Below are 72,089 nucleotides of genomic sequence, written 5' to 3' on the forward strand. Positions count from 1 at the left end.
ATAACGATATGCAGTCCTACATTGAAAAATTAGATATCCAGGACCCCATATCCTCTAGGGGTGCTTTTTGCTGGGAGGTGTAACGCTTCGACATTAGTATATGAGTGCGATTTCGATGAAAGGATTTTGTAATGAGATATTACTTCTTAAGGTTTTACCCGAGGGTCAATAAATACTGCCCCTACCCGATCGATCATCCTAGAATTATACTCTGATATACTTCAGTACCATGGTACAGATGCCAAGGAAAGTTGATGTTCTACTATGTAGAATTTGTTGCGAAGAAGATTATGATGTGCCTATTTGTAGTCATACTTGGGTTACGTATGAGATGGAGAAATGATATCGTATCACCGAGGTATTCGAGGTCTGGCAGTTTTGATAAGATGCTTCGTTATGATCCCAAGGGGAGGGAAGGTGGTTTATTCTCAGAATATATAAACACTTTTCTGAAGATTAAAAACCAAAGCTTCTGGATGACCGAAACTGTGTACGAGCAACCACAGTAGACACAGATACATCGACAAACCTCTTCCAACACGAAGGAATTCAACACAATCTGGAGTTAAGTGTTTATCGAAATTGATGTTGAAGTCGCTCTGGGAGAAATTCGCCCAACGAACAAAATTACCAAACATAGAGTATATATCGACGAGAATACTTTTACAGGACTATGATGAGTGAGAAGAAAGAAGTTCTTGACATTCATTTCATCAATGATTACAAACTCAAATATCTGAACATTTCAACGATACAACAGGAAATATGAATGTGGTTATTGCCGCGTTCACGACCTGCCACGAAACGTTGGAGCAGTTTGGCGAAAATGCGCTACATTTCGATACAGATAGCATTATCTACAAATCAACGGGTAACGCAACATATGAACCCCCTCCCGGTGACTATCTTGGTGACTGCACCGATGAATTGGACGGTGGCCGAATCACCTAGTTTGTTTCGGATGGTCCAAACAATTATGCGTACCAGTATGTCACCAAAGGGGGGTAATTAAAACGTGTTGTAAGGTGAAGGGTCCCATTCTAAATTTCAGAGAATCGCGAACCATAACAGTTGTAGAAATATGGTAAATGGTAGTAGATCCTTAGAAATAAATATACTCGCCATATTTATACAACAGAAGAAAGTAATTATTACTACGTTATTATCCCCGTACAATATCCCCCGTCAATATTCAGATAGATGTTTCAACCAATATGGTGTTTTCTGGTGATGTTGGGAACGACGATGACATCAGTGCTGATGACGCCTCCAAGTCGTGCATCGCGTCTTTCCGGGTCTGATTAACCATGGTTGGTCACACTTCGATTCTCTCAACCCCGAATCAATCTGTCAAACAGTATGCTTTCATAGCCGACAGTAACCAACCATTGACAGTGTCCCTGACAGATGACAGTGACCAGCCATCGTCTGACGACAATGAGAAACCATGTTCCTCCGTAATATTGTTCAGATCATGATTGTCTAAGCACTATTTAATAATAATAATAGGTCATGTACTTATTATAAGGTCATTGAGCAAAAACAGAAACGTATTTTTTGTCAGCCTACAAAGCCAATATATCATTGATAGTACGTATATAATGAAATGAAATTATCACAAACTCGACTTTGAAGAAGTCATGAGCAACCAAGTTCGTAAGTGTAAATGCTTAATTGCATTACACTGTTAATAGTAATGCAACGATGGTTCTATAAACTCTTTCGGTGAATATCAAGTGTGCACTCTCCCGTCACGTTTGAATACTTGCGTTTACCCATAATACCTTTGAAGTTACGTAAGCGTGAAATTCACATTTTGTTTTTATGTTCTTCTCTAAATCCTGATTCTCCTATAGTTTAAAATTTGATACGCAAGTACTATGAATTGTCAATTTTGTATCTCTGCATTTGTGTTTTTGTCGAGTATTTTTAAATATTATATTAATATTTTTGGCCATAAATGTTATCGACCTCTAGCTTCTTCAGAGTTGCAAATCTTTTAAAAAGATCCATTTGGATATGCTAGTATCTTAAGTGGGTCTCTCTAAGATATGACGATTATGGTCTAAATGGCCATACCATAACGCTTTGCTTCTAAAATCTACATCTGTTGAGGACATGGTCACCAACCAACTACACCAACAATTTCTACTACACGTGTTCCGATTGTACCAAATACAATTGTTCAAATTTACCATACTATTTTGTGATGCAAGAGGCACAAGTAAATTGCACTATTGCATGTACAATGTGGCACTAAAACCACCACCAAAAACAATGCAAGACAGACGCCCAGCCTCGAATATGAATGAAATTTGTTTGGGGGAACACAAGCTATACAATTATTGAAAGATAGTTATTTCTTTACTGTCTGATGTTGCGTATATTTCATAGGCTCTCCCAAATGAAAGCCAACTTGATTTACGAGTCATAGCCCATTTAAGGGCTGGTAAAATTGTACTTAGGTTGTTTTGCGAGACTATGTTTCCATTAACCTGCTGGCACAGAACTTTAAGCATGGTTGGGGTTTGATGAGTAAAAGTTACAGTTTTAACCAAATGATGTCGACCAATCATACAAAAATACGGTCGTAATTCATAGTTCTTGAAATTTACAATAACTGAAGCAGTTGCATATATAAATATGCAAAACTGTAAAAAAAAACTTGCCTTTTGGAACAAATGTATGTATATACATGTTAAAGTAATTAAGAGAATCTCTATAGAAGCCGAATTGACCATGGATGCCTTTTCCACTATTCGTACAATCCTTGAAGATGCTATGCACAGATTAGAACGTGTAGCGATACAAGCCGAGAGGAAATTCATTAATCTGATATAAATCACGTGATTAATTCAAGAATTGTGGCATGGTTGCTCATACAATAGTATACCTAGTATAATCATGTTGCAATGTTGTTGATATTGTTACTACATAGTCATGATATATAGTTCAATATTCTCAGGTAAAAACCACGATAGGTGCAGTTACAACTGCAGAATTCAATTTGAATTTTGTCTTGAGGTCTTATCTCGACTATTGCAAATCTAGGCGTGTACATTACTGCTGCGTATGTACATAACAATGCAAAGGTATTGATAGTCTCGATATCAACGGGCAAATACACTTGAAAATCACTTACTGGAATACACATATTTCGAAACCTCTAACTGTACGTCTATCATGAGCAAGTACTGTTCCCCAGCGTCGGCAGAGAATTATGTCCCATGAATATTCATACGATGAATAATATGAAGTAACATGTACACCTTTTAAACGCATAAAACATGTCTGCTGTTCAAGGAATGCTTAGATAGCAAGGGGACGAGACTATAAAATGTTATCTCCTCAAAGATATTGATTTGTGGGGTAGTTTAGGAAAAGTATCTAAGAGTGATGCACTGTTGTAAATAATGTATCTTAGTATTAACAGTGTGGGGAACTTGTCTCTACCACATACAAGACAACTATAAGATGATGTTGGCTTGTGTGGGGAACTTGTCAGCCAGAGACTTCTTCAAGAGCATTTCTAACTTAAACCACATACTGTGGTTGGAATAATTGATGTTAGTCATAACCAAGAAGGTAATTTTGATAGAAAAGTCTTAAATGCGAGATTCTTCCAGCCAGTGGGCACGTGTTTGATATTAATGTTACTGGTGCCGACTGTGTAACTAGCCTCTACCACATAAAAGACAACTATAAGATGATTTTGGCTTGCACAATTAAATTCAGCGTAGAAGATATACCCAAAAAAACTTCAGACACGACTAAACTGAGCTTCAAAAAGTGGACATGACATCACTGTAGTCAAAAAACTAGTTATCTGTTGAAATGGTAGTTATTGGCATGCAAACAATCTATGAAAACACAACTAATAATTAGAGAGGTGTCTTGCAAAGTTTATAATGTGCATTCAGCATGTCTGAATGAAAATACAATAACTGAAATCTGCATTACCAGCCTTTTTTTGTTACAATACAGTACAGCAAACCACATTTTGTTTGAACCATTACCAGCTGTATATATTGAAAACAACTCAGAACATGGGAGAGTGAGCTGAGAAAAATGGATGCATCGAAATTATAAAGCGGAAACCCTTGATTGTACATGTAAATGAGCTGCCTGCCTGCTGGTGATTAAGATGGAAAATTTTGTCATTTTTTGTTCAAATATTCAAAAACTGGTTCTGGAAAAAACATCAATTGATGACGACTTTCCTGCAGTTATGGCAATCTATCAGAAATCATGAATATTACAAAAGTTGTTCAGGCCGACGAATAAGATCAGATTCATGCTACTTATTGGAGACTGATTAGATTCACATAAAGATGACTTAATCTTACAATATTGTTTAAAAAAACTGCATTGACAAAGTGACCCTACACAAAGTTTATGTTACATGAAATAGGATGTGAAAACCAGAGGATGGGAACTGTCTTAAAGTGTGATGAGCAAAACTATTGTTTACCATTGAATCTTTAGTTATAGGTTGCTAGAGAGGACTTAGCCCCTAATGGTGGCGATGTTTATAACATTCCATCTTTAATTGTACTGTGATACCGGTTGAAATATTCGCAGCCATTAGTTCACTGGAGTGGTTTAAGTACAATACCTCTACATACTATACATGCTAAGCATTTTGTGACCATATTTCGGCAATGGTATTTACAAATTGACACAAGAATATACTTGTGCTGCTTCAAGACAACACGTGTCAATTTATTATAGTATACTGATACCCTTAATTTTATTTATTTAATCTACAATTCAAAAGACATTACTACATAATGAAGTTTAATGTGATATTGAAGAAAATGGTAGCTGTGTATCTGAAATAGTGGCGATACCAAGAAGCAAAGATACTGGCAGGGGACTATCAGTAGATCTGATAAACAAAAAATTGCGTGCATGTATACACTAAACTATAGCATAACAACGGTCAATATATCACATTTAAAAAAAACATGGCTGCCAGATGGCCATTCTTGAATCACAAAATTAACATTAAAATGTATTCATACCAACAGGTGACAAATCTGAAATTGTTTTGTAGTAATTTACCACATGTGTGAATATAGCAGAACAGGGGTGACAATAACCTTGATGTCAGCTATAGAAAGCAGGAACCCATCACATTTCGTAAAGTAAGCAAATAACACCGAATAAACGGCAAGGTAAAGACTACGTCTAATTATAGTAAATACGTACTGCGTGCGTTACATTTCGTAAAGGGTGTTTGTGACTGATTTACCACATGCTGCGAAGGCAAGACAATCTGAACAAAGCCGAAATGACGACTTTATGAAAGCAACAATACAATTACAAGAGAAGAACATTTTGTAAATTGAACTTGGTAGTGATACCACATGGTAAGATTATCTGCTAGAACATCTTGACAGAGCAGGACTGTCAATGATTTTGATGACAAATATAAAAACGATAGAACCCAGAGACTGCCAGCTAAATGAAGCTGGGTTGCATTTCACCACCACACTTTACACACACATGTTACGTGTATTCTGCGGACAGAACAGAACATAAATGACAACGAGAATTATCAAAACTTGAACCTAGTGATAACCAGCAAAATGCGTTGATAATTGTACTGCACGCTACATGTAATAATCAATAAGGCAACCGAGGACTTATAACAAGGGTTGATGTACCATCACTGGGAAATTACAAATTCCAGTTTACCAAGCCAAAGAAAGACGAACTTCAGTAACTGCGCATTTGTGAATGACAGTCACGAAGCTTCGGCTTCCCTTGAATCGGTAAAATGGCCTCACACTTCAGCCAATAATAGAGCTCACGTGATATGCAAATAAGTGCACGTGTCAAATTCCCGCCAAAAAGACTGGCCTATCATGGCTTGCGTACCTTTACTGTCAGACGACTCAGTTTTTTGTTAATATTTATTTTTTTAGGTGTATAAGCAAGATATAGCAAAGCTTGTGTGATTCTTTTATTGCAGTCGCCGTAAAATAAAGTGTTATTTTAGTTCCTTTTTTGGAGAAACTAAAATTTGTATTTTCTCTCTTATTGTAGCTATTGTATGACCGTGATTCTGGCTGTTTTATTCTCTCCCACATGCAACGTTAGAAAAAAAATCACAACAAATTGACAAATCTTGATGGCTGTTGTCAAAATCAATTTAGGTGTGTTTGTGGAGTGTTCACAACACGTGTCAAGTAGTGGTTATTCACAGACAAGGTTTATTAAAAAAAATTACTGTACCATCACAATCAAAACCTTTCAACGGATATTTACCACAAAATATACATATTCAGCCTAATATTCTCTGTGAAAAAATATAGGATCTATTTAAAATATGTGTATTAAATCGACAGCTGTTTTGGTTTTTGAAAATATTACAAAAATTATCATAAAAATATTGAGTATACAGTCTAAATTCTATTATTTGGCATCAAATATGACACTGCTACACACATTTTGCAAGCACGTTTCAATATGGAGCTGGGGAAAACTATCTTTCAATGTTTGACTGAATTTTTCAGGAACCGACCAGTCGGGGTTACAAAGAAATATATATATTGTTGTTGTATTTTGAAAACTAGTGTGTCACCAGTTCTGTTATTACGGACGTTGTGAACACAGTCAGCTGGCGCAAACGTGATAATAAAATAAATGCGTTAGTTACTATATGGAGACCGCCATCTGGAATGTGGCATACAACGAAATAAGAGGGCTTAGTCTTTTCCACGAAACGAAACAAAACGAAACCTAACCTGCATTTTTTTTCATTGGCCTAATAATATCTGAGAAAACTTCACACATTGAAATACGAAATGAATAGCGCAATCAGTGTTCAACAATTCCAAAATGGCTGTCACGTCATGTCAGCACAAATGAATCGAGCTGCAAAGTAGACGTAAAAGAGGTGAAAACTAAATATTCTCAACAAATTTATTTCTGTAATGTGGCGATGTTTGGAGTCGTTTAAAATTTAAGGTTAGGGTTTCATTTTGTGGAAAAGACTAAACCAAATAAGAGACAAGTTGTGAAACGCATTTTTCAGATTACTACAAATCAGGACAAAAATGCCAATCTTTCACAGAAATACGATCCGTTGGGGGATTATATTAAGCCAACCGATAACAAAATTCGGTCGTCGCTGAATGGCTGCTGGGCTGGAATGACAATTTTTAGTTTCAAACACCTAGGTAAGTGTTCTATATTCTTCGTGTAATCGTTTTCACTGACCCGTGGTGAAACATAAATTTGTTTGGCCCTAACAAAGTGAATGTTCTCTCATATTTTTAAGGTTCTAAGTGAGACAGTTACAAATGCTATTGATGTGTTTGGTCCACAAGAGGCAAAAGAAACAGTGAAGTTTGTATGGAAAAGTTCTTTGACCTTCTGTATAGGGGAATATGTACACAAAAGGAAATCCAATCTCGCTCAATATACTAATTTTAATGATCCAAGACAACAGGTTAGTTTTTATTTAAAATTGGTACTTTATTATCTATTAAGTAAAAGGGTTTCAAACCCGTTCGTGAAAATTATTCCTTGTGCAAATTTTCTAATTCTTCTTAATTTGTCGTCCTACTAGTGGCTTCAGCATTAATTTCTACGATAGTTTGTTAATTGGGAGGAAGCAATCCTTAGAAGACCTGGAAATTATACTACAAGTCAACAAAGTACAATGTGTATTGACAGCAAGCAAACGTTGGAAGGATTGAGAATGACCGGTAAGTCATTTATTTAGAGATATTTCTGTCATGATTTATATTTCCATGTGTTTAGATGAGGCCGTTTTTTTGTAGTCATAGCGACTTTCAATGATGACCCCTGGATAATCCACACCTGCTCGTAGCTTGTCATGATCAGGTTCATTTGTATGTTAGGGAATTAGTAAATGGAACAACTGGCTGATATAATGGTCGACTATGGAAGTTGGTTAAGTCAACGAGGCGCTATGTTATGTCTGGGGCAATTAATCAGACATTAAGGCGTGTTAAATACTTTGCTTGATTGGCTATATGTGCGCAGGCCACGCCTCGAGCTCTTAAACTTCTCTGTAATTGGTTAAGAATTGAAAAAGTGAATAAAACTGAGGAGGCAAGCAGTCCTGGGGCAACCTTGGCGCGGTCATGGGAGAGTTCCGACGTGGCGCTGAGATGAGAGGTTGAAACGATTCGATTCTCTGTGGGTGGAGAATTCCCCGAGCTTGGTACCTCTGACGTGAAGGTTTAATAACACACGAAATTAGTTGTTCACCTTTTCCCAACAAAGAGGCCACGTATTACCAAGCAGGTTGAACAGAGAATTGAGGTGAACACATTATTGATGTCAAATATCAAACAATATTATAATTTGTTTTTTTAATTAATTTACAGTCAACTCATTTGTATTTTCTAAGTGAGAAACTGTGACTGGACCCTTTGGAGGCTCATTTTAGTAAGCATCGTCATCGAGGTGGAGCTAACAATGATCCAACTGTCAATGCCTTTGGATATCAAACAAATGCCATAAGGTTGCAAAGATCAAACTATCGTCAGTGTATCAGTGGAAATACTGGCAGACACAAGAGAACTGAAGAGATAATCGCCAATACACCTGTGCCCGAAATGAGTAGGAACTGACAGTAGTACTCAGAAACTGTATAGAGTTGGATTATTACATCAACGGATTGTTGCCGTAGCGACAAAAATAGGCCCTTTGTTCTTCACTATACGTAAAAAAAACATGTTTAGTTTTGCTAACTCGAATCCACTCTGAATTTATCTGTATGTGTGTCGATCTCGATTATTTTTGTTATCCAATTAAACGCCGCTTTTAACGCACTTGCCCTCGTTGTGACCCGACGCGTTCACCTATTTCAACAAAATGTCAATTTATTTCCACGCAACTGTCATTTATTTAGTGAACTGTGATTTGTCGTTTTTTTAATTATTTCATAGTGATCACTATAGTCTTATGTTTAGAATGTAAAAATATGTTCTTTTATTTTAATTTTGAAAGTTTTACTCAGACGATCGATGAAATAAAACAGCGTAGTGACGTGCCTAGTAACCTGCTAAATAACGAGATAATTCCGACGTCAAATTCTATTTTGTTCAGCGACAGTGTACAAACGTGCGCCGGTGTCGGTGACGATCACGGTGACCAGCTACACCAGAACGGACATATTTCGCATCTAACTCAACCCCATGCAACAAAAATTTATACTATGTGTTCATTATGGGCCATTCCAAGTACATAAGTGACAATTTAGTCAAAGACGAGAAAACTGCACAGAAAATTTGCCTTATTTACACGTATCGGCAATGCAAGCTGGCATGCGACTACCCCTTCTGACGTCACAAGGGGAATTTCTGTATGCAAATGGAAGCTAATGAGGAACCTCGTTTTAAAATACACAAAAATAAAGTTGTCATAGACTGAGTTTAAAATACATTTTTTCATTTAAAAAAATAATTCATGCTTACAAACATAAAAATTAATAATATTTATGTATCGATGGATAATTTTAGACGTGAAAATAGCAGCCATTTCACAGGCACTTTAAATAAACAGTGAAATAAACAAGGATTGAACAAAACGCCCTCTGTAACAATAGAACGCCGAGCGTTTTCCAACTGTTTGTCGAGGGACTGTGAACAAAGGAACTGTGAAAAAGAGTTATCACTGTAGACAATTCAACGTATCAAGCAGGAATTATGAGTTTCCTCTAGATAATGAGAATACTTTGCTCGACGGCCAATCAACGTGTATCATAAATCAATCTAAATTCTAGATCAATCAAAATATTTACAGGACTTCATATACACTAAATTTCAGACATTATTCCATGATTTTATTTTTATTGTCCACCTTATATACGGCCCTACATTACGCAAATATGTGTCTCATAAAGACATAATTTGTCAACACGTATTTGTAAACATGGCTTCGGGAAACTTCGGAATTATGACGTCATAAGGAGAACTCCCCGGTGTGCAATGTTGTCTGCTAGGTTTAATTTTAGTTTAATAACTAGCTTTCAAAAATATTGGTAGACTATGGTAAAAAGGTGCGTCGTATATGGATGCAATGCCACCCATAAGGATGGCGTGTCCCTTCATAATTTCCCAAAATCTGGAAGATTTCGTCGGCGATGGGTGAGAACAAAAAGAGCAGACTGGAACCGCGTAGATCCTGGCGAGTCGGCGGTGGTTTGCGCCAAACATTTTACCACGGATTGTTTTCAGGACAGCTCTTTGAAAACTTCGTTAGGGTTTTCAAGTGGGTGAGCTTATTTTATTACTTTCTCATTTATGCATTTGTGTATTTCTATGCTAATCTGCGCACCTCCATAGACAAAGTCCGGGACTTTGAAAAATATAGCCTTTCTAATGAAATAGCATGCCCAGGTACCAAAAATGATGATCGATTAACACATATATCCAGCACTCCCAGTTTGGAGTCCAATTGTCGATGAAATCGGCTACTTTGCTCGAAAAACAAACGATTGAATAATCTTTAGTGTCGGCTGCCATTTTTTAACGAGATTACCCACAATGCATTGTGCACAAGTCAACTCACAAACAAAAGAACACTATCTGTACACAAACAACTGCGGTTTAGCTGAGGGAATTAAATAAATATATCAAACATATTGTGAGTAGTTTTGTTATTTTAAAAATTAAGTGAAATAAATGGTAATTTTTTATTGAATTAATGGATTTTCTTTTTTTGTTTGTTGATTTTTGAAGTTGAATTGATTGTTTAGGTGTAACTAAATTATGTAATTATCTGATTAAATAATACACCTTATAAAAATAAGATAATAAAATAGTTTGCATCAACTCCAGCATATTATTCTGAAGAAGTATGGAACAAATATGGCTTTGAGTATCAACTCAAACCACAGCAGACACGCATCATTAATTCAGTGGTGGAAAAACAAAACATCATAGGTATTTTACCAACTGGTTTTGGTAAAAGTGATACTTTTATCATTCCACCATTGTTATTGGACCAGGTAAGAATGTTATCATATTTACAACAACCTAATTAAAATACAATTTATGTCTTTAAGAGTAATAATAAATAGCACCATTGATCATTTTGACAATATTTTTTTTAGATGTATCCATTGAAGAAGCACATCTCACTTGTTATTTCCCCCTTAAGAAGCCTGATGTTTAATCAGCAGCGAATCTTAAAAGAACGCGGAATTGACGTGGGCTGCATTATGAGGAGGGATGAGATGTTGGATGCTGATAAACAAAGTAAATAGACTACTGTGAATATTGTGTGAATAAATCAAAACAAGTTTTAATAATTGAGTTTCCACCATTTATTCAAACAATTCAAATTTTTAAAGTGTGAATATTACAATATAGCAATACTAGGATTAAAAATATATACATTACTTGTAGTTTTTTAATATTTATAACTTATTGTGATATCAGAAATCCTCAATGGTCAGTGTAGTATTGTTTTCACATCCCCTGAATCCATCATGATGGAACCTTGGAGGGGGGATGTTAAGAAATGTTCACTATAAGGAGAGGCTTATTTTGTTGATCTGTGATGAAGCCCACTGCATTGTTGAATGGTAAGTATGTGATTAATGAATTATAATTTGTTTTTCAAATGTGTAAAAATCAATTACATTGACCTTTCAAAAATCATCAGGTATTGAACAAATCTGCACATTTCTGAACTGATTTCTGTCTCCAGCAAACCCAGTTGATATGTTAGTTTCTCAACTTGTATGGTAGATGTACACATGTTCAAAGAACTTGCATTTGTATCTGTTGCCATATGTTATTGGAGAGTTGCCCATATTTTTGATATTATTGCCTAGCTTTATTTACTTTATGCAGATGAAATATTGCTAAAAGTTGAAAATTAACATACATCTATACATAATACTTAACTAAAATAGCCAGAAATAAACAGTTGATTTATATTTATGTGGAAATGACATGTGTTGTCTTTTATATAATCATGCAGGGGTGATGATTTTAGGCATGAATACAAAAAAATTAATGTACTTAGAAGTTTGGGAACCTGCCCTTGGTTAATTCTGACTGCCACTGCTACAGAAGCCATGATGAATACAATGTTATCACACCTTTTGTTTGAAGAAAATGATATTACTACTGTTGCTACTGTTCCTGACAGGTAAGGAATACAACTAGACTAACAAATATGGAATAATACATAATCAGGTAATTTTATTTCTGTAAACAAAGTCATCCATCCAATGGTTTCTTTAAAGTTTTATTTTTCAGACCAAACATAGTTTTGCATTATAAAAACAAAGGCAAAATGAAATATGAAGAGGAACTTGACTGGTATCTTAATGATCTCAACAAGAATGGTGTAATTGCTAAAAAGGTTATCATCTATTGTAGGTTAGTATAGTGCCATAAAATGGAAACTCATAATGATACTGTGACATTTTCTCGATAGCATCTAATATATTTCTTTCACTCATTTCTAAATTTGTATTTTGTATTCATTGTTAACATTGGCCCAAATTTAACCAAGGGAGACATTTTAACTTAATTACATGTACATTTGCATATGCACAATTATCAAGTAATTTGAAATTTGAGTGATGCTGGTGACACATTTGCAACTTAATATGAAACGCCAGTATAAAAAATTGGTTGATGTCAGGAATGTCTGGCTGTTAATATTACACTTTCCCCACATATTTACAAAATTACTTTCTACATTTAGTAACAATTGGTAGTTGTGACTGATAAATAACTATTGTTGTGTCCCTTTCATTTCAGATCTCTTAGTCAGGTTTCTGATATCCATGTACATCTTGTCTGTGAGCTAGGTGAGAAATCTTTCACTGGGACCATCAATTATGTAGAAAACAGGTTGATACATATGTATACTGTTCCCAAGATGAAAAGACAGAAAAAGTTGTCATTAACAAGTTTACAGAAAAAGATAGTATAGCTAGGTGTTTGGTTACACATTTGCATTTGAAATGGGTATTCAGTTAACAGATGTAGATGTTGTAATTCACTGGGGCATGAGTAAGTCAATCCTTGCCTACTGGCAGGAAGTTGGCAGGTGTGCCAGGGATGGAAGAGAAGGTGCTGCCTATTCATATGCCACAAAGAGGTGCCTTGATAAACGTAAAGTTTCTAAAGAAGCGATAGATTTTTGTGCTGAGATGAATGACTTGGACAATTGCATGCGTATTCATATACTAAAACATTTAGTAGTTCCTGGCATGGATATAGACCGACTAGAAGAGCTAGAAACTAGGGAACCATGTCATAGGAAAATGAAAGATGAAAAATGTAGTTGCATATTTTCCAGATGCTGTAGTAATTGTGCAATCAAATGCACAAATGAGTCTGGGTAGTGAACACCACTGTAATCTTGTGTAAAAATCATATTTGAGTGGAATTACTTGTAATTAAAAACTGCAGCATTACATCCCACTATTCATACAACCAAATTAATGATTGTAATGGTTATAGTAGTCCATCCCTTTAATGATCATGTAATGTTAACAAAATAGTTAATCTGAATCGAGATATCATTTTACCTTTCAATAACCAGTGCTAGTTTAGTCTTGTTGCTGTAAGAAATCAAAGAAAACTTTTAGCTTTTATTTTGTTCTGGTCTGTACATTGGGCTTACATGTTTTGTAGTATTGAAGTAAATTTCATATAGTAAACATTTCCTACTTTCTGGAAAAATATAGATTATGCAATCCATAATATGCTCATATGTTTTGTGGCCACGAGGCACAAGTTAATCTTGATATATAAGCAATCATATTTTCATAAATGTGGTGTTTATTCACTGATATGTATTCAGTCATGTATGTCAATATTTCTACAGTCTAGTAGTAGTAGCTAGCCTTAATATTCCCAGAAAAACATTTTACAGAACTGTACCAGAGCTGTTTACAACAGCAAAACTAGAGTAGAAACTTACCCATTGTTCATACCCAGCATTTAGTGAAATAATATTTCTAAGTGTACAGAGTGTCACTATATATTTTAGATTTTGAGACTTAATTTTTTAACAAAAATTGTAGACCTGATGGCAAATTCACAGTATGTAAGACAACGTAAACTTTTGTATTCACACCTCATGGTACAAGGAAATTTACTGATTTATATAATGCTCATTCCTTGCAACATATGTGTATACCCCTATAGAAATAATACAAATTAAAAAGACTTATTTTTATTTGTTTCATCAATGATTTATGTTTTCATCAATTAGTCCATTAGGGACGACGTCAAAATATCGATGTCGAATAAAAAACTTATTTTCTTTAGTTTGGGGGTGGGGGTTTTGACTTCAAAAAGTTTCCATCCTACAAAAACGATTTTATTTTTTAATGAAGTCAAACAAATCTTGGAGTATTTGTAGTTCGTTTTTTTCTATCCCATCATGGACAGAAATAACCGAAAAAGGAAAAAAAATAGAAAAATGGTTTGGTTCAAGTGTAAATCTGTGCGTCAAATGAGGTGTATTTGTAAAATCTGTTTACACCCACCCGATAACCAACTGCTATGCAATACTACTGTCCGATTATCAATTTGTATTTAATGGTGAATGTAGTCTGACGCCATGACCAATATTTATCAATTAAGTTTCAGTAGGGGGGGTTTGGAAAAAAACTAAAGGAATTAAGTTTTTTATCCGACATCGATCTTTTGACGTCGTCCCTTAATTCCTTCATTAGTCTACCCATCTATTCAGTGACTCATTCATTGTTTTATATATTCATTTGTTAGTCAATCCATATTTTACTGAACATGCCATCAATGTGAGTACTCACGTCTCTGTGTGGTAATATCCTACGTGATTTATCAAGTTTTGCATTGTATTTGTTCATCCTGTTGATAAACGCTTCTGGTTGTCTAACGGTGGTGTTGTAGTGGTATGCAGGAAAGGCTGAGTGATTTCTGTCAGGTTGAATTTCAAAAAGTTTATCATCTTTATATTCAGCTATAAATTTTCTGACATCCACCTTATAGTTGAATTTTCCACCACGGTGGCACTCAACATGAGTATCCACAATATTGTGTTGATACAAAGTAGTCAGTGCATTTCCTAAACTTCCTCACATCTGTCCCATTCTATCAACTTGTTTGTCTGTATAACGTCCTCTAGATTGCTTAAGCCCCTCTATAAAGTAGTAAATAGATATAAATTCATTGCATATGAGCTCAATGACCTAATGACAACTCCTTCACAATCATATAATTATAGATGCAAATGTTATCATATATGAAATCCTATTTGGGAATGTCTGCTATATTATTAGCTCACATATAATTCTGTGCAAAATGTGATATTTTGTATAGAAAATCAGTTCTGCCATTGATCAAGTGGTACATATTTTTGCTTGTATATATCAACTCATTGGTTCATTTGTTCCTTCATTAGTCCATCAATAAAATGAGTAATCATTAGTTAATACTCATTCAGTCACTTATCCATCAACTCATTGGTTCATCTGTTTCTTCATTAGTCCACCCATCCATGAAATGTGTAATTAATTTATTCAATACTCATTCAGTCACATATCCATCAACTCATTGGTTCATCTGTTCCTTCATTAGTCCATCCATCAATGAAATGTGCAATTAATTTATTTAATACTTATTCAGTCACTTATCCATCAACTCATTGGTTCATCTGTTCCTTCATTAGCCCATCCATCAAAATGTGTAAACATTGATAACTACCCTGGCTCATTTGAACATTAATATGTTATGAGCATTTTTGATTTATTTGATCAGACATAATATTTCTGGAAAGGGTCAGAGGAGATATATTAAACTTATAATGTGTTATATACATCATATTCCTACTGTAGATAGATCTGTACAAATCAGTAGCATCAAATCAAAGAGTGTTTTACCTTTGAACTCATTATTCAAAAATTCTGTGCCAAGATCAATAGCAATATTTTTTCCTGCACCACCATGAAGATTAATTGTTCTGTTGCAAATTATTTCCTTCGAAATCCTTTCAGTTTGCCAGCCATTCACATCTGAAAGGACATAATGCAATGCAAGAGAGATAAGAAAGCACTGTATTGTTATGACATAAATTGTATAAAAGGATCAATAGAAAACTTGAAGTGAATAGATATTATTGGAAATTTCCTAGTATTTGAGAAAATAATTACATTTTGGGTAGGTGATATTATAAACATCATAACTATATATTATCGATGCTGTATGTTACATGTAATCAAATGTAAGGTGATCATACAAGTGGTTTAACACGTACTGTGTCTACAATTCAATTTCTCATTCAGATTTGAAATACATGTTTTACTTTAAGTACACCATCCCCTTAAAATTTAGTATGGGTATTAAATTTGAATACAATGATGCATTAATGATATACTCTCAGATATACTGTAGAATACTTTATTTTCCCTTGGAATTTATTTTTGCTATTTTTGCCGAAGGAATGAAAATAAAATCCAGCGAATATACTTTTTTTTCTATATTTCACATTAAATTCATCAAACATCAATGAAAATAAATTCCATATAAAACGCCCAAAAAGCCTTTTCAGCGAAAATGTATTCCAGCGAAAATAAAGTATTCCACAGTACTGTAGAAGATTGAAACTTGAGGTAGAATAAGTTCACCTGAAATAATCCTGTGCCCAAGTATCATATATTTGTAATGATTATGATGCCAGAATTCCATCATGTCAATGGCCCAATGGTTGATCATCTCTGGGCCATCATTTTCGCGAATGGAATCTCGTCTCACATAATCATTTAAAAGTCTCCAAAGCAAACCACATGAATGATTGTATATATGGTCATGTAATAGGTTAGTGCAGGTACATGACGCAGTTGATTTACGTGGTACAGCTTTGTCTGTTAATACAAATAAATAGTGTTACCAAATTTGTTATACTAGCTAGCATGGTCACTAAACTATGTCGTCCAAGTTTTGTTAATTTCACACAACACCATGACTGCATTTGCAAAGGTTACTATTAGTGTTAACTGGTTATACTACAATAATCCAATAAGGTTTGGTTACCTAACTATGGTATTCATGTTGTTTGCATCTTTTCTGACCATGGCAGATTTTTATTTACCAAAACGTGATCGACAATGTGCATGACCATGGCCATTGCAAATCTCATTTAACAAATGTGGTAAACCATGCATGGTCATGGTTAACAATCAACCACCATGGTCTTGATTAACAAAACAATGTGTATTATTTTGATCGTTTCACCTCGACATGTATCTGTACAGTACCACTTCCCATCTTCATCTGGAACTGTTTCCTCAGTCAGTATAACACAGGGAAGGTGAAACCAGTCACCATATTCACATTCCATTAGAGCATTCTATCATTGTTCCTCCTACATCTGAAAAAACAAATAAACCAAAGCTTATAAGAATAATCAGTATATATTCAGCTATATGAAAAATCTCAGAAATTGCACTCTCATAACATTTTAAGAAGAAAAGAATAACCTGTTTTGCAGTATAGCATAATTGCAGTATATAACACTATAAATTTTCTATTTGAAGCACACATGATTATATCGTTGTCCATACATGTTATATAATGTAGCATTTATAGTTCACACCACATGTTTGGTTTCTTGGGTATTAACATACAAGTAAATGTGGTTAAAATCAACTTACTTTCTCCACAGAAACAGTATGGATATTTTTCATCATCATCATCATCTTCTTCACCACCACCAGATATGCCAATTCTTTCGTGTCATATAGAAGCCACACTTCGTGAACCACATCCCTGGCAATGTTATTAATACATTCAGTCTTGGCTTCAAGTGACTCTGTATATACAGATGTGGTTGGTTTGCTTCTTAATGATTTCATTTTTAATTTTTCCATCACAAGCAAACACACTAATCCCTCCATAACAAATGTCAGAAAGTCAACCACATGGTTAAAACAATCCATGACTTTTTTCTTCAACGCCCGATGATTGAACATATTTTTGATATGAGCGAGGGTCCCTCTGTCCATGGCACTGTTTCCAAAATAAAATTCATCCATAGTGTCCTGCAAATAAAATACATTAATTATTCTACTCAACACACCGTAACTAGAAATTCAAGAAATATTGCTTCTGTTGACACATGCTGAAAACTCTAGTGTCTCACTGTTAAATTTCATCTAAAACTGAATATGTCTTTTAAAATTAATTCATAAGCAAATTAACCTAATGAGATCTTGCAATTTTCCCATAATATCTCATAGTTAGTTTCATCTGAAACCGACTATTGGTTTTCAAGATATCTGAATAGAACAAAAAAGACAGACAGACATCGTCACAACATGGGCTATAAAAGGTACTTTATCCTGGGTATTATAAGGGTGAAAGTTGTTTAAACAAACAATAAATGGCATAATTCAATAACTATGACGTATTCTCCAAGATATAATATAACTCAGGATTCATTTACTATTCACAAATGGATAACTGAACATACATTTCCATCGACTTCCAAGCTGTTGAATATATAAATACATGTACCAATATTTGTCTACTTAAGAGTGTCAGTAATAGAAGAACACAATTTTTAAAACTTGTGGGGGTTATGTTAAATGTTAAAAGATTAATTTTAGAATAAGCACATAATATTTCACCTGAAGCAATAATCCACGCTTGTGAAATTCCTGTGGAACAGGTTCCAGACCACGTAGACGTCCCCTGGCAGTTGTGCATCCTGAGCGCGCCTTATGGGCATCAATGAGTCTTTCAACTGATAAGGCATCACCATGGCACATTATAACATGATGTTCTCCATCAGCTTTTGTAGGTACATAGCGATGAAGTGTGTCAATCACTGATATGACTCCGGGTATCGATGAGGGGTTTTCATGAATAATACCTAAGTTAACCTATAAAAAAGTTGATTAGCAGAAACAAATATCTCCAAAAATAAATCTAAATAACAAATCTTTGGATTAGTAGCTATTAAACAGTTAAGAAGTGAATTAAGGACATGATCAAACAAAATTATTATACAATAACCCTAATATATTGTGGCATGTATAAACAATTTTTTTAAACCATGATGCAGGGCAATAACATTACAATTGTTATGTCAATATTCCACTCAGTTTAAAATCATATGGAATAAGTAGACTTGTTGGTTTATATTCTACAGTTTTGAAGAGAAGACATCAATAATTTGAATTTTAACCAAAAATATTCAACAATAATAAATTCCATAGTGCAACTTCTAATCATTCCATGATCCATTATACTCGAATACATAATTTTTCACAAAGGTAGAAAATTTTGACCAAAAACTACAAAAAATGTGCTAGTTGTATATGTTTGACAGCCAAATTCTAATCAATTCACTCTATAATATATTTAACGTTTAAAAACATCAGATCAAAACTTCACCAAACCCTCAGAGGGTGACATACCTAATTGATGTACAAATTGTCATCTGTCAAAAGTCAAAAACTGCCGAGGGTGATAAATGATAAATTTAACTTACCAGTTCACTTTTTTTTTTTTCGACTCTGACTGATACTGGTGTGAAATGTGGTGTGTAACACAATCTCCATACTACTTCTCAAAGTGAGAAAAGTTACTGCAAACAATTCGTACTACAATAATCTCCATCCGTCTTTTCAATTTTTGTAACATTTCATCTGATTGAATGTATAAGTTGATAGGTAAAGACGTTGCTGTCACAGAAGCGGTGTCGTCCTCGTCTCTTGCAGATATTCTATTTTTAGCTGCATATGACACACATCAACATTTTGTTACTTTGCAAAGTACCTTGATGGCGGGCAGTTGTTGCAATTTGTACGTAGTCCCAAGCCACTGAGTAGCACGGATCTGTTAATGAAATGATGAGTTATAAGTAACCATTGTGAAAATTCAGACTGGGAAAGTGAATCAACATTTAATATTTGCATTCCAACGAAAATTGCCTGGGTTAGGGGTGCACCCCCTGTTATTTTTTTTTTGAAGCAATTTTTTTACTGCTTCAATTTATTTATAATTGTCTAGGCGAAAATGATACAAGCTGCAGTAAAGTTGCTCAATTGTGTTTGCTGTCATATAACCTCATGCATCATTCTTTTGATTTCAGAGAATTGATTACCTAGGACCTTCAAATTATTTAATTCTTGTTCATTTTACAAATCTGACAAAAACAAACCATTCAAAACATCGCTATATGCTAACAGTTTTACTGACAAGTGTGTCATGACCGGAAGCATTGATATTTTCTCTGGATCTAATTCATTGTGACATATATCCTTATAAACCAAATTACTGATTCATCAGTGTAAACATATCAAAACACTGTACTTTTCTCTGATTTATTTTCAGAAGTATCTTGGACATCCTCATCCTGGAAGAGTTCTCTTGCTACACATGCTCTTGCATCTACTGGTATCTGTCTGAATTTAAAAGAAGCTGGTATAATATTTTGTTTTGATTTAAGTGTTAAAAATAGAAATACATAGAATGTTTTATATTGACTTTAAATGCTCCAATGTTAACGAAAATATCATCAAACCAGTTTCTATGGCTACTGGCAATTCAGATATACAATACTAACTTGAATGTCCAAGTGATACATGTGACCCCCTAGGTATAGTGTAACATTCTTATGGTCTATGTGCAGAAGATGTAGTTCTGACTTTTAATATTTATATTAGGAGTGAGATAACCATTACTGTATATTTTTTGGAACAAATAAATGCAAGGAATCATTTCACTCACCGTCTCCGACTCAATGTCTTGCTTCCACTTTATAATTTCATGATCATATTCACCCTTCAATCTGTCCACAAGTTTTCGTGCTCCACTTTTTGATAGACACATACCAAATTTACCGAAACATTGGAAAAGCTGAAAAAAATCATAGTGGGGATTTAGACAACCTCTGTGTTCCCATCATATACAGGGAAATTTGATTTAAGTCATTGCTAGAACTTTGTCATTTTATGATCAACCCTTGAGTGGAGAATTTGATATACCAAGCAAAAAGTCCAATTTGGTCTACTGCCCCCCTCCCCCCTCCAAGGCCAAAATCATTGTAGGATGTATAAACTGAAATAAAAAATATAATAATATAATTTTGAAGAATATTAGAGATTTGTTCAGATACATTGATAAGGCATGAACTCACTTTGTCACTGCAACCATTCTTCCACATTTGTAATGCATTTACACCAGCTAAAAACTTGAACTTTGAAGGTGCTCGCAAGTGCAACATGGTCAACAATAATGATCCAAATTTAGCTACAGACTGCTGATTACTCGTTTGGTTACTGTGTTTAAATATAAAACAATAGTGTTAAGCATGATGATTGACAATGACAATGGCAAATGTATTTGCTCCATTAATAGCACATGCATTTACATAAATTACAATAAGCAATAATCTAATGATTCAGTATGCAGCAACATTGGAATACATACACTTTGGCAGTCCTTTTGGTTACCATTGATAACAGGCAAGTATAGGTAGTTGGCAGTTCTTGTTTTGTTTCATGAAACACATCATCCCATCGAAAATTCTCCAAGTTTTCCAAGGTAACTTGTTTACTCGTAAATCTTTCACCATGACAGTATTTCATTAACTCATTCTTGATTAAATTTGAAGCCACTTGAATTGAAGCATTCCTGGCTGCAACACTATTTTGTATTAACATTCTAAATGCCTGTCTATATTCTGAACTTTCGATTTTCTTAGTTGCTGCATTTTTGATAGATGTGACCTGTGAATACAAAAAAACCCCACGTAATTTAATAATGTTTGATTTGATTCTATTAAAATCACATTCTATAATAAATTGGAAAAATTGTTATTATTTCTCACCTTGGATACTCTTCTTAGATTAGAGTGCTTGATAGAAGTCATGTAGATTTTTCTTCTTTTAGCTGGTGGAGTGACGTTGATCATCTTGGATGATGTTGCCACGGGTGACAGAGGCTGTGACATTTTTTTTGACAAATAGCTAGCCTCATGTTTAGCTTTTAAGAATGCGCTACTGCTCTCCTGATATTTTTCTTTTGTGTTGTGAATCTTGGCCAGATACCCAGCACAACTGAAACATAAAAAGTTGGGCTTCCCAGGCGATGATAACACATTGAATTCGTTGTGCAACACTTCAATTCCTGTACTAGATGAATGTGGTAGCCTTAACTCAATTGATTTCCTAGCATAACCCTTACTTCTTTTAACAAATTGCCACTACAGTTGACACATGTGTCTTCCATAATTGAGAACTGGATCAAAGGACTGTGGAATTTGGTTACTTTCATAATTTGTTTTACTTTCATTTTTAAAAGTTGAATCAATGTTTGATTAATATGTATGTATGTATGAAATAAAAATAGTATGAAAATTGGAAATTAATACAAAAAAAATAATTATAATTCAATTATTAATTAATTAATATTCACAAATTTACATAGAATTTGTATTTTTCCATTTTCTTCAATACATCACATTCAAATGTTTCGAATATTTTATTTAGACAAACTGTTTACATTGTGGAATGATAAAAAATGAATTTAATAACATGTTGAAAGAAATTTCTCGTTCTAGCGTTGTTTGGTCACGTGGAAAAAATGTTTGACCTCGCCATCGCGTAGTCTCGCGCGCATTCTCTCGCGTGAATTAAATTTAAAATGGCGGCGTTTGGTGGATGATTACATTTACACGTGATTACACGTTTACATTTTTTCCGTCTTTACTAGTCGTTTTTTCTAAGACATTTCAATTTTAGGTAATTTTGTAATGGTTGTTACGGATAACTATATCGTCATTTCAACCGATTTCGGCTGGGAAAATACTTAATATTTTTAACTTGCGCACCAATTCCGGTGCGCTCCCGGACTTTGTCCATGGAAGTACGTAGGGCTGTGGTGGGGACATCTATCAACCAACGCGTCCCCGTACACACAGCACTGTACGCAGGGCTAGGTGACGATATGCCGTGATGCCGACACTTCGACCGTGACGATTGTTGTATGACCGCTGATAATAATCTAGACCGTATCTATTTTTGTGTCCGTCGCCGTAGTCGACAAGTGAAGTTGATTTGATCCTATACTGATAGCTTTATGGCATCTTTAGTTGTAATGGGTTTTATTTGCTATTTCTGTCGTAAACTGCGCCTTGATCATTGGGTTACTGTCACTGTCTGGTTTTTTGTAACAACGGTACCAGCTGGTGGATGCGGGAAAAATGACGCGTAAAATATTCGTCGTTCGGTACCACCTTTTTTACGATAATACATACGATGCAACATTATTGAAAGCTCCGAACAATTCATCATAGTTTTCAATGGTCTTATTCCGCAAAAGCTTTCTTGCGAAAAGATCATTTTTGACGCTGTTTTTCATTTGCTAAATCTGTGGCGTCGACATGAAATGTAAACAATATATCGACAGACAGTTACAGAAGTTACCGGTATTAGCAATCGCGGTCACGGCATGGTTTTACATTGCGTGTTCTCGCCCTTATTAACCGTAGATCAATTTCAAATGGAATGGTTATATAAAATGTTTACCAGCGATTTTCGCATCCTTTCAGAACAGAGGAGCGAAATTGTAGAAATAACCACTTGTATATGCGAACGTTTCAACAAGTTTTCATTTTTGCAAAAGGTTAATAATGTCAACCTTGTTATTATTTCTAAAATATAGTGAGAGTTTTTGTTGTTTAATACAGGCGCCCTAGATTGTTCCCAGAGGCTGTTCCCACCATACATTCGGGTAGCAGTTTGTCACCAACTGAAGAAAGAATAAAATTCAAAAAGCGAGAGAACTCAAGATTGAGTTAATACAGTTGTTCATTACATGTCACAACAGTAAAATTAGTTGCTGTCAATGAGATGGTTTCCAACAACCATTTTCAGTTTTTAAATGTTCTTTGGAAAATTGTGAATTGCCTGTAACCAAATCTTTTGATGATGTTGATTTTCCACTAAAATATTACTGAATGTTATTTTTTTTAATTTAATTTCAGGTTCGTCAAACACTAATCACAAATGACTTGGTTGACCATACATTTGAAAATCAAAATTATGATGAACAAGTTATTACTGCACAAACTACCATGGAGTCCCCCAATAAACCTGTGAAGAAACAAGCACAAACACAAACACAGATACAGACACAAGTGACACATGTCAAGACACAAACAAATACAATACATAGAAGTAAAGGTATGTTTTATTTGTATATATAATAAAAAAAAAATCAGTAGGAAAGTTTTATAACCTCTTTAATATTTGAACTATGATTCATAGCATTTGTCTATAAACTGAACTAAATTTTGTTTTGCTATTGGCAAAAATACTTTAGACATGGCTATTTTCATGGTAATTCTCTTCCTTCTTTAACATACTTTAACAAATATTTCTCATTGAATTTCTTTCAGGATGTCAGGTAGAAGTTGAAAAAGTCACAGTTGGTATACAGTGTGATCTGTTAAAACCATTACTTGCATCCACACCAATAAATTCAGATAATGAGAGTGAGAATGAATCATCAGCTGAAGACATGTCTATTTATATACCAGAGACCGAAAATTATGAGGATGATTCAGATGAGGATGAAAGTGATGAGTAAGTAACAATTTATTTTTCTTATACTAATTAGTGATTAAACAAGTGAAGCAAGTAACATGCCATGGACAGATTTGTGTCTGTGTGTGTGGAGGGGTCCGTCATTTTCAAACAATGAGGTATTATAATAATAGGATTATTTCTTAAATAACATTTTGCTTCATTGTCAGTACAACTAAGTTTTTTAATGCACACTTTTTAACAATACAAACATGTATGTAAAGAAGATACAAGTACAGTATTTTCCAAAACATTATTGTTCACTGTTAAGTCAGTAATCATAAATTACAACTTTTTTTATCAAACTGAATACATTTTATGTTTCAATTCTTGTTTATTTCATTTTCAGAGATGCTGACATGTCATACCAATTACCAAATATGGAGAGAGAATTTATTATTTTTGAGTCTTATCTTTTACAGTTATTTAATTTTTGCATTTGGAAAATGTTCAATTGTTTTTAATGTTCAAGGCACATTGTTAAAAATTGAACAGCTTTGTGTTTGACATAGTCAGCCTTATATTAGACAAATTCCTTTAGGCAATTTACTTTTATCAGCCTCAATATTATTTACTGGTTCATTGCCAACCAAAACCTTGAGAATGCTGAATTCTTTGGGTGTCTGTACATACAACCCTTCAATGTATTTTAGACACCAAAGGCAGTATCTCCTTAAAACTATAAGTAATGTTTGGCAGAGTCATCTTTCTCGTCTCCAAACAATTAAAGAAACATCAACAGAGAAGCTTATTATTGGTGGTGATGCGATATGTGATACTATGGGCCATTCTGCTAAATATGGTAGCTATACACTAATGGATTTGAAAGAAAACAAGATAATTGCAATGGAATTAGTTCAGGTAAGTAACACAATTGGAACCGATAAAATACATTTTTTGTTTCAAGTCCTACCTTACCCATATTTTTAGGAATAAATAAAATTTGATTTTATGCAAATGAACCTAAATTAATAAATTTCCATGCAAAATAGCTATAATTACACCAATATTTTTGACTAACACTTGGTTGTATAAAAGAAAAATATCCTGAAAATTGATTTGGATTAATTAGTTTTTGACTATTTAATTTAAAAATGTAGTAGTATCAATCCATAAATTGAACTTCACTGTTGATTTTTATAATAGACTGAACAATTGATAACATGGTTATCTGGATTATATTTCAGAGTAATGAAGTAAGTGGGTCATACCACATAGAGTTGGAGGGGTTGAAGCGATGTTTAGCAAAACTGGCTAACTGGAGGATACATGTCACTGCAATTGTTACAGACAGACACATGCAAATTCGAAAGTGGTTGGCAGAGTCTTGTGATGTATTTAGGGATGCCAAACATTATTTTGATGTTTGGCATGTAGCGAAAGGTTTGTTCTACATTTTATAATTGAGTATATTCATTTATGTATATTTTTCATCACTTCCGCACATCACATTTCTGAGCTAAATTCACATATAAACCTACATTTGTATACTGAATTAGTAAAATATTAATTGCTACAAATAGTGCAAATACGGTATGATCCTAGATGTTGCAAATTTTCTGAAAATTGTGTTTCAATAGGAAACAAATCAACAACCAGCTTTTTCAATTTTTTAAATAAATTTACACAGATTTTTATATAATCATAAATGTCTGCATCTGTGTTTTTTATCCGATATGTGGCAGGAATTACAAAGAAAATCACATTTCATGAGCAGTTAACATTGAGTTTTGAATTTCACAAAGCAATTCACAATCTTTTAGTAGCAGTTTTGAAGAAATAAAAAAAATGCAACTTGTAGATTAGGAAATATTTCCAATATAGCTGTAAATTATGTTCAAACTTAATACACTTACATTTAGGATGGCTGAATGGTTGCTATAATTGTGATGTTAAAAAAACATAAAACAAGCATTTCTGTTAATTTTTATAACCTTATCTTAGTTTGGATAAACAAATTTCATTGAACCTTGATGTATATAATTTTTTATGCAAAATAAATTTAAAATGACCAACCATTTTGTTAAAAGAATGCTGTTCTGAGACCATAACTCAGTCATGCATTTACCAATTGCAATCATATTTTACACAATTTATACATCATATCACATAGTGGATTTGTTTTGATTCAACATGGCTGACTTTTTCATTTTTGACTTGAATTGCACAAGTAGGTCATGTCAGTGATTATTTTCAGAAATGTAAATAAATAGTTGGCATGGTGAACATCTAAGATTGGTTGATTTATATTGCAATTTTTGGTATCATAAAAATGCGTGATATTGGGAAAAAAATATCATATAGATTGTGAATCTGTGTTATTACATTTGCACTGCTTAATTATCGTTACTATTTCCAGCTAGCATAGGCTTGAACATACCCTTGTTCTTTGATAGGCACTGCGGATTTTGAAAAACTGTCCGATATTCTGCTGAGTAAATTTTTGAAGAAGGATATCTTAAATTTATCCCCCATGGGCAAACGTCTGCAATCGAAGGATATCACAGCCTAATTAACCATTTTGCTCCAAAGATGAGTCATTTTTCATACAACGTTATGAAGGCAAGGTATACGTATATTTCCCTAGTACATACCGGTACTGTATAATTATAGCACACAGTTGCTTATTACAGATATTTTTTTTAGTTCCTGTTTTGATGAAATCCGAAAATAGAGACTTATTGAATGTGTCCTTTGTTATATCAGGTTATATCTGCATTTCAATGAAAATTCAAACAAAGACCAGGCAATGAATGAAGATGGAGAACTGCAGTATGCAATTAGGTATCCCAAATTTAAGTATGGTGGTTACTCAGTGGTACCAATAACAACTAGAAGCACATTTGGTAAGTACTGTAATCCTTATAACCTGATTTCTTTAGTTGGTCATTTGAAAAAAAAAAATTACAGAAAAAAATCTCACACGTTAGATAACAAAATATCCACAAACACAAAAAACACTAAGTGAAAGAAAAACAAATATTTTGCACAAAAGTTCTACCCTCTCTCATTTTTGTTAACAGTAAACCCCTGATCTTTTTTTCACAGACTATATTGATATGCTGTATGAAGAGCTATACAATGTAGTTGAAGACAACACCAGTGATACTGATGAGATGAAACCTCCATCAAATCTATGCAGGTGGATATGAAAGACCCGACAAAGATGATGCCATAAAGCAACATTTTTCTCGATTTTCTAATTAATTTTTATTTAAGTCAGTTACCGGTAGTTTCATTTGGTTTCTTCTTTTCTTGTTTTTACAGGAATTCGCATATTGTTTCTATGCAAGTATTTTGTTGATTGTTAGTTCATTTTTAAAATATAGTGTTTTTACAGGAATAACTGAGCACCAAATACCATGTTCAAATGCAATACAGCATTTAAGATGTTTCATTTGCAGTGTAGTTTTTTGTTAGCTACAACTATAATGTAAAATTGTCTCAACATAAATAAAAGAAAAATTCGGACAGTGATCAGCGCAACTTTGAGTTCGCAAGTGATTCACTGCAGTTGGAAATCGTTTTATTTCTGTGTTTGTCTAATTCTTTGTAATATCGCAAAATGATGTATTTGCCGATTTCAGTTAATAGAAGGATTAAGACTAGTTCTAGGTCATTTCTAATCTGGATCTGGCTTTTGCTTGCAAATGTTTACTACTTGCTCGTTACCTTTTCATTGAATAATTGACTACAGAAAACAAATACTGCAAGAAATCATCTAAATTTTAATTTAATTATAAGTTATGCATTATTATAATTTGATTAATATTGATGACCCATGTAGACTGCATTTTCTTCAGGACCTGGTGGTGGAAAATGGGCACAAATGCAACTAACAGCACAAGCAGGAAGAACTACACGGACACTTTTTCCTAAAAACCCCAACACCATCTTGCAAGCTGACGATATCTCTCATGGTCAGGACCATCAAATAGGGTGTCATATTGCTGCCTGTATTGAAACCAGGCAGTTTGTAGCACAAATTTGTTCAAACTAACGCATTGGAAGCCTGAATGTTGCGTGATGCATTGCAATCTTTCTTCTAAACCAAACTCAAACACTGCTTCTAAACACTTGGCATCAACAACAGTGACCTCCTTACAGCATACACATTCTCTTACTGTAGGCAATATTTGGCATCGTCCACCACATTTACACATTTTGTCTTAATTCAATGTTTATTACAGTTTGTTCGTTTGTTGATTTTTAACAATTCTCAAGAAAAGGGGGCGTATACATGTATTACAGTGATTGTATTTCATAGCTATTGTAGATAATGACAATATATAATGGTTGACAAATTACAAAATTCAATATTACTTTGGCAAATAAGTATTTAAAGGTATCGTGCTAATAGTTTTTTGTCGAATTTCTGTTTATTTAGCAGGCAAGATTAGATTCCAAATGCAGGAAGGAAAAAAATGAATAGAATACAATAACACATGTACATTGCACGCGTATAATCAGTGATAGAGGGACTGTGGTATAACGCTAGGAGTACCCAAACATGACTTGTTATATTTATCAGTGATTAGTGTTGACAAAATGAACGATTCAACTTCAAATAAAATTCATGATTTCGAGACACATGAATAGTGAACAATGTTTTAGAATCGATAAATACTAAAATAGCATAGCTCTGAGATCGTAGCATTTGGTTTCACTACAAGGCATCTCAACGTTCAGTTTAATTTTCGTAAATTTAAACGTTTGGTGCTCAGCTAGTTGTGGCGATCTAAGAAAAAAAGGCACCTAGCCATATCTGCGATAAAAACTTGATAATCAATTTTGATTAATCTAGAATTCAAAGCATCCGGTGGAATTCACCGGTTTCGTTACGTAATAATCTAAATTATCGAGTCGAGTACTCGAGGTTTCTTCGACGTGTTGGGCACTACGATCGTCCCGAACGTTGACTTCTGCCATCGGCTCATACATGCCTTATCGTAGACGTATCAAACAAAGTTAACGAATTATCTGAAATGTCAGAATCATCGGTAGCAGCAGGGAGCTGTAATGTCTCATTACAGCTCCCTGGTAGCAGCGCTGCTTACGTCTGAATGTTCCGCCATGTTTCAACTAGAGAACTTCTCCCTGTGACGCCACGACGCGTTGAAAGTTCGATGACCTAGTCTTAAAACGCGTTCGGAATTCTTCGGAAAAGACTCACAAAGAGCCGGTTTTCGGCAATATCTCGAAAGTAATTTATTTCCGAATGTTATATAAACTTGATGAAAAAACGTCTCTGCTTATAATGTATATTTTTTCTGTAAATTTTATTTGTATACAAGCACTTGCAATTTACACTTTAAGTCGAATTGTTTCGTTCTCATAAATTGCCCTTTGCCACTTTTTCCTAAGCTCACGCAACAAGGGATGTGACCTATACGCTGCCAATTGAGCTAACTGGAAAACAGTGTTAGTCATTGGCTTTGGGTAACTTTGATTTTTCGAGTTAGTTCATGAATATTCATAAATTGATAATTATGCAAAGCTTGTTTCACATATTGCAAGGCATATGAACAATGACTATGTGTACTTTATTCATTACGTAATACACGTTCTCGACAGGATATTCCATTTAAACATTCGAGCATGGCCCCTCTTTCCCATTGTGTACGAGGCTCCGTACTCTGGCATAAGCTCACAACGCTAACAGCGTTAGAAACTTTAAACTGCTATCATGATTTATATTTCGGCTTAATAGTGGTTGCCATGGCATCTACTGATAAAGGTTAACTGATGAGGCCAGTCGGCTTAGTAGTGGTTGCCATGACATCTACTGATAACGGTTAAATGACGAGGCCAGTCGGCTTAATAGTGGTTGCCATTACATCTACTGATAAAGGTTAAATGGTGAGGCCAGATGACGGAACTGGTCGAGACCAGATGACACATTCTCATAAGTTTGCGATTTCAAGCTTATGCGATGTCTTGGTCGTAGTCCAGAACGAATGATGTATATTGATGTCAACTGTGGAATTTTATTGCAAGACCATTAGTACCCATAAACATAAACTGACATTGACAATATGATAGTGGTTTTCCTAATATAGTGACGGTTAATCAATTGTATTATGATGTGTAAAAGTTTCGTGTGATTGGCTGTTTATTTGGAGGTAACGCCTCAAAGTCTCTTATACTCTATTGTAATTGGCTAATGGGTGACAAGTAATAAAAGTGATTTGAAGTTGTCTCGGGAAGAAAGGAGAGGCAGTAGGGAATCGAATGTGACACGAATCGAGCTTGAGCGTGTTTTTTTGTGTGAGTCCAACGTGGGGAACAATTGAATCCCTGTTACCTATGTGAAATGTTTCGAAACATCAAAAATACCTATCACACTGCACTCAACTCTAGTTGTAAGTCAGCTGGCCTTGACAATACATCATCTAAACTCTTGCGTATTTCTGCTCCGTTCATTTGTGATAGTATTGTTTATTTATTCAACCTCAGTATTTAATCAGGCATTTTTTCAGACATGTTTAAGCATGCCAAAGTTATTCCATTACACAAGGGCGGATCCCATGACTTGTGTAATTTTCGTCCAATTTCGTTGCTCCCAATAATCTCAAAAATCTTTGGAAAACACGTGCATGATCACTTATACCATTATTTGAATAGTCAGGTTTTCGGAAATCCCATTCTTGCCATACAGCTATGATTAAGCTATGTGATGCATTACTTAGCAATAACACTCCGATAAACATTTTACCTTTTCCGATATTGAGGGATTATTAGATTTTTCAACAACAAAAATCACAAAAAGCAGCTTTTTGTCATAAAATAGTGAAATATATCAAGAAAAAAATCCTTCATAGACTTATTGGATATAAAAACAGATAATTATTGTAACAATTACCAATTACATACGAATTTTAAAAAAAATTATTAAAAATTACATGATTGAAAATAATGTAATTATTATTTTTGTTTCATGCTTTTAGGTTCCCAGTGAAATCCCAGAATCATGGATCTTATATGAACTCAAAGACTCTGCACAAGAAAAAAGAGAAATGAGAAGTCAAGCGCAGGAGGACCCTGATGTTGCACAGAATGTCATGGACATTGAAGCAAGGATAGCAAATCCTTGCCCTAGGGTGAGTAAAATATTATTTTATTTTAAACATACAGATTTAAGTAGAGGGAGCATTATGACATATTTGAAATGTTTGTTGAAAACATAGGTCAAAGCAAAGTATTTCTAAAAGCTGGTGATACAAATCAATCATGGAGAGCCATCTTATTTTCATTAAAAAAACACAAGGAATCAAAACAAAATGAAATCAGCCATGCTTTGCTCTTGGCACTTTTGGTATTATGGAAAGCTTTAATATTCATTTCTTTTTCTCTGATTATTTTGAAGGTCACTGTAACTGGAGGTATGCCAGTGATGGCAGATCATGTCGAGAATTTTGATTCAATTGCAGTTGGTGACATGGTTGCTGTTTATTGTCCAGAGTATGAGGAAATACCTCAAATTGGCAAAGTGAACAGCAGAGATGATGATAAGCTCACCATTCACTGGTATAAAGGTGCCTGGAAGCCATTTTTCCTATTCAAGGGCAGGCAGAAGGTTCCTTATGTCGATGAGGAACCTGTTGAAGCAGCGATTTACTGGGGGTTTTCCCTCAATGGAAGAAGTATGCTGAGCAGAGAAACCCAAAGTATTTTACAAGACAAATACAAGGCTGTCATTGCTACACTGACAGATTGATATAAAAAAATTCTCTGCAAAACATCATTAAATATAAATCAACATGTCACAGCTTAAGTTCTCCACAAAGTTAAACAAAGACACTCCTAGAACACTTTTTCCCTATGCACACTTACATTACTTTTAGTACTCTCGATCGTCTTGTGAAAGAAATGCCAAATTTACACCTAAACTTGGCAAATACAAATATTGTCTTGTAAGAAATTCCAATAACGACATTGCAAGCTCAAGAGATTATCAAAAATAAACACTGTTATTACCTATCGTAGTTATCCGAATAACAGCCCAAGGGTCTGAACATGAAAATTACAAAAAAATAGGGATGACTTATGCCTGCTAAACTGTTTCGGTGTTGGCGCTAAAAAATTTCAAAACCAGCGATTTTAATGAGGAATTATTGCAACACCTTGATGTTATCTTTTTTAATAAGGTTACCCCCCTCCCAGAGATCTTGCACACTGTTTTAAAATCACTGGTATTATTTATTCCACAATATCATCTGTTATGCCAGCGTTTGCAAGGATATCACCTCAACTTCTTTATTGTATCGAATTTACCCTGACATGGCCTGTACCCAAATAACCACAGTTATTGTGCATTGGGAAGAAGATGTCCTGGTGGTGTTTTGTTTGGCGTGGTAGAGAACTCCAGCTGTGATATGTTTCCATTATATGAAATGTACTTTTGAGATGTGCTTTTTCTCAAAGTTTGTTGCTAATTATTATCATGTAGTATATTTGAACTGGTTCTTATCTCCTTGAAACTGACGCCTTGACAACAAAAAAGTGAACAATTTGTTCACTGCTACAGTGAAGAAACTAATTTTTAGCTCCGCTGTCGACTTTGTCGAGCGGAGCTTATCATACGAGTGATTGTCCGTGTCAATGTTTTACTTTTTCGACTTCTTCTTGAAAACTACAAGCCTGAATGCTTTGAAACTTGGTGTATATGTACCTTGGGTAGACCTCTTTTAGATTTGTTCATTTCATGATGATATCTTGAACTCTCTAATTTTTTTCATTTTTGGTAAAAAGTGATATTTTCGACTTCGTGTTGAAAACCACAAGTCCAATTGCTTTTATATTACATATATAGATACTACATGTGGACCTCTTTTAGATTTTTCATTTCGTGGTGATATCTTCAAATATCTAATTTTAATGATAATTTTTTGTCATTTTTAGTGAAAAGTAATATTTTTTAATTTATTTTAAAAACAGCAAGTCTACATATTGTTCATTTTCTAATGATATCTTTTGTTCTTTAATTGAAATGTGCATTGCTAACAGCAGAGCTGTCCGACTGGCTGCTTGTTAAATGTTATTGTAGACATTTTTTTCATATCAGTTGCATTTCTTTCATTACAATTACCCTGATTCTAATGTTTAAAAAAATAAAAATAAGTTTTCTTCAGTACTTAAAAAATGGTGAATACTAGCATCTTTTTCTAAAAAAACTGGTCAGCTTTGCTTGGCAATTGTTAAAGACTGGTGTGCTTTGCTTGGCAATTGTTGAAGACTGGTGTGCTTTGCTTGGCAATTGTTAAAGACTGGTGTGCTTTTCTCGACAATTGTCAGACTGGTGTGCTTTGCTCGACAATTGTCAGACTGGTGTGCTTTGCTCGACAATTGTCAGACTGGTGTGCTTTGCTTTTCTCAACAATTGTCGAAGACTGGTGTGCTTGGTTTTCTCAACAATTGTTGACGACTGGTGTGCTTTTCTCGACAATTGTCAGACTGGTGTGCTTTTCTCAACAATTGTCGAAGACTGGTGTGCTTGCTTTTCTCAACAATTGTCGAAGACTGATGTGCTTTGCTTTAATTGACAATTGTCAAAGACTGGAGTACATAGCTTTCAACTTAAAATTTCTCAATTAAAAAGTACTCACTTTCTAAATATGGAATAATATTTTGAAAAAATTAAGGTGATACCAATGTGTACAACCAAGGGCAATTTTTTTATATAAAAAAATCACTTGTTGAGATAAGGTTTTATAAACATGATTTTGTTTTGAAAATAAACTTAATAACTATGATTATCGGAAATGGTAAAATGTTTATCGAAGTGTTCAATATAAATGATGGCTTATTGTGTGGTTTGCTTTTCCTCGATTTATTATTAAATAAGCTCTCAATTTATGGTATTTCTCCAATCTCCCTTGTTTGGTTTAATTCTTATTTAACTGACAGAAAGCAAGTGGTGTATTTGATGGGTAAACAGTCAGATACTGTCAATATTCGACATGGTGTACCACAGAGTTCAATTTTAGGACCCTTATTATTTCTTCTATTTATTAACGACCTACCATTATTTCTTGATATAGTTCCATTGATATGTATGCGGACGATCACACTCTGTTATCGTCTGGACCAAGTATCAATGTAGTCGCAAAGTGCATTAATGATGATGTTTGGCCAATTTTGCTTTGGGTTAATTGCAATTACATGTCAATCAACACATCTAAAACAAAGTCTATGCTTGTTGGATCCCGTCAAAGGCGAAAAAATGTTGGTGAAGATTTTCTGGTTAACTTCAATAGTGAAATAATTAAAACCGTCAGTTTCAAAAAGTCGCTTGGGTGGTATTAGATAAAAAACTCTATCATGGGATCATCATGTTGATATGCTTTGTAAAAAGCGTAGCCAAAGAATTGGTGTTCTTATGAGAGTTCGCAGCTTCTTACCTATTTCCGTCAGAAGAACATTGTATTTTTCATTTATTCAGTCGTTATTGGACTATTGCTGTATAGTACGGAGCAATACAAGTCATTCAAATTTATGTCGGGTGTATTAGCTTCAGAAAAGGGGAGTTCGTGTGATTTCTTCTGACAACTTTAGCCAGTCGTCGTTTGAACTGTTCAAAAAACATCTTGCCTATCGATTACAGAATTTCATATTTTATAGGTATCGTAATGTATATGGCAACCAAGGCTTGGCCCCTTTATCTATAACCGAAATGTTCAGTGCTATCTCCCAAACCCACAAGTATAGTATACACGTTCCTCTTTTAAAAAAATTACGCATTACTAAATGGAAAACATCCATGGGTCAGAGGACATTTCAGTATAGTAACCCTATGGAATAACTTACCGTCCCATATCAGAAATTCAGCCTCATTAGTCATTTTTAAGGAAACTTACAAAATATATCTTAGTCAAAAATTTGTTTTAAATGGCTCAAGCCTATAGCGTGTATATTGTGTTTTTTTGTTCCTACAGAGGACCCAATGAAAATTATTTTATTGTATATTAAGACATAATCCAACGATAGACTTTAAATCAGGTTTTATTGAAGGCAACAAGATGAACGAATTAAGTATACAAAGAATGGACTTTGGTTCGCTGGCATAATTAATTCTGTAATCTATTCGGATGATGTTTATCAGAAAATGATGAAGGGAAAATTGTGCACTCGGGTAGGATCTATAAATCCATATCTTGTTTAGTGCAAATATTCAATTGTCGAGTCTATAACTACATAATTGGCAATAATGGTAATTAAATTGATATGGTGAAGCATGCAAAGCACTGCTGTTCATCTCTAATTAATCCCCTCTCTGTCAGGAATGATTGGACAATGTTCGGCACCAATGTTAGTCACAATTATTTGGTATATACATGGCGTTGTGGTGTTAAACTATGTTTATTTGATTAATTATTTAGCACAGTAACAATAAAGACTGTTCCGGTTTATCTTTCAAACCTCGAAAAATACATACATTTCCAATTTTGTTAAATGCATGTGATGTTTATATTCAGAAAAAAATATATTGATATCACCTATACAAACCTCGCGTCAACATGTTGTGAAGATTTCGGTAATATGTTTAAATATTCGGTAATCAAGTGTTCATTCACTCTACGTGATGCTATGTACAATACGTTGGTCATCTGACGCAAAACCGTATTAAATAGAGTCCGGACCAAGATATATAAATTAGGTTGGGAACATGATGGATACTTAAGATATTCGTTCACAAACGCATATTAACTACCGATTGAGGATTTTAAATTGATGCATATGTGAAACACGAACGTGTGAATTAGTTTGGGCAATTTGATTGTCTTTCAAATAAATTAAATTTTTAAATGAAAAATAAATATCACTGGGTTTGACGACGTTTCTTTTGTAATAACAAGTGGAAAGTGTGGACGAGAAATAGATATATTATTTAATATGTTCAATAGGTGCGGGTGGGAAACCGACCGCTTATTGTGAATTCGAACGTTATATATTAGGAGACATTAAACTTGACAATATTAGTTGAAGACGTGACTGTTCTTGTAATTGAATTCAATGCTTACTTGAGAGTGATTTCGCTAAGTAAAGTTATTATACTGTAATAAGAGCTTAGTAAAACAGCTTATGAACATGACATTAATCCTTATCTAGTCAAGCCAATGTGAAAATGCACGAGGCTAGCAGGATAAGGGTTAATGTGTTAATGTTCTGTTTAGGCTCCGATTATTTATTGAGTGTCTCACCGTATACGACGCGCTTGCCCCGTCAACACTTCTGTTACCTAATACCTAATACTTTAACAGTTACTTTTTAAACACATATTTCGGTTAAATATTATTTAGTGAATGAAATATTAATGGTTATATATAATTACAATAATTTTATTATTTAACATATAATAAAAGAAGTAATACATTTTCTGTTTGTATTTCTGTCTTTTTTTGTTGTTGAACTTGTACGTCATATAATTAGTTGATTTATGATTTAAGTTACAGAAGTACAATTTGTATCATTGACCATTGTTGTTACTTTAGAGACATTTTAAATAAATAGGAAGTAAGTCGACTGTACTGAAAGAATTAAGTTGTGATTACCATAAGTAAATTTAACACGTACAATATTTTTTTGTGTGTGGTATACTCGGATCAGAATAACGTTCTTTACTCTCTGTAACAATTATATGTAATTTTCTACAATGGGAAGGCATTAGTTTCTTAACCTCGCAATAATCACGTACAAGATTGTAAATGATTGAGAGGTAGCTCTACATTTCAGAAATTCCTTGCCCATGTACTACGCAGCTCACGATTTGTGAGACGACTATTCGTGTGTAATATCAGCTGAATAGTGACATGCGTTTAAATTCAACGATTTCTCGTTGTATGGTGAATTACACCGCATCTGCGTCCATGACAATATTTCGTATAGTACGTCTGTTAAGCCACTATTTTGGTACCCACATTTAAAACAAATATTCCTTCGTTTTGGCAGGAATCAATAAATCTCATAATTCTAATTAATTTTAATATTTGTTTTTTTTTCTGATTTTACTTAATCATATTACCTTAAATTGGGCTTTTTTTCCTTGCGCATGTTTAGTGACGAAATCTCTCCAATTCCCATGCATCCACAATTGCACTAACTTAAGGGGCAGCGCTCAGGCAGTCATTTTCGAGAATTCGTTGCTTCGTCACTGGCGCCCTTATACTCTCTATGTAATCTGTGGCTGTTCTGTGTTCAGTAGCTAGTGACATCGACACATTTTAAATTTACATGTTATATCCTATGTTAGTATTCCTATACAGTGTGTTATTTGAAGTTACAGTGGCGATAACCGCGTTACAAGTGGCGTTAGAATTCAAAACGCAATTGACAGCGTCCTATACAAACTCGCCTTCCTCCTGAAAGTGCATGACTGAAAGTGGTCGTACAGTGATCGATTTTTTTTATCAAGTGACAGTGGTTCAATTGAGTGTGTTTGACAGGTGAGCTTTGACCCTATATTCAGTTTGGATATAATATTAATTCGAAGTTTGATGAAAGTTAGTGTTCACATTTACCCATCAATGAAATTGCCGATTTCTGACGATGCATGTCGTCATTATGTTGTAAGGTGTGTTTCAAACGTTTTACTTATAAAAACCGCTTTATAACAGCAACATGTATCTCTATATCATCCTGGAAGTGTAAGTGTTTGTTAATTTCAAGTTGATCACAACGAGCGATTCATGTTTTCTATGTAGATCATTGGATGTTAAGCTGGCCAGAAATACTACACTAGTAGTACTGCTACCTGGCATTGTATTTACCAAGTGATCGCTGTCTTGTTGTTTTACTACAAATTTTATCTAATTTTGATATTTGTACTGTCAGATTTTGTTTTTACAGTTGAATTATTGTTCATGGTAAGAATATTTTGGGGGATCGTCACCCATGTCTCTAATCTTTACTTTGCACCTTCCGTGCACAAAGTGTATCTTTATATTGTATATTTACCAAGAACTAAAATTACCTACTACCATTTTCTATATATTTATCAGTCCTAGCAATATTCTCTTATTTATATGTGATTTGATAGTGTTTTATATAACAGAAAAAGAAAACAACTAAAAAGTGCCTTGACTGCAGTTGGATATTGTTGTTGAAATAGCTGTTAGTGTAATCTGCTCATATAAAACACATTACAAATATCTGTAGTATAACGAATTCAAAGACACATCTGATTGTTGGACCTGAAACCACTTTAAACATGATATTTTCAGTTTTACTATGGTACAAAAGGTCTCACTGGATTTAATCAAAATTTAAAAAGTATGGACACAAATATTCATGTTCTGCTTTGCAAATTCAGGTTTCATTGAGTTGAAAAAAATGGTGTGCTCTTATTGATGCTATTGTTGTCTTGACTCCTGACTGTTTGGTAGATAATGCTTGTACGATGTTTATCTTGAGATTGAAGCGAATACCGTGAAATTAATTTTCGCTTCACAGGAATAATTCAATAAACAAAATCCAGCAAATATACCTTTTTTCTATATTTTACATTCAACTCGTCAACAAATCAGTGAAAAAAAAATCCATACAAAACACCCAATGATCCTTTTCAGCGAAAAATTAATTCCAGCTAAAATAAAGTATTTTACAGTATTCAGTATTGACAGCTCTTGCAACATCTGTTTCCGCATTACAACATTGACTAAGATAAAGTCAAACATGAGAGGTTAAACAAAACAAATCTTACTTGGTGCCACATTAATAACATCTCTTAAGGATGAAAATACATGTGATGATTAACAGGAGATTATCTCCAATGCCTTTACATGTGCTATGTTCACACAGCTTTGTCAACACATCTAGATATATATGATACCATTTGAGTAAATGCTTGGCAGTCTTAGTGAAATATAAAATCCATGCATATTAATTACCTAATTTGCAGATAATTAGCTAATATTTAGCTGTACCTTGACTGTTCAAATTATACTGTAAAATTATCACTGAAAAGAATCTTTGGATGTTTTGTATGAATAATTCCTTCAGTCGAAACTAATTCCAAGCGAAAATAAAATATTTTACAGTACACATACCAACTTAGTCGGGGGTTGAAATCTATGTGTAATAATTGCTTAATTTGCATTTTTTTTCAAAAACCAATTATTGCATTTCAATAAGACTTGTTATACATGTCCCTGGGAACAATGCATTAGTTTTGGATTAAAATTCAAGCACACTAATTGAAATTTGGTTAATAGATACTCCGGGGTAATGCATGATGTTTAATAATCAAAAATGTTTATTGATTATCTAATTATTATTAGCCAATTTTTGATATCTCCAAAAATCATATTTAAATTATGGTAGAGGTGCTCTGGAATATAAAACCACGGATGTAAAATCAAATGTATTTTATATAAGTATTATAAACTTGAATAACAATGGATGACATTGTTTTGCATTTTACATCTCAAATAGCAGATAAATTTAAGTTACCAAGATTCGTGTTTGGAAGGCTATTCGATTTTTAATATATCTTAATACTATCAGCACGATGACGTTTTTTCTTTAAGCTTTCTTTGATTTCTTTTAATTTTGCAGTTTAATATATATAACAATCTCTCAAATTTTGATATAGCTGTTTGTTTTATTCAAGCTTTTGCAGCAATGCCTCGGGGTGGAGCTATGAAACTACCTTCCCAGGAAGAGTATGATCTGATGAGAATTGTATTATCTAAAAAAAGAAAACAATGAAAGATATTCCCAAAGATGTTGGACTGAAACGAAGATCCATTTATTACAGATTGTATTTATCGAAATCAACTTACAAACTAGAAGATGTATTATATCCTCCTACAAGACAGAAAACCAAATGCATCACTTAGAATGGAAGAATAGTTGTTCCGAGGGAACATCTTCATGATTTGTGATGCACTATTACAAGGAGATGAAAGGTGTGGGAGCGAGAGCAATATGTTATCGTCTGAAAAATTTCTTTACAGACATTGGTGTGCATATTATTCAACAAATTTTGAATTCGTCTACTGTTCATGGAAAAGAGGCATTACACCCTGTTGTTGCCCATAAAGTAATGGAGATAAATCAAGTTGACTTGATTGACTTGAAAGCCATGTAATTTAAATGGTGTAACTTACAGATATATTTTTACTGTAGGTTCATATTTCTTTATGGATAAGAAGGCTGTTTTAGTGACAGAAAAGTTACGTACGATGTATCAATTTGGACCACCAAAAATACTCCAATCAGATCAAGGAACTGAATTTAAGGGTATTGTAGAATTAGTAGCCTGTTCGTACGACATCAGAATGGGGATGATGACTGCAACTTTTCACTAATCTCAAGGAAAGGTAATGTGTCTCATTTTTCACATTAGTTTCAGATATATATTGTGTATGTAATTTGCAGTCCAATTTCTAAAAGGTATTTGTGGAGATATGTCAGATTGTTGTTGTTGACATCTTTATTTTCTTATTACACCAACTGAACAATGACCATATGATTGGTTGCGTTCTTGCAGATTGTCTCTTTTAAATGTATATGCCCCTCTTCACATTACATTGGGGAAGGGGGCTGGACTGTTATGTTCAGATTGGGGGTGGGTTGAGGCTAGGGAAACTCCTTCCGATATCAGTGTTTCAGTGAGATGTGTTCTGCATGTACTAGAGTTAAAAAAAAAGAATTGTGGGTAAAGTGTGACATCTTATCCACTGTTGTGAACATTTTTTTTAATGATCATCTTGTGTAAAATCATTTATATTCTGCCTGTGAACATGTCTGGAATTGTTCTTGGGGGGGGGGGTGAGATTTAATTCAAACTTTGTGTTATGATCATTCATATTGGGTTACAGCCGATTTAAAATCATTTTAGTAATCAAGTACTAGCTAGTATACAGTAAATGTGTAATACCTCTATCCTATTGTACACATGTATGCAGTAATGATGTCTTATGACAAAAGGCATGTATCATGTTTTGCATAATCTGATTTTTTTTTAAAACAGAAAGACCAAATTCAATCTCAAATACTTTATTTGAATCATTATGTTAACAGGTTGAACGTTCACATCGCACAACCAATTAAATGTAATGTGTAGGGGTTATCTTATGTGTTATGTCCACAGTCGTTAATATTTTCTTGTGTCTGGTATTTGTTCTACCATTTTGCAAACTTGAGTTTGTTATCAAGCAATACTTAGCCTTGATGCAGTTTCATGTTGAAAAATATGGCACATATATGTTTTGAGTTATTAAAATCAAAATGAAATTAGTTTTAGAGATTAAGTAGTATGACCATAAAGCCATATACTTGTGCATACTGTCAGCAATTTGATTTTTGGTTTCATTACTATATCTCTAAAGCACATGTACTGTTTTTTGTTTTCTTCCCCCTATCTGTCATATTCTGATTACACATAATGTCATTGGGTAACCCTGTAAGAAATGAAATGATGCTGAAGATGTGCAGTTTACTTCAGTTTGGATACAAAAATGTTATAAATATGAAAACCAGAATTCACATTCTGTATTAAATAAAATTGGTGGTATTAGATTTCAAACTTAGAAAAGACTTAATAAATCTGATATTAATTGATATTAGACTAGCATGTTATTCACTCCGACCATACATTACAAATTCATTCATGAACAATTTACCAAGTCACATGAGTAGTAATTTAGATATTTGATTTGATTTGATTTGATTGCTTAATAGATACAAGGATCTTCATTAACATTACGTACATACATACATACATTATTATTCAAATTTTCACTTTCAGAAATGACTCCATTTGAGGCTTTTTTTGCACGATCCAACCATGTCTTCTCTAGAGAACCAAATTCCAATCATGACAGTCAAATGGTATGTATAAACTTGTGTTAAAATTGTATTTTCAGCAACATATTGTTTGAAGCCGTTTTTACAATTATGGTAATCAAGAGATAGCTGCATCACGAGTTTCTTGCAAATAGCCAAACTTAACTGAACAGTTTCGTTTTATCTATTGTTTAACAATCACAGATTGACTACATTTCAAATTTTGTTTTATGCGAATCTGTTTTTATTTTGATTATTCTGAGATGCAAGCCCAACTCTTGCATTATTTTCAGTATGATCAATTAGGTCCCTCCATTTGAACTATTGAAGGATGAATGTTTTACTTTTGTTACTACTTCATCAAAACAGTCTAATATCAATGATTACATACTTCCTAGTATGTCTTTAGCACAAACTGAATGCAAATGTGAACAGTAATACATGACAACATTGTGGTAGAAAAGATAATAATAACTAAATTGATAAATGGCGCGTTATGTCAGGTTTCATTGTAACTCACTAACGTCATAACTTTCAGTTTTTATTTTTGATCAAGTTACTCTTCTATTGTAAAAAGGGCTTTCAACTTAGTTTTGCTGATTTTATTATTTTTTTTTTGTCTGTGTTTCTGAATTCCTAGTTGCAGTCTACAGTGTTTTACGGTGAAGTTGTTTTTTATGGATTCAATTTGACCACCTGACGGCTATATTTGATCCAAGAATAGCACAAAAATGTTATACAGTATTACCTCCAGCTGTAATATTGTCAATGACTTGTCCATTTAGTCTTATGTGATTATTCAAAATATGCATAATTATTCAATTGACAGGCAGGAGATACAGAAGGAAAAACATTGTCCCTTTGGATCTCAGTGTCGAACCTTATCCGTGAAAAAAAAGCCTTTCACTCGAGAGTGAATCGGAAAAAATGGTTCACAGAGTTATGGCCAAACACCCAGTAGCCTTGTACGAGATAAATGAAAATGTTTTGGTTAAATTAAAACCCAAAACAAAGCTCTCACGCAAGAATAAGTCTCAGATTTTCGATGGGAAAATTATTGACTATAATGATGACACTCATATGTATAAGATTGAGTTTAAATTGGAAAAAAAGTCAATAACTAGGTGGTTCGCATTGTCTGACATCACGAGTTTGACTTGTTCAAAAGGTAGAAAGATAAATTTTTAACAATTAGTACGGTTTGTTTTAACTTGTTAAGAGTTCAACTTGTTTTTAAAATATCTAATCTTTATATGCATATGCAAGAAGACCATAATTGCACTATTAGTAAACGCTCTTGGTGAAAAAAGTAATATTTTAATGATTCCGTATACAATAAGTATGATATTTTTGTGTATATGCACTTCTAACGATAGAAGTATTTTAAATACCAAAGCCAACTGCTGGAAATGGTGAAATTTAAAACATAGATATATTTGTGTCTCCTTTCTTAATATTAATCAGTTGTTTGCATCATTTGTTTATTGTATTGACCATTTAGTACTAATATTTTGTTCATTATTTTTTATACATTTAACTTTTAAATTTAGTGTTTTATTGGTTCATATCGGTAGTTTCATTGATTATTAGAAAAAATAATTGTTTTACAGGACCTCCTATCATTTTTTCCATATTAGTGATATCATTTTCTCCAAGGACCCATGTTTCAAAGCATCCGGGTCCAAGGAATAATAGTTGTTACCACATGAATATACAAACATGTATAATATTTTTGTTTTACTTTGAGCAGATCCTATACGATGCAAATGCAAAAGGTCTTGCATAAAGATTGTAAGCAGGAAATGTACCTATGAAGTGAATAAATTGTGTTGCAAAAGAATGGTTAGACGAGTACCATGTACTATTAAACAGCACAATCATGCTAAACAGATTTGGTAAGTCAAAAATAACTACTGAATAGAGAAACTGAGTTTTCTTCCTACCTTAGATAGTAAATAATACAAGTCAAAATATTCTCGTCTCTTGTGTAATTAGTAAATTTGTTCTTTTTTCATTATTTCTCATTTAAAGTTGCATTTTTAGATCGTAACATCTTTAAACAGACTATAATGGGTTCGTACAAATTATATAACAAGAACAGATGGTGCGGTTATTTTTTTTTTTGTTATTAATATTTATTTACTTTTATTTACAAACAAAACATATACATTACATTACAGAAGGCTTAATCTTAAGATATGATTTCAAAAGAAACTGTGTGTGGTAAGATCTAGCTAGCTGGAAAATGAATACATAAATAAATATTGACTATTTTAATTTCAATTTTAATAAGCCTGAGTAGTGAGAGTCTATCCTGTATGATTGAGCATTTTTGTTATGTACCTCGAGTTTACTATTCTTTGTTGCAATATATTCCTCAATCTCTTTTATAACTTTGACCATGGTTATGTAAATATTAACATTTGGATTGATCAGTTGCAGTTTGCATTTAAGTGTATTTTTTACCAAGAATGAGAAGATGATTTGTGAGTCGGGACAATTCCGTTGAACCAAGTATTATATCCTGAACACTCGGAAAACCATCTGTTGGAATGCATTCTGGGAACCACCTCGAGAATGTTGTCCAGAAATTACGGGAGAAGATACAATGATAAAATAAATGATACATTGTTTCATTTTCAGCTTTACAAAAAGTAAATAAAGGGTATGATAAAATAAATGATACATTGTTTCATTTTCAGCTTTACAAAAAGTAAATAAAGGGTTGTCAACCAGTGGAGAATTAAATTTAAAGAGATCGTGATTTAGTGTATATCGTGACATAAAATGGTAAAATATACAATTTTCTCAAACTCGAAAATGGAATATCAAAATCATTCATAAATTTGTTAGCACTTATTTGTGAATTGACGCCACACACAATGAATAGTCCAATACGTTATGTATAATTTAATTATGTGACGCGTAATTTAACGTATTAATTCAATGAATAGATTTATTTATTTTTATGTCCCAAATTTAATATATACAAACCAGAACGGCTCAGCTCGTACTCAACGCATATGAATATTTTGTTACATGCTTTCAATTTCATGCTTTCACGCGATAAATGACTTAGTATATGAACGTCCGTCCATTTTTACGTAATCTGTACTTACTATCTTTAGGGTAGTTGCAATGAAATCTCAGTTGATTGGGGGGAAAAAAATACAATCTTCCATGACAAATTAACTTCGAATAGTTTCAAATTCAAATCGCAGCCCGCAGAGACCAACTAGCGTGGGCAGAAATTCAACCACTATAATGTCAATACGTATACCTTGTAGAACACGTCATTAGTGTTGATGCTGCCATATGAAATTAAGTTATGTCAATTAGGGATGTAGGCTTCCAGCTGTCAATGTTTTTGATATGTTGGAAATTAATCTGTTTGATTGACCTTGCTTAGAGATTACGCTATTATCGGTTATATGGAGATAAGCAGTGAATGAACTTTTAACATTTGATGGTCGCTATTAATATTTAAAAACATAAAAGGTTAAAATGCATAATATAAGTATCAACAAGAGGCATTTTCGGTAAATTAGTCATGTAAAATGAAGGTCGGTGGGGACAAAATGAATTATTGCATACAACTAAGCTCACATCATATACTGGTCCTTTACTATAATGCTTAATTTTTATATCGTCGACCATGTGTTCCCACTGTAATAAAAAAAGATTACTTACATAAATGTGCACGGTTGAACGCATTACCATATTCGATCCACAATCATAAAACAATCGCCTGTCTGTTTGATGCATACTGCTGGTGCTAGTGCTTATCTGTCGCGATGACTGACAGCCCTCTTACACATTGTTTTCGAGCTATCAATGCTGTTATTTGTAGCGCAGGTGACACTCTTCAATATTGTCACAAGGCTATCAAACCTGTCGACAAAAAACCGTAGGTAACGCAATATACCATGATGTGCTGTGCTCAAATAAAATACTAAATTTGAGAAATTCTACACCGTCAGCATCGATTGTTGTGCGTCTACATCGGGTCAGTAACCATACAAACAAAGTGTGGTAGTAATTATACCGTAATTTGACAGACGAGGGTTTCATGTGGCAATTCACTTTTAATGCTTGTCGGCCTACTGGTACGCTTAAAACCGCGCATTGAACCGTTAGTTTGGTATTTACTCAAGCTCCCTTCGACTGCAGCTCACTACTGTGTTGTTTCTTTGTACACTAAGATTCGCCAGCTTTTCCAGGAATGTGGAAACGTGTCAAAATGATATTGCAAATAATATAATACATAATTAATCTTATTGTATACACTGTATTCTAACTCTGTATGATGTTGCTATGATGCAATTGCGTACATAACGGTACGTTTTACTCGTAGTCTATGAAATTCCATATGGTAACCAGTATGTCATACGTGATTTCCGTTATGTATCATGTGTTTATGGATTAATGCCGTAGATGTCAATCATCTGTCATCTTTATACATGTATTACCTGATGCAAGCCATTTTAAATAACTGTATTGTTTAGTATGATTTGTTATTTTGTTTGTTTTACTGTTTTCCTGTCTCATGTAACCAAGATGCTTACCTGCTGGGACCGACATGAAATAATTGAAAACATAATTTACAGGCACACGTGTGCATTGATGATAGGAGTTCATTCACCTGTACATACGGAAAGACATACATAATGTCTGTACATGATAAAAAAATGCACAATGAACTATGATTAACAATGTCACTGTACAGATTAATGAGGTATCGCGGAGTTATTGCGTAAGTGTGAAGTGTACAAATAACGTATGTAATTGTCTGTGAAGTCTTCATCATATATCAGTAACGGAAACATAAAGTCGAGATTTTCGGTGGTGATGTGCTGATTAGATTGTATGTTGTCCTTGTACTGTAACGTGAGAATACCACAGTGACCTAGAACACAGTCATTTGATAACAAATCCATCTAACATGTGTTTAGCCTTTTATATGTATTACTTGCGTGTCCATAGTTCTGGAAACCTTATCTCGATTCCATATAATATCGATATGAAATATGTTGGCCATCGAGAAATGAACTAATGTGAACAGTCACATTAACATTTGTGGTAACTAAATAGTGATATAGAAACACAATAACTGCAGGTGAACGTGAAAATATGTAATGTTTGTAACAAAGTTTATCGATTGATTAAGTATGCCCAATCAGTGTTGTATTTTGGCATAAGTGAACAAACAGAGTTCTAATTTTACATGGGTGTTTATGTCTAATTGTTTTTATAGTGAACACGTCATTTGACAACTTAATACATAATTGCTGGGTACAGTTATTTTCATCACACGCGAACTATTGATTAGGTAATAGCATTTTAAAAGAACGCTTAAGCATATTAGTTGCGGTCTAATAGATTATTTTCGATTGACTGAATGTGAATAATAAGACGGACAATACGAATTTTTGCGTAATTATTTCATTTGAGCAAAATTACGGAAGTTACGGGACAACAAAAACAGGATTTAATCATCAAACCAATTTAGTTCACAAAATCGCTGTTCAAGCGAATATTTTGTATATATAACATCTTAAACCACAAGATACTACATATTTGTGTTAGCTACCTTTGTTTTTATATGGTGTGTTATACACTAGTGTTACTAAATTTCATTTTTTATTATTATTTATTATTTGTTTTTCAATTAAAGTCAAGCTAAATTACATTGGTAGCGTACTGACGTAATAATAGGTGACAATCAGCTGTAATATTAACGTAATAATTCACTAATTTCCGTTCTATGGAAAATATGCCAATATATATTATCTTCAGCTTTGCAGAGTTTCCATATACGATAAGATATGGTATAGTTGACTCAAGAATTGACAGTTTGATTTCTGATTAAATATGCATACATTGCGTGGTTCAGAAAGGATACAATACAAGAAATATCTAAATTATTAATTTATTCCGTGTTTTCATGACAATTAACATGCATGTTACTTGGTTTAGCCTTTGAAGGCACATTTGGAAATCAAACAAAACGGAATGTATTACCAAAATGTATTCGTGTCATAAACACAACATCACATTTTTAATTTAAGTACGACAAGTTTATTTTGTCTTGTTACATTAACCTCCTGGATGGTATGGTGGGATATGATATATACAGGGGTGGAGATGCCTTGAAAATATATACTAGTACATTTAAGTGGTTTCAAGCCCACGAAGAATACAATGTTTAGCATATCTCTCTCAATAATGAAGGGAGTTACTGCCAAATGTTACTAAATGAGCTACTAAATGCAGATGTAGCAAAAATCGCCCTATCCACACCATGTGGATCTTGAAATGACTTAATTTCTTCGTTTGTCTTTGAAAGAAGCATAGCAATGTATCTATTACGATCGTCATTGACTCTACCATGACTTGAGCTGTAAGCGTTATCACCCAGTTGTGTCAAATAAATTTCAAAACTTTCAGCACAGTGTTTTCTTTTGCGACAAAACACAGTGTGCCTACTGGTTTCCTCCCCGTTCTCTTTGTTACTCTCTATCAGCCATTTAAACATGGCTGCAAAGTTATTGTCAACTGTTATTAATGAGTACCTAGTATTAGGTCTGTTCAAGTCTTCAGTAACAATGATGCAACCATCTATACACACATCTTCAATAATTACATTTCTGGTCTGTAAAGTGGCTGTTGCTGTTAAGGTGATTACAGGTGTTTTACTTGGTAGGAGAGATCTCAGTTGGCCAACCTTTCCATACAATAGGCCTAACATTGAATAAATAGCAAAAAATTTGTATTTTGTGGTAGGGACCTGAGTTATTATTGAAAATAACACGGTTACATGGAGAATGCAGTTAAAAACATTACATATGTAAATAGCGTAAACGATGGGTAACCGCAAAACTCCTGTGACCGCGAATCGGCAAGAAACTGCAAGCCCCCTCCCCCCAATAAGATCATTACATGTATAAACGCATTTAGCTAAACATCAGATTTCAAGGGGAAGAATACTTTGAATAATAATAACAAAAATTTGTTTAACGTGAACTTAAGCAGAAGCCAAAATTAACAAAACAATAAAACAAATAGAACGCTGTGCTTAAAAATAGCAGACGATCGATCCATGCCTTTACCAGAAGTGAACCGTTTTGCGAATATTTAAAAAAAGGCATGACAATGCAAGCTTATCATTTCTTGATACAGTGGCTTTCATCGATGAATACTGCTCCAACTTTAGCCTGATAGACATCGCTGAGAAGTAGGGATCGATGATGACTCAGAAAAGCCTAAGGACTTCCGAACACATAATTGAATGCGCCACTTTTCATGTCTGTCATTTGAATGTGTTTGTCACTAAGATACACCGCATTTAAACCACGGGTGCTAATTTTCTGGACCTGTTCTTTCATCAACGCAATTAATGGCGAGACAATTAAAACTATGTATCTGGGTTTTCTTTAAACTCGATTTTCCACTACCTGTAGGCGCAGACACATAAACGTCTCGGCCATCTGAGTAGGCCCCCACAATCTCTCGCTGATATCGACGAAGGCTTTGGTATCTTAATACTTTCAAAGCTCGCTCCAAACATTCTCCTAATAACATTGCACTTTTTTTTAACACAACGGACCATGGGTGAGCTGAGCTTATGGGATGGGTTTCTGTCCTGCGTCTGTCGTCCATCTGTCTGTCTGTGCATGACTTCTTCTCAAAAACCGCCGAACCGTTTGACTCAATTTTGGTGTGTGGATGCTTGATGAGTATAGATGGTAATTTGTTCATGAAAAGTCGATGTGCCAAAAATTATGGAAATTAGCCCCCCAAAACCAAATTTCTTCTATGCTATTATGGCACTACGTGCGTGAACTAATTTGCATGTCTTGGAGCCAGGGCTTCGACCAATCAATAGTTGGGGGAGGTCATCCTGAAAAGAGACAGACTTATTATTAATTTAATAATAATACTTTATTACACATTCAGGAGCCCTTCGTGCATCACTGCTGTTTTGCTGCAACAGTGTTTTAGAAGGCATTATGTATTATTTATGTACTTGTACTCTAGTTATCTTCAATATTCTTACAGTACAGTAATAAATCAAGATAAAGAATGAAAACATCCAAGGCACAAATAATTGATTTTCATTTGAATATACAGTAATATTTTGTCTATCTAAGTTATGTATTCACATTAATGCTGAATAAGGTTCATGCATTTTTAGTATATTTATAATTGTTTTAACAATATTTTGCATATTTTTATTATTTATTGCCGTTATCACAGAAACTGCTCAGTAACTTTTGGAAAAAATTGGCAGGATCTTAGCTTGTGTAAATATCTCCAGACAATGTGTTTGTTGAGTAGACTGAATCTTGTTTTTCTATTTTCATTGAATTTATTTTATTATTAATTTTCTGGGTTCAGGATTGATAACTGAGATGCTCAGATTGGCCTTGATATTTTTTTACTGGAGTTAGGATAACCATAATATTTTAATGTTTGATTGTATTTGAAATGTCGTCTATCACAATAAATAATAGTTAAATAAAATAAACATGAAAAAGTGTCAGCTATTATATAATTATTTCAAATTGTTCATTTAATGACCACCCCTGATGTACCCATGATCTGCCCCTACCTAGAACAATTTATGCGCATGCGCATTTTCCCATGATGCTTTGCAATTTTTTTCTAGCAAAGTCGCCATTTCCCCCCTCATTATCGTGTTTTGAGATTGCGACAGAAATTGTGACAAATTGGCTGATTAAGTTTCATTACCAACACTTTCTATGCTGAGATTAGACTATGTCCTTAATACAACATTGATGTCATGGGTACAGGTCGTTCGCTCAGCGACGAATTGGCCTAACAATTGATGGTGAATGCGCTCAACAGCTATCGTACGATCTATGTCGGAACACAATGTGTTATGATTTACGTTAATGTATCTGAGCTTGTTTCCGGTGGTTATCACAACGACAGGTCTTAATTTATATAGTATTATAGTATTTGCAGATGTTAATATTGGTTATTGTTAATCAAAATAGTATTATCGCTAAGCGAGTACCGATGTATTCACCTGTACGTCCAACTTGCACAGCTATTCGGTGAATGTATACATAGAATACGCTCCACCGGGAAATAAATAAAAAAATGTTACAAATGATGAGGTCAGTAGGTTGTTTTTACTGTATTTTAATTGGCGGATTTAGACCCTGTCCCAAAACGTGGAATAACTACAGTTACTGACATCATTCTCTAAGACGGGCCTACGTCACAGATCACGTGATAGACATAGCAACGCCGCCGCCATATTTGTTTGGGGGGGGCATTTCGCTGTCACGTAAACACGCTGCAACAAAAAAATACTAATTTCACAATTTTCCGGCAACTATTTTGCCTATATATTATACTCACTAGTTTACTTGTTTAATAATGAGCTACGACTACGAAAATGGGTTGGGTCAGGACGAGAAAAAACGGTATATGCACAAGAAAACTGGTTAGTATGGACAAGTGTCCGTATAAAAATGCCAGCTGATGCATGGCAGAACAACCCCAAAGCTTGGCCTAGTCTGCAGTACCACGATGGTTATCATTATCTGATCAAATTCCCCTGAAAGTGTTTTAATATTTTCAATATAATACTGTGTAAATCATTTTCTGACGAAACTACGTAAAGTTGAAAATGCGCACACGAACTAGCAACTGTTGTGAGGATGTTTTGTCATTAATTAATCAACTATGTTTTTAGGTGTATATTCCTCAGCGGCAATGGCAAATTGCCGATATTTGGATGCCTATAGGTTTTTTGTATCAGGATGGGTGCAGACAGTGGTGCATATCACTGTTGATTCAGCAAGTAATGTAATTTTTAAAGCTGATGTGAAGCCATCGTACAGAGTCAATGATGCTCCCCACCATCCCTGGGTTGCCATATTCAAAACTGGAAATGTGATTGCTGCTCATTGTGATTGTATGGCCGGGTGTGTAATTATGTGTTTTTTTTTCCTATGCATGAAATGTTTATACTGGGAAAAGAAGATCAGTTTTATTTTAATGCTTCCATCTTTTAATATTGCAAGTCACTGTGAAACAACACTGCGACAAAAAAGAGAGAGATACTGAGGAATAAACAATGACAGGTTCCACACCTTTTTATCCAATATTTAATGGCATGTTCATACAATCTTGTAGTAACAAGTCTAGGTTACGTTACACATGTATCAAATGAATGATTGTGAAATTTGTATTTTTAATTTACAGATTGGGTGAAACATGTTCACATTTAGGAGCATAGTTATTTAAGATTGAAGCTGCCGTTTGACTTGTTTAGTGCCTGTACTGATGAGCTGTGTCAATGGAACCAGTGTTTTACTCAGGACATTGAACTAGCACCAATCTCCAAAATAAACTTCTTCCAAGATAAATCAAAAAAAAAAATAAAGAAACAAGTAAATAAGGAATTGGCAGAATCAACTGAAGATGAGCAAAAGATGTTTTTAACTGCCCTGACAGAAGTGGACCCTCATATAGTATGTCTGAGCGATTTTCCTAATTGTAATTAGGAATCCACAACACACTGACCCCAAAATGCCAAAACCACTAAGAAATCTTTACAGCCTCAATAGAACAGAAGATCTGTCAAGCCAATGTGACAAAAATTTAGCGAGCTATCTGTGAGCAAATTGGATTTCAATTATGTGTCAGAAGTCACCTTGGCACAATCCTCATAACTACTCTGGTATGAACAGAGAGCTGGACGAATCACATCTTCCACTGCCCATGCTGTGCTGAGGACTAATCAAGATAATCCAGCACCATATTTGGTCAAACGTGTATGTAGCAACAACAGTTCTCCTTTTAGGGTACCAGCAATCATGTGGGGTAAAGAACATGAAGATGATGCCTATAACCTGTATGAATATGTGATGGCTGGTAAACAGTTAACATCAGACAAGACAACAGTTCCTACTGGTAATGTGTTTACTTCTGGTGAAAAGCATACTGATCTCATATTCAGTAAATCAGGATTTGTCATTTCGACATCACATCCTTTCCTTGGGGCTTCACCAGATGCTTTGGTAACTTGCTCATGCCATGGACAAGGTATTGTAGAAACCAAATGCCCCTATAACAGCCGAGCAATGAGTTTAAAAGACAGTGTGCAAGATAATAACTTTTGTTTGGATGCCTCATTCCAACTAAAGAAAAATCGCATGTATTATGCACAGCATCGTCCGCCTGCACGGTGTTGCTCCGTTCAAACATTCCTGCCTCCACAACACCGTGCGGTAATTCAATTCATAACCGTGTATGTCACGTGGTTGCGCGATAGAAAGTTTACCGACCAATAGAAAGCTTTGTGACAATGACTACCAAAAAGCGCTTGGGGCTTTGCATTTCTGTTAATATATGTTGCAGTGACACCATGAGCTTTGAGGTATAACACCTACTCTTCTATAATACTCAACAGTGGCTCAACACTATTACCACGATGGTTGCATAGCTGGTAAAGCATAATAACATAATGATTTACCTTTTCCACTGCGACTAAAAACGAACACATCAGACTCGGAACTAAGTACCCTGAACGGCTTTTGTCCGAATATTGTATTGCCTCGACATCCACTGCAAGCCAACACAGCTTCCACTGATTCTATGTGTATCCTCACTGAAGAAATTTATCTTGACCTTTCCACTTTCTCTGCACTCAGTTGATTTTTTCCTTTAGTGAATGCCGGCATTATAAGATTGGCTGAGCAGAAAGTAAATCCTCGGTCAGCCAATAATTGATCTCCTGGAAAATGTAATTTGGGGTCAATGAAACCACAACTACGTACTAGGTGGACATCACTGACTCTTCCTCCCCATGCCTTTGGGATGAAATTGATTTGCCCTAGAGGATTACAAGAAATAAACAATTTCGCAGTTGTGTGGTTTTATGATTGCTGTAACATTGCGCTCTCGCTAATAGATTCTTGGGTGCATCAATAAATATTTCGAAATAGTCAAATATTGATGTTAAACGTGGGAACTTTGTTTTGAACACTGGTGGAATTATATTGAATATGTTGTCACGTTATTGCTATTTAACTAAAAATCTAAATTTTACGTACATATATAAGATCTGTCCATTTCCAGAATTAATCAATTACAGTTGATTTTGGACAACCTCTCAAATGAGCCAAAAAATCAAATGTAACCCCATGTCGCATTTTCACCAATGTAATAAAGAGCTGCTCTTGAAATGGTAAGCTATCTCTGGTACAAGCTGACTTGTCAACAAAACTACCCAAAAAGGAAACAAAAATGCATAAATACAACCCAGGTTATTCCCGTCAATTGAGTTCTCTTCTCATCTCCCTTGACTGCATCATTTGATAAAGTTGAGTTCTTCAAGGCTTCATCCAGTAATGCGGTCAGTCTTTCCACCTCTTTCAAAGCATTGTCGCGCTCATTTCTTAAATTCACAATTTCAGCATTCAACATGTCTCTTTCTGTTGGCTGCAGACACGGCGAATTTTTGTTGGACTCCATTTCAATATCAGAATCGTCTGACATTTCAGTACTAGAATTATCTGATATTTCAGTACTTGAATGATCTTCAGATTTTTTGGTACCATGTTTTTTTTTCTTGTCAATTCCTCCATTTTCAGTCACTTTGGCTCTGGATATTGCCTGAAGCCACAATTTTCTTCTCATTTCTTCAACTGGAATAATATAAAAACAGGTATTTGGATCCTTCCTTCTACTTGCAGTGCATCCAAATACGCAACACAGTTTTGGCATTTTAAATATGTTTTTTTCGAAATAAATTAGACTCAGAATATAAACTATAATAGATTTGGGATGACACAGATGGTTGTCTTCCAAATGTTGCAATGATTAATGATTGAATTTCTTACAGACACACTAAGCTACCTAAGAATGACCATTCTATTACACACAGGGTAGAGTATATTATTCCGATTTTTCGATACTCTCGCTTAGATAAAACTATATTTATATTGTGCATACAACAAAGTTGTGTACTTTCATAACAGATCAACTATAACTAAATGGTACACAAACAGCCGAATCACCGTTCCACAAAAAAAATAACTTTTTTAAATTGTTTACCTCATTCCCCAGAATGATTATCTGCTCGAAAAAACTCGACAGGAAACTGTCCACTGCGTTGGTACCTTGAATTTACTATGAAATTAACACGTTGAAAACATTGCGACCAGTACACTTCCGGGTTTGGTGCTGTCCCCCACGCTATCGGTTGCTACGTTGTTGTTAGACGGGTGACGTAGTTTCCGTTTCCGGTCCGTCTTAGAGAATGGACCTGAATCCTTACCCACCGTATATATTTACGTTGCCTTCATTTCTCTTTTGTGATATTTTGTTATCAAAATGTTCACATTTTTTCTTGTGATTAAATAAATTTTAACGGAGCATTATAAAATACAAATGTTCGAGTTTGAGTGGTTGATACAATCGAATCAACCTTTCAAAATGGCGTTATCTTGACCTTTCAATTTTTGTAAACAATGTGTCGAACGGGAAATTTCGGGTTTAAGAATATTACTATTTCGTCTGTTTTTACAGGAGTGTTTTGTCAATAATAGTATTTCATGCATATGTAAGTGTAATTTGTTGTCAATACATCATGTCGTACATCATGGCCGTTTTACTCAACGTCGTTTGAACTCAATGTCAGTATTGCTGTAATGTTACCGGAAAACCTTTAAAGGCAGTATAGTATCAGTGAAAAATGTAAATAACTTACAGAAAATTGATATTTCTTTTAATGTTTATTCGACATAAGCTTTGTTGTATTTATTTTTTACCACCAATTATAGTCATGTTCTTGAGTTGGCAACTATAACTACTCATCAGGAAAAAAATGCAGGAAATGACAATGACCATTGGAAGAAGAATTAAACTTGATGTTTGAGATAATTGTTATAATATAATAACCAAACACTATACATGATATCTATGCATTAGTTATTCTAGGGAATAAAACAAATGTATTTATATACATGTCCTTTATCTTGCTCCACTCACATTGGCTAAACACTTCCGCGCCCAGGTTGGCTGGCTGGCCTGGTACTGCCATGCTCACTTTTACATTCTCAGACCAAGCTCTTTCCATCAATTTTAGTTTGTGGAGAACACTGCAGTCAAAACCTGTACATTCATTGTACTTGAACACGCGCAACAGAAACAGTATTTTTCTATTTTTTTATCTGATGCCACTGTCAAGCAAAGCTTACAGTGTTGCTAACTGCCCGTTGCTATCAACTTTATGTCTTTGAAACTTTCCAGAACATTCGATAGTTGCAGGATCTCAGGTGCTTCATTTCTTGACAATATCTTTATTTAGATATTTTTAGCAGCCCTCAAAGTTGGATTTTTTTCCTGGTGGCCATTGGCAACCAAGTTTGAATTTCTGGTGTCCAACTGGAAAATTTAGTAGCCAAGTACAAAATTGTCATAAAGATACTTATACCAGTTTTCTAATTTTGAAGAGTATTTTAAATTTAAGTTAGAGACTGCTTGTTATTCCACGACTGGAAATAGCCGTCGAGCAACAGGCCATTGGCCTATTTTTTGAAATTCAATCAAAAATAAAATGGTATGTGCGATTCGGATATGAGAAAGTAAGTTTATCCAAGGAAATATGTGTTTGGTCTCAGTTGATACATGTGAAACATGTCAATCATTACAAGCCCGAATCCGGCCAGTATTGCGAGGACGCTTGACTTTTGCATTCACCTCTCGTTTATGCAATTTATATTTCAAGAATTTTTCATCGGAATCTCAACAGACTGCAAGCAAGTCTAGTGGGAATGTTTTGATTATGACTTCATTATTGTTTATATTGCCGCACGAGTAAATGATTTCATTTTATTCACCTGCTACTATGGCTACGCGGCGACAATCAATTAGGTCTAAAATAAATTGTTGCTATTTTATCTTTCAGGCCGTGTGCCGAACTGATTGATACAAAGTTTCGTTTCCGTGCTGCCTCTGCGGCAGTTCAACATAGTTGGAAGTCGAACACGTGAATACAGGGGAATTTACACTAACCGTCACTGCGTCCATCGTGTCAACCGTCATAAGAATGTCAAGCCAAAAACGAATCACGAAGTTTTTTTTGGAGGACATGGTACGGCAGCTACTACGAGTACGGTAGACAAGCTGATTCAATGCAAATCATACAACACGATGATACAAACGAACTAGTCTGCAAGAAACAGAAAGTCCGAAACTTCAGTAATGGGTGGCTACAAAACCACAATATTCACAGCGGTTGATCCGTCACAATTGGAAAGGAAGGATGTGTAAATGATGTCAAGACACCGGAAAATCGAGGAGGATGCTTTAATTTTCGGACAACCAGTCTGGAGAGACATTAGCAGTGCTCTGATCACAAAAGTGCCATTCAGGAAATTGTTTCAAGTCGTAATTTTCAAAAAGCCACGTCACATGTTCTGAGCGACATAGAAGAATCAATTATATCGGCAATGCGTAGTGAATATTGGCTTGCAAAGGAAGACATATCCACTCGAAAATATTCATCGTTATTACAATTATTACAACTACAAGGAATTAACATGCTGGGAAAATGCGATAAACTGCAGGCGAAAGGCAGGATGCCATGGCCACTGTAATTCGTAAAAAATATTGAAGATCAGTTGCATAGTAGTTTTTCAGCGTGTTGACGGACGGAAGAACGGACATATCAGTAACCAAAAAACTGGTTGTATACGCGAGACTTGTGGATTTTGACTTTCTGCCAAGAACGCGTTATTTGGAAAATGTTTCAGTAAAGAATGGAAGTGCATTGGCAATCACTGAAACGCTGAAACTGATGTTACTAGATCAGAAAAAAGTATAAGCAAGACAGCAACTTGGTTTCAAAAGGTTTTTCAAAAGGCTGACATCGACATCGCAATGGTTCAGTGTTCGTTAACAGTGCCATTGCAAAAATTAAATCGATTGCATTGGACAATTTGTAAACCAATTGAATGCACTACGTACCAAACGATCGAAATTCAAGTACTTCGACCATTCGATCAACACATCACCACAAGCTGTGAAGCACTTCGTAAACATAACAAAGAGCTTTACCGATAATATATTGGAGAATTTAAATGAAAGATTTCCGACGAAGACTAGTGATCAAATAAAAGACTCGTGATTTGATAACCTCGTTCGCTATTCTCGCTCTGCGACCAATGAGTTTCTTATAAAGTGACGACCTCAGTGAATACGGAAACAATGAAATGGACACGTTAATTGATCACTTTGGTACAAATCGCGTGTCAGATGATGGTATGGTGTTTACGGCTATAATTGACGGCGTTGAGACCAAACATGAATGGTCAGTTGTAAAGCCATTAGTAGTGCAACAGAAATAACCATGTGAAAAGATGTCAACCCTATGTAAGATTGATTATATACGAATATCATAAAGAACAATTTACAAATCGACTTAGGTTGGAAAGTTTAGCACTTATACTTCCAGTTCACACAGCAGATTGCGAACCTGGGTTTTCGATTCAGAATCGTATAAAAACCAAAACTTATAATAGACTGCAACCCCAGAGTGGACACACTGTCTCTGATCTCAGTGTTGAAGATTTTCAATTAAATGAAGCCCTTGCCTTATGCAAATCAAATAAACCGAGGAGAGCATTTCATACAAATTGAATGTTATAATCTGTATACCAGTATCTCTCTCATTAATGAGTATTGATATTGATTGGCTTTGCTGATGTGTATTATGTACATTGTCAATCATGGAAATACAAACTAAAGGTAAACAAACTTTTTTGAGTAAAATGGAATTTATTAGCACAATATAACAATGGGTGTGTGGCTGACATGGATCACTGTGTCCCACGATTCAAAATCCTGGCTGAAACATTTCCAGCAGAGTCATACTCCTGTAACATTATGTCAACCTCCTGCACTGTTTGCCATAAGCCATGGTAGATAATATCTTCAGTAAGATTGACCTTAATCTCAGTGTTCTTTTTACCTTTTAATTCCAGGTCCTGGCTGATGATCTTACCACACCTTTTCTTAAACTACTCTTACTGAGCTCTGCATCTTTCTTACTCTTCACAAACAGCTTGTTCTCAGATGAGGCCTAGCTATTCAACCATTCACTGGTCTTATTCGTTAAATACATTATTTAGGCTTTGTTTGTGAGGGTGGAAGCAGTGGAAGCATGTGGCTCATAGCGCAGAAGATGTTCAAGTAAACCATTGAGGAACAAAATGCTTTAAAATCAGAGTGGCAGCCACTTTTTGCATTACCATCTCGGGTGAAGGACTGTTGGCCTCGAGGATTAGTTGAAATGTACTGCTTTGTCTGAGACTAAATAAAACTTCCTCTTCTTCTCATGGAAGCTGCAAAAATAATTATTAAGCTTACTAGATGATATCTGCTCCTCTGTAGAATTAAGCTCCCATGATCTAGACACGAGTCTGGATAGTTTTCCACCAGTTTAAAAAGTTACGTACGTATTAACACTGGCCCTACCAGGCACGGTGTTTTTGATGTTGGTAATGAGCTTCTTTGCAACATTTGTGGTACTGCTGTCGCTGGCGTGTGTGATGTATTGGCGTGGGTATTGTTACAGAGGTAGTAGTAGCAGATTTATTGACCATCTCTCTCAACCCTAGCACATGCACTATTCTATCTTCTGTTGTAATTGCGAAGGTGCATGTTTTCCCGAGTTTGCGTGTCTCGTCAGAGTATGTTTATCCGATTCTTCTTTGGTTCCTGAACACACGTTTGTTATAGGAATGTTTGGACCTTTTTGATTTTAGAAGACTTCTTTGGTTTAGGTTTTTAATCTTATTATGTAACTTCATGATTTTAATATCCCTTTTTTCAGCTGTTTTTTTTTTTTCAATTTCTGCAGTTCTCCAACTTTGAAGGGTTTTTGTTCCAATTTGAATGCAACTAGAGTTTGTTACCTGCGAAGTTTGCGGGGTTGTGTAATCTTTTTTAATCCTCAAATAGAATTTCTTTTGTGCAATTGAAAATTGCTTGATCTGTTTGATTATTTTATGAATTTTGGTAATAATAGCACGTAAAATATTCTCTGTTTGGTTTCAGTTTGAAATTTGACTGATTCATTTTATTCTGTTTTTTTAACATTTTGTTGAAATAAAGGAAAAAACACAAAGCCGTTGGTGAGCTGGCATAAATCAATTGGAGCTCTAGCGGGCAGCTGTGTTGCAGAAATCCCACTTGCCGCCATCTAAAAGTCATTTGAAAAAAAACATGAAAAAACACTTATTTAAAACTTGTGTTTACCAGGAACATAGTGGCTTATTTATTATTTCCATTGAACAGTTTGTACACAGTGCTCTTTGAAACATTCACATTTTATAAACCGTTCACAATTAATAGAGCCGCTAATTGGCAGCTCTATTGTTTCTGTTCCAATGAAGACAGTGAAACCATACGAAGCCATTTACTTACAGTAGGATAGACCTGAATAATCACCCCTGAAAATCTCATTGAAAACAAATGAACCATCTAGAAGTTAAATAGTTTTAAATTTGAAATTTTGAGTAAAAATGAAACTGAGATAATTTTGTAAAAAAGAGTGAGAAAAACAAACCATTTGCTTCATATGTGTAAAAGAAATACCCTGAATCGAGACACACACAACTACAGATTGACGATTTTTTTATATGCTTTGACCAGTTTTTACGCATTTTTCGTCATCAAATGCGTGTAGTTTGTTGAATGAGCCATTAATAGACCCGCTATATTCCAATGTGTCAACAAGGGGCGGTCTTTATGAAAATCCAGGAGATCAGTTGGCGGTCGCAAAAGATACGAAACCGCAGCTATGACAAGACGTGAGAACCCAAAATCAAGCTAAAACGTGTCATATTTATTCGAAACAAATTACAACTAAGACCTAGAATGCGAGTTGCCCACACAAGTAAAAATGAAATAAGGCAGTCGAAAGGAGTACGGTACACAATACAATCAAAGAAATTCCCAAAGAAATTAAAAAAACAGCACAACGTTTCGGATGGCAAAGCCTAAATAATGGCAACAGGAAGCAGCTGATGGAAGGTTGTTTGGGAGTTTTCAACTCAAGAAAGAAGTGATGGCTACTTTTGTTTATGCAATAAAAACAAGAGAGGTTAAGTAAAGAGAAGAGGGCATACGTCATCTCACATTTTCTTTAATGTTTCGGCCATCAGTGGTTTTAAGTTCTCTTATCCAGTACACTTCCCTGATAAGGCGTTGTAAGGGCTCATGGTGCTGGTCAATAGCTTGAATTTTAATGTTATGAATAGAATGATTAGGTTTATTGACATGAATTGAAACTGTGTGATCTTGGTTTGTTTTTAATCTGTGGTTGTTAAATCTGTTACGTGGGGTCTGGGCCAGTCTAAACAACATATTTATTTGCACAGTCAATCATACCCCAACCACAGTACATTTCAACAAGAGTCTTTTTTAATAATAATATTAATAAATACACGTTTATATAGCGCCTAGTATCCATCGCAGTGATGCCCAATGACGCTTAGATTCACAGATAGGCTTGCTCAAAGGAATGTATCATTTGGTTTTGGTCTATTGGCAGCATTCCCCACATCATATGATGAAGACCTTCATTCTAGTTTTGTGCGAGGCTCTGCCTGACTCCCTCCAACAAATTTTCGTCTGTCAACTTGGTTTTCACAGGCTGAACTACCTTGACAATTGCAAGTGCTATGGGTGTCTGCAAGGGCCTGTGTGTACTTCTCCCAGTCACCTTGTCACCCACCCCCGTGGGACAGTTGCCACGATTTGGTGATTCTCTTGAGCTAGAATAATGGTCAAGAATAGCTTGTGTTTGTTTACTCATGACTGCCACATTCCCCGATTACAAACATTGTGATGTTAATTAATGTCTGCATATTTTTTGCATGAACAATTGTAAAGCTTGCAAAGTAGTGACATGAATTATATAACAGAAACATTGGGACTGATTTCTTTAACCAACAAGGTCATGTAGCCGTGTTTATCTAAACTAAACTGTTTTATCCCTAGAAAACATAGGTAGCAATTTATTTTAATGAAACTCTGGTGTAGAAAAAGGTTGGAACGGCTACGCAATTCGGGGCAGCAATAATGCGCTTATACCACGATTGAGTTTGAGATGCATTATCCAAATGTCTCATTCAATTCTAAAATGACAAATAAATATAGAATCATAAACATACAAATACATTTGACTTGAAAGTCAAACTTCAAATTCAGACACACTCTAGTGTTCATATATCCTTACACTGAACTTGCACAATAAGCAATACTTCAGTTAAGCTTGCTAACATTATGTTTACCTTCTTAAATAATAATTACAGTTTTCATTTATAAACACTTAACTTACTAATTTGCCGGGTATATGATTGGTGTTTTTTTTCGAAAGAAATGTTATACTGACCACAGGAAGGAATCTGGAGGAATTATACTTACCACTTGTTCTCTTTTTTTGTATTTACAGTGCATGAGAGATTGGTGAAGTCCTAGAGAGGTGGCTGCTTTGCCATTCTTATGAATGTTGACTAGGAGAATTTACCTAAGATTCACTGACAGTGGAAGAGCAACACCCTCTAGTAGTTCTGCCACACCTGGAGACAGTAGAGGTACTTTTCTCAAGTGCTCATTCCGAAATTCTGCATGAGGTTAAATAGTGACGAAGAGGGGAGGACTACTTATTTGAGGTTGAAAGGCCAATCACTGACAAAGATGGAAATCAGAACATTCCTGATAAGATGAAGGAAAGTGATGTGGCAAATATGGCTGTAGACATGGCCAATGGCAAACAGGATGATAAATTAGAGGATATGGATATAGATAGTAGTGATGAAGTTGGTGGAAATGAACCAATAAAAGATACAGCAGTGACTGACAATGAAGCTGGGGAAAATGAACAAATAAAATGAGGCTGGTGGAACTGAACAAATACCACATATGGCGTAGCATGAAAATGAGGGTGACATGACAGAAGTAACAGGTCACAGTGAGGGTGAAGATATTGTTGAGGAACAGATACCTGTCAGAGCTATGGCTGATAGTGAAGAAACTGACAGCTCAGATGATCAACAGTTAGTGACCACTGATTTCCTTTCTCATCTGGAGAGGAATTGGAATTAGATGAAGATCCATTTGAAGGACTTAGTGCTAGATCAAAAAAGAGACTGAAACCTAGTATAAATGTATAAAGAATAGAGGAAACATGGAAAAAAACGGACAAGTATGAAGAGCCAACTGAATGCTCTGGTGACATTTCTGGTGACGGGTGGTCATCACATCTATGGAGACTGTCACAGGAATTTACTGTAACGCACCAGGACCTAATGTTAGCCTGGATGAAAATGTCCGTCCCCTGGAGGCATTCTACAAAATATTTCCTCACTCCTTGATAAAAAAAAATATGCCAGATGGAGTTGGGCCAGTATCCTTATACTAATGGGATCATCCCCCACAAATTTAGGAAATGAAATTATTACTGGCACCATGAGCAAAAATCGTTACCACAAAATCATGCAATATTTTCATTGTAACAATCCTGAAAATGATCCTTCTAAAATCAGTGACTCCAAAGTCCGCCGACTATGTACAAAGTCGCATCACATGCACCAAGTGGTTGTTGTTATAGATGGGATCATTATAATTTCCAAACCTAGGCCTAAGGGGTTCAAAGTTTACGTTCTTGCTGCATAAGATTTATGACAAGAGGAGCTATACTGGATAATAGAGGTGACAGTAAAACCCTGGAGTTAGTTGTGGATATGATCCGTCAGTGGATTCAATCATATTCCATACACGGACAAGTTACACCAGTCCTGAATTGCCAATGACTGCTGAACCAACATCACATGTTTCCTACTGGTAGTAGTACGCCCAACAAGGAAGAAAATGCCAATAAGTCTAAGTAACGCTAATGAAAAAAAAATGCCAGTAAAAAAATAAAAGCCCTGGAAAGAGGAAAGTTTGCCTGAAGGCAGAAGGGAGAAATGGTAGTAATTGTTTTGAAGTATTACAAACTGTTCATAGTGCTTACAACTTGGAGAGAGTGGTGAGACAAGTGAAAGACAAAACCACCGAGAAGAGAATTACATACACTTCCAGCACCTCATGTAATGGATAACTATAATGAGTATATGGATGGCGTTGACAGAGCGAATCAGTTGAGGTTCTACTACACCTATCAACGGCAAACCCACAAGTGATGGAAGTATATATTTTTCTACTTGGATACAGACTTGACAAACAGATCATATTTAATAAGATAACCAACTCCAAATTGACACACAAGTTATTCCAAGTACAGATGTTGTGTTTCCCTAGTTGGTGGTTTTTCATCAAGAAAGAAAGTGATTGTGACTTCCCAGTCTACAATAGACGGCTACAAAAGACACACACTCATTCAAGACTGTAGGCTGAGTATAAAACTCAAGAAGAATAAGATCCGGAAGATATCGCAGTAGCTACAAGTGTCGTGAATGTAGCATTAGCCTGTGCAGGGACTGTTTTCTGCCCTACCATCACATAGCAACTGGAAAGGCAACATTGTGTAAAGAAACACAGTATGATGCTGGGAACCAGAATGAAGCCAGACAGTTTTTGCACACCAGCCAACCAAGACTAAGGGAAAAGGGAAGACAAGCCCAAAGATTTAGAAGATGTTGTTAGTATTGTGTTCTGTAGTTTAGTTTAGTTGGAGTTCTCTGCCAGTAGAGCTTACACAGACACCCTAACTGACCATGCATGTTTTATTTTGTTATTTGCAGTAATAAGAGAGAAAAAGACATTATATATAAATATTTAGAATTGTATACAGTAGTTGGATTTAGGTTAGTTTTTTTTTTAAACTTAGGCCAAATTTACTGAACAATAAATAATCCTTGCCAATTGTCATGAAATGTTGCATTGACTCGACCAATTTATATACAATGCCAATACATGACATCAGTTGTGTGTATGGGTAATTGTACAATAATGCACTTGCAAGACACACCAACAATTATTAGTATGTAAGCGCCAGCTTCCTCCCTACTTTTCGAGGAACATGGTGATTGGCAGCTTGGTTCATGTTGTAAATACCACTCTACATACTCCATGCCTCTAGGTTCATCTTCCCACTTACTGCACTGAACACAACTGTTGTGACATGATGTTTTACCATCACGCTGAAACGTATATTCAAAAGTAGGCACAGAAAATTAAACATTTGATTCATTGACAATGGTATTACTCATCCGTGTCGACGAAAATGACACTGATATTCAAGAGCCATTAACTGACACAGCAATGTTGACTGTTTCATCCGGTTTGTCAATTTCGCCGTTTTTTAACTTCAGATCTCGCACTTCCTCTGCAGCTGCGTTGAATTCATCCAAAATAATATCTTCATTCTTGATTAAAGCTCTACAGCCTCTGCCAATTGCTCGCATTCCCAATAAACTGTTTCTATTGACTTCAAAGTGTTTATCAATTTAGGTTGAATATGTCAACTCCGCAGCTTGGTCATATTCATGATTAGAATAGTTGACTGCGAAGTGACTGTCCCATCCTAGCCGCGATCGTTCACAAAGTTCCCACTTTGCACAGCGTTCTTACCGCAACGTACTGTAAACATTTGTTCAGGGAATGAACGTCCTGCACTTGAGTAATCTCTTCACTTGTGGAGGCGGTATGATCTATGTTTGTGTTACCCTTCTTTCCAAAAACAATGCCCCAGGGCTAGCGATAGAGCAGACTAAGGGTAGACAAAATAATCAATTTATATGGTCCGAATGGTAGCGCAGGACACACACATGCAAGAGACTCAGGGAAATAATCAAACTATGCATAAACAATGTATTATCGTTCAACAGTGATGGTACAATATTCCTTTTCAATAAAAGATACTACCCCAATACAGATATAAAATAAAAGAGTTCGCATCAGCAATACAAGAGTTTACATCAGGTGTACGTTGAACTGTTCAACGGATGTACGATGTCTGGCATTAGTCATACAGAGACGTTGAATACAAACTCTGCAGCATGTAAAGGTGTTGTAGATACCACGAATCCTAGCAGAAAACGGGCATAGCTTCCGCTGCACATGTGTACTTCTTGGAGTTGAGGGCGCTGTCTTCAATCACGAAGACGTAAAATAAACAAATGTCTATATTGGCAATAACGTTACATCTAGCATCGATCATAGACGTATTACTATAACAAGTGGCACGTATATACGTACAATGCTCAACAATGGCGAACATCAACAGTATAACAATGTGGAATAGAATGAATAATGTTGAGACTGAAAACAATTCATATGCACCAATATGCACCTACGTTGTACACAGCTAAAAATTGACAGGCATGTTACAGAACTTACCTGCAGCAGGCATGGTACAGACATGCACCAGTGCTGGCAGTACATATCTGGCACATGTCTGACATATCTTTCTGCTGCACATCTGACCCATCAGTCTGCTGCACATCTGACCCGTCAGACTGCTGCACATCTAACCTATCAGTCTGCTGCACATCTGACCCGTCAGTCTGCTGCACATCTGACCCGTCAGACTGCTGCACATCTGACCCGTCAGACTGCTGCACATCTGACCCATCGGTGTGCTGCACATCTGACCCATCAGACTGCTGCACATCTGACCCATGTCAGCTGCACAATATATGACCCGTCAGTCTGCTGCACATCTGACCCGTCAGTCTGCTGCACATCTGACCCGTCAGACTGCTGCACATCTGACCCATGTCAGCTGCACAATATATGACCCGTCAGTCTGCTGCACAGATTGTTGCAAATGCCACTTTTAATAGTTTTACCGGTATGTTTAATGATATTTTATACGCATTCTGTAAACAATATCCCATCTATTCACTTACAATTTCATAATGGGCAACATATCGGTAAAACTATTAAGTACTTCCAACTTGCATTAATTTCTAGTATTTTTAAACAAGACACAAACAGTTCATACAAGATATTTGTTTTACAACTATATTTTTTAATAATTAATGTTAATATTTTTGGTACACCACAGTTCTACAATTACAAAATAATGTTAAGAAATTGATATACAAATACAAAATAATTTTATCAAAGCAGAATTAAAAAAAATTCATTTTCGACAAAAAAAAGAAAACACCTCATTCAATAAATCAAAAAACCTAATTAAAACATATCACGCTGGGAATCGTACTCCTCTCCCTCTTCCTCCTCCTCACTATTATTTTCATAATTAAATAACAAATCATGCTCTAAAACAATATTCAAATCAAGTTTCTTGCCGACTTCATCATACCAGGTGGTGTATAACTGCCAAAAGCCCTTCCTCTCTGGCTGCTCTTCTCTCTTGAATTTTCTCTGCCAATGAAAAAAAATGTGTTTAACATCAAGCCAAAAACATTTAAAGTGACATTAATCCTTCTCAGTATATTTTGTAATTGTTTTTATTATAATTATCACGTACATCTTATTTTATATTATTTTTAATATCGCCATGTGCATCTGAAAGGACACATATGTGACAAGATTTCAACAAGATCCCTGCTGATTGGTTTCGACAACCAATCACAGACCCCCTTCTAATTGCCTCTAGTGATGTCACCAGTCAGAAATAGGGCAACGAACTCAAATAAAATGGCGGATTGTATCGATGTTTACGATCAATGAAAATGCGTTTTTTTTTGTGGTAAGTTTATCATTGTTAAACGCTATAACATCAATCTATGATTTTAACAATTATACTGTGGATGCAATGGGTTCAATTTACTTTCAATTTGGGGGTTAATTTTGTGTGTGGTTGACTATGTTTGTCCACCGGTTGGATCAAGCACAGGTAACTTTGTGGTCGTTGCACTGGAGACTGGTGTTGGTTTGTTGATGATCTTACCGAAATCGTCTATGACTGTAGGTTAAGTGTTGCTTATTCGTCAAAATTTATCAACAAAATTCACGATAACTCTTTAGTTATTTAGCTGATTAGGGTTAGAATAATAAATAATAACGAAATGAAAACGCGATTGATCCAAAAATGTTTTCATTTTAGCTACTGTGACCAGTACTTCTATTTAGTGTGGACAGCTTAAAGCATTTGGGGTCAAATCAACTTGGGATTTGGTTGTTGTGGGTAATATACAATACTATAGCTGTTTACAGTTTTATAATCAATATGACCTATTTATCGTTTTTGTTTCAATTCTAGTTAATTAGGCTAATGGGGTGTAAAGTTGAAGCTTCAACATAAGTGAGACGATTGCTGTATAAACAACTTCTTGTTTGCGAAGTTGCAGCAGGAAGTGTACACAGTTTGTTGGAAATGAAAAATATTCAATGTAATGACAATAATTGTAAAATGTTTATGAATCACATTTGTGAATAGAAAATATAAATTTGTCTAGTTTGGTTTGCATGTTAATTTATGGAGATGTACATGAATTTGTTGGAAAAATATAATGTAGGGAATACTGTAGGTGGAGTATTGCAAAATATTAATTAATTAGCTCACAGCTAAGAAACATTTTATATGATTCTTGCCAATAAGATTTTCTGCTATAGCTTTGTTTCAACTATTGAGTAACTGACTTCTGATACATTTGCAATATAGAAGTGTACCGTATGTTAAATCACTATACTATTTTTTTTAGTAACCATGTTTAAATGAAAATGTTGTAGTATTATATCATGTATTGTATTAGGGGTCATATTTATTATTAGGTTTTAATTAAACATAATCCTGTCTCTTATTGCAGTAGATTTTTTTAAGACAAGTCATCATATATCATAACATGTAAAGGCAAACATAGACTTTAGCTTTTATTTACATGTAAAGGCACATTGTGATACAGCATGACAGATGTTTAGTTCTGACATATTGTGACTATTGTTATATTTTATTCATTATTCAAATATAATTAAAATGTATATTAATATGTTTTTAACATATATGCATGTGCAGTTTGGTGCTTTTTTATCCAAATATATGTGTGACAGATATAACATGGATGAAACCAGCACAGGCATGGTATTGCTTAAAATAAATTACTGTGTTTGAGACTTAAAATACAGTTTAATAACAACAAATTGTATACGAGAATACTAGTTCATGCAAAAGTGTTTGTATCAGCATGTATATAATTATTGATATCACCTACTGAAGCCTCCATGGACATAGTAAAATCAGTGAAAAAAGGGAGTCAGCAGGTGATGTTTTATTAATATGTGACAAATTATAAAGTACTGTATACAATATTTTGATATACAAATTCCAATTCATTAGTCTGCACAAATTATAGATTGTTTCCTGGGTACATTACCCATTCAAATTTTAGTGCATTATGGGATATTTTTTTGTGAGGTTGAACAAGTATGTATGATTTTAATAAGCAATGTTGTGTATGATTTGGTCAAAACTTACAAGTCACTATGATTTTGTATTGCAATATGGTCTATTTATCTACGCCCTACAATTACAGTCAGAGCTGATGAATTCTCAGCCATAAAGACCTGCACACCATATGATGAGATTGTTTGATGCAGTTATCCAGTCACAGTAGATCAGATTATTCTGTGTACAGCGAGCATAATATCTTGATCATATTAACCAACTCTGCAATATTTTATTTCAAAAACATTTGTGCAATGTCTCTTTTACATTGTGTATGATGTCCTCAATGATATGTTATAAACAACAAGGCTTTCTGGGTACCAAAAGGGTGTCAGTGATATAGTCAAAGTTGAAGGACTTGCATCAAGTATGTGACATATGTGCAAGCAATTATCTTCTAACGTTAGTGAAGTAGATATAAAAAATAACAAAACAGTAATTATACTTACTATCAAAGCTAAACATTTAATCGTCATGGCTGATGGTGATGCCATCTTTCCTCTGTAGTCATGTATTTGTATTTTTTTGCTTCTTCATTACATAAAATCTATTGTTGAATTGATAGAGAAAATATTGTTAAAATTTAACATGTTTATAATTAATAAAATAAGAAAAGGTAATTATGCAAATAACAATACTGATATACAATTCAAAATCTGAAAAGTAGTTCATGAATGAGCATAAGATTTGTCATTTAAGCTAAGTAATTTACCTTTCTTGCCTCCTCTTGTCTCCATTCTCCAATTTTTATTTGGCAGAATGATAACATCTTGTTTAATATTGCAATGTTCTCTGCCAAGTCCGGCACAACATCTTTTAGCATCTCCTTTTTTGAATAATAATAATTATATCAGTGTTCATATAGATAGATTCATAATTTGTTATAAATTAAGCTTCTGGTTACAAAAATGTATTACATTGGTTTCTGCACTTCTCAGCTGTAAAATTCTGAACAAGCTGAGAAGAAGATCAAAGATTATTTTAAGTATTTTTGAACAAAGGAACTAAGGAAAAGTTTAATTAATTGAATTCAACTGATGTATTCCATTTCAAATTATAAAGACAGGAACAAGTGTTTATTTTTAACATGGGCAGATACAGGATTCTTTTATGGGGTGTCCAAACTGCAGCAGTATATTGCCAGACTAAGTTAATGATTTTTTATATTATACAAAAACACTGTTTAACTATGGTCAACCATGGTTATCATCAACATAAATATTATTTATTTTCAATGACGAACAGGCACTACTAATGTCATTATGTACGCCATCTAATTCAGTATTGTTAGGCAGGCATGTGCAATAATTTGTCATTTAAATCCATGCATCCAACTTTACTTTATGATATTGGGTTCATGAATTTTATAAGACATCCATGTTTATTTCCATTTCATTCATTTTAAATATTGTGTATTATTCAATGTCTTTAAGATAACCTTAATGTATATATCATAGTGAACTACATAAATATTATTAATTATTTAAAGTACCATTATTAATAATGATACCCTTGTAACAATAAATTTAAAAATTAATTAATAATTCATGTTCATACTTACAGTTAATCTACGTCTAGAAACAAATCTACTAGGAGATGATAAATATTTTTTTGCCAATGATGGAACTATCAAATTCTGTAATGAAAATAATTACTGTGTTAATGGGAATACATGTATGAAGTTGTTTTTATATTCAATATTTTATAAAATGGATTTTTTTTATTTTGAAAACAGGTATGATATTACCCTCATGCTATCTGCTTCAAAGATGATTTCAAGTTTTAAATTCAATTCACAATTAATGTAAATTGTCATATAAATATACATCATAATAAGGTTGATTAATTAAATATATTCATTATATGCAGTAAAAACAAAAGTGAAAAAAACAGAACAAAAAAATCTATGCTTTGGGCAACAGAAAAACAAAACAATAAAGTGATATAATTGAAGTTATTGTCATGAAATAAACAAATCTAATTATAAATATTGACAAAAATAAATATTAAACAGGAATACTCACATATTCAGCAGAACCTTTCTGTACCTTGAAGTCTTTAACATTCCTTTTATTTATTTTTCCCACCATTGAATGTAAAACCAATATTTTCTTTTTCATCTGTTGCTGCTCATTAATAACTAAGTCAATTTTTTTACTTTGCTCTTCTAGCTTCTTATGCAGAGATTTTAACAAAAAAATCAAATTTGACTGATTTGCAGCCTGAGGTTGCAGCTGCTGCGACGAAGGTACAGTTTCTATAAAAAAAATGATTACATGATTTTTTTTCGTAATAATGCAA

At 34.5% G+C, this 72,089-nt stretch overlaps 1 pseudogene; it reads right to left on the reverse strand.

The window, feature by feature from the left end:
• Nucleotides 1-14,743: 14,743 nt before the first annotated feature.
• On the reverse strand, nt 14,744-21,957 carry LOC144354664 (uncharacterized; annotated as a pseudogene).
• Nucleotides 21,958-72,089: the final 50,132 nt, after the last annotated feature.

The sequence above is a fragment of the Saccoglossus kowalevskii genome, chromosome 16 (assembly GCF_978046115.1).
Source record: "Saccoglossus kowalevskii chromosome 16, keSacKowa6.1, whole genome shotgun sequence".
NCBI lineage: Eukaryota > Metazoa > Hemichordata > Enteropneusta > Harrimaniidae > Saccoglossus > Saccoglossus kowalevskii.